Source organism: Rhinichthys klamathensis, unplaced genomic scaffold (genome assembly GCF_029890125.1).
Source record: "Rhinichthys klamathensis goyatoka isolate OS25496 unplaced genomic scaffold, OSU_Roscu_1.1 h1tg000599l_1, whole genome shotgun sequence".
NCBI classification, from domain to species: domain Eukaryota; kingdom Metazoa; phylum Chordata; class Actinopteri; order Cypriniformes; family Leuciscidae; genus Rhinichthys; species Rhinichthys klamathensis.
The window spans coordinates 210,851-282,939 of record NW_026607054.1 but is presented as its reverse complement, the minus strand read 5'-3'; the positions used below and the strand labels follow the sequence as shown (position 1 = coordinate 282,939).

General features: G+C 41.4%; 2 long non-coding RNA genes across 2 annotated transcripts in view; both read left to right on the top strand.

Moving 5' to 3' along the window:
- Positions 1-1,697, top strand: part of LOC130075717 (uncharacterized) — a 7,423-nt gene extending 5,726 nt beyond the window's left edge. Inside the window, exon 3 of the long non-coding RNA XR_008805566.1 lies at positions 1,633-1,697. This is a non-coding gene — a long non-coding RNA (uncharacterized LOC130075717). The remainder of the gene's footprint in view (positions 1-1,632) is intronic.
- A 53,447-nt stretch (positions 1,698-55,144) lies between these two features.
- Positions 55,145-62,569, top strand: LOC130075716 (uncharacterized). The gene is made up of 3 exons (XR_008805565.1): positions 55,145-55,233; positions 55,395-55,439; positions 62,505-62,569. It is a non-coding gene; the product is annotated as an uncharacterized LOC130075716 (long non-coding RNA).
- Positions 62,570-72,089: the final 9,520 nt, after the last annotated feature.

Here is a 72,089-nt window from a genome sequence, read left to right as displayed (position 1 = left end):
TGAACTAGTTCAAAGTTCAGTTCACAAATTTTAAAATGAACTAGTTCATAGTTCTTTTTTTCCATATGTTGCTGGGAGCTATTTTTTTTTGTTAAATAATTGCCACCACAGCCCATATAAAACAACAGTCGAACGTACTGTCGGCTATTACTGCCTGATGAACGTTACTGTGAACTCGTTCATTCTGGTGTCTGTGAACGCACACTCTCTGTTTAACTTGGGGTGCCAGATCTCTACAGAGCCTTCCAGGCGAAAACCCGGCTAAAACACACCGTAAACAGGCCTTATACAGCAATTATTTGATCGGCGGGCAAAGTTTGCACAGAAATGTACGATTTTGCCATCCTCACCGACCTTGTCATAAAACTTGTTTAAATAATCATACGACGCCTCCCCGCTGCTTTTTCGACTACATGCTGCTTTTTGTTTTGACGACGCATGCGGCGGTGCGACACTGGTGTTGCCAGATTGGGTGTTTTTTTCGCTACATATTAAGGCCTGTTTACGGTGTGTTTTAGCCGGGTTTTCGCCTGGAAGGCTCTGTAGAGATCTGGCACCCCAAGTTAAACAGAGAGTGTGCGTTCACAGACACCAGAATGAACGAGTTCACAGTAACGTTCATCAGGCAGTAATAGCCGACAGTACGTTCAGTTCATGTTCGCCCAAAATATGAACGTGTTCAGGCACAACACTGGTGCCAGTTATCTCTAAACTCTTAAAAACCATATTACCTTTTGTTTTACTTATTTGGAAATGAGACATTTGTACCAGTCACACTGAGACATTTCGAATGATGCTAAATATGTATACTACTCTGATAATTATTCACATTAAACCATATAGATTCTTGTGTGAGTTTTAGGTGTGCCTGAGAGAGAATGAAATGTAGATAAGGTGAGACTTTGTCTCAGGGGAAGAGGGGGAAGTCAATTGTTAATTTCCAGCGAGGTCCTTTGTCTCATAGACCAGTGGTCAGATCTCTTCAACCAGTTGTTCCAGTCTTACAGTAGTGATGTGTGTCGTTCGACTCAATGAGCGACTGCTTTAAGAGAATGGTGAGAGTCGGTTCCCGTCTGAGAGCTGTTTTCGTATGTTAATACAAGTAAGAAAAATATGATTATCCTTTCGCTACACTGCTCAGCCACACGACAAGTAGTCACTAGCTTAATGTTATTTTGATGTGTTTTCATCCTTAATATCAGGTCAGAAGACAAGAGTAGTAACACAAGCAAACAAAGTAGCATTTTAATAACGGACAACAAAGACAGAACGTAGAATTTGTAAAATGAAACTTATCTTATCGAGCAGGGACGACCTTTAACAACCTTATAAATGTGTTTTAAGTGTGATGTGCTTACAATGGTTTTATTTTGAATATAAATCAAAATAATTTGGCAAATGCGTTTCCATCTCCCAATATTCGCATTAATCCTTTTTCGCACAATTCAAAAACACCAAGCGAGTGTGTGAACATTTTTGCGACTTAAGGGATTTTTTTCTCATTTGCCGTTTCCATCACGTTTCTGATGCGAGGCTTTAAAATGTGCATAAAAACAGGGTGATGGAAACATAGCTAATGCTTTCATCTGTCATTTCCCTCACGCGAATGTTTTGTCACTCTCTTTTCTTTAGCCTGAGTTTGAGGAAGAGGGCACTACATTGCTGAAAATGCAAAAGCCTCCAACTTGCGACCATTTCATTCGGTTGTATGAGCGTTTCATCTTGCAAGACCAAACCATCCTGGTAATGGAACCTCTTCCTGGGTATGTGAGCTTGAGGGAGTTCATGAGAAGAAACTGCGGGTGCCTGACTGAAGAGACAGCGAACCACATCATGAGCCAAGCCTATGTTGCAGGGCGTCACTGCTTGGAAAATGATCTTCTTTACCCAGTACTCAAGAGATTGATACTGATCAACCAAAAAACCCTGCAGATAAAATATGCACACCTTGCCGAAAAAGACTTCGAAAGTGAGTTGGCTTTTTGAACACAGATCATTGATGACTGGTGATGTTTTACTAAACACTGGAAATGTATTGCTTGCAGGAATTGCAGAAACGGATGAGGAATTGGGCTGCGAATTCATGACTCTATGGATAATGGAACAACACAACAAAGAGCTCTTGGGTGAGATCGAGGACGAAGTGAAATTGCATGTGCCTGATGCAAAAACTTTCTTAACTACAGAGAACATGGCAGATCTTCCCATGGTTCAGATTTGTAGAGAGAATGAAGAATCGTGAAGCCAAAAAAGTAAGAAAAAGAGATTTTTTTGTTTCAGGCCTTTAAATCAAAAAGACATTATTTGAGATAGAACAGACTCAGACCTGCCAACCTGTTCGCATTTTGACCTAAAAGTGCGCTGGTATGATTTGTCACTCTAAACTACGCAAAAACCTGGAGCAAGTGCTGTTCTCAAATCAAGCAACAGCAGAAGAAGAGTTCGGCCGATCATAGCGCTGGCTCATTCCCCAAATAGCTAGCCTGGATGATTGACAAAAGCGTAAGGCTTGTGATTGAAAAGAGACAGCAATACAGAATCCCGCTGGATCCCCCTTTCACTCCCGCCGCCTGACGGATGTCTTCAGCGAGGACCGTACAGTCGTCTCGCTGCGTCCGACTCCTCACGGGAAACAGGCTGGGGGAGATGTGTTGAAATATTGAGTTGAGTTAACTTAATCCTCTGCGTGATCGCATGGATCGACTCTAAAAATGCGCTCTGTCATTCATAGTCACTCTGAACAATATAATCTAAATAAACTTGAAATCGCTATGTCTTTATGAAAGTGCTCTGACTTGTGGATGACTGACAACTGCGAGTCTGGAGGAACAAGCATTTATTCATTCTCAGTGTTGAGAAATGTAGCATGAAGAATGTGTAATGTTATTGTGTTAAAAATAACTAAAGTACCTCATTATAAGGATGAAAACTAGCGTGTTAATTACTTATGGATTTAAAAGTACCATTGTCTCAGTGCTGCGCGAACTCCGCCACAAACGCGCACACAGAGAGAGAAGACGGGCTACTGTAAGTCTACTTTTTGTTCTTGCTTGTGTTTTGTTTTCTGTCAAAATATCAGAGAGCATCATATCAAGTAGGCCTATATAATGAGGGGTTTTGTTAACGGTATTTTAACGATTTCTAAAAATGGATAATGATGGATAATACAAAACCCCTCATTATATAGGCCTACTTGATATTCTTTTCAGAATTGGCGATTCGTTTCGCTACTATTGGTCCTGTCTATGCATTGTCAACAGTTTTTTACAGGGTTTCCGCAGAGTCATAAAAAGTCTTAAATTTAACAATATGAATTTTAGGCCATAAAAAGTCATAAAAACACCCAGATTTTCCATACAAGGTCCTAAATTACATTTAGCCACGTCTTAAATTGATATGCTCATTCATTCATTATCGCGCTATAATTTTTTCTCTATAAAACGATATCGAGAGTTCGATAAATGTTTGATATTATTTAAAAAGAAATTAATTTTCCAATAAAGATATTCATTTTGTGAAGGAAAAATGACAAATGTTTGAATTTTCTACCTCAGATTTGTGAAATGTTCACCTGTTTGGCAAGTGTTTGTCATGATATGTTCTGACAATAAAGAGTAGTTTAAAACCACAATTAACGCTCTTCTACAACTTTCAGTTAGGAGCAAAAATCTGCCTTTAAAGTTGAAAGAAATAAAGATTTGTCATTTATCGTGATACTTATCGATATTGACTGATATATTATCGTGATAATTGTTAAGTGTTGTTCCTGTGTTATTGATACTTAGGAAAAGGGAGCCTTCAGTTTGTTACTCTTAAGAAAATGGAACCTTTAAATAATGAAACTTATTACTTTTAATGAAAGTCAATAAAAAAGACTTTTGAAAGGAAGTTATTTTTCGTAATTCGTGTAGGTCATAAATTTAAATCCTAATGGTCATAAAAAGGTCTTAAAATGTCTTAAATTTGACTGACTAAACCCTGCAGAAACCCTGGATTTATATACAGTATGTTTGTATTGGCTAACGTTTATTCAGCTAATGTGCAAGACAGCACAAATATAAAACCTTTTTCTGTGGGATTTATATCATATTTGGATATTGGAATAATAAATGAAGTGGCCTATTTTAAATGAATCACATGTACACAGAATTTTTTTTTTTTTTTTTTACTGTTTGCTATGAGTTTCTTAATTTTAGACTTGACCAGCACACTTTATGCAAATCAATGTTAATCATGAATAAAAATAGGTTTGAGGCGTTTATTATAATGTAGTGTACATTATAATGTAGCCCATTCAGTGCGGTGCAAGAGAACTTTTTGATTTGGGTCAAATTCAAAAAACGTTAGAAGTCAAAACTAGAATAATGAAGATAGGCGTGTGTTTGTGTTTGTCTTGCATTCTCAAACCTGTGAGAATATATGAGCCCACCCAAACCTCGTGTCCCGTCCCACTGATGGTACTCAACAAAAGGGTCGAGGTTGGCAGGTCTGCAGACTAATAAATAACTAGATTTGTTTAATAGATGAAATTACTGTCACACAACAGCCAGTTCTTCAGTCGAGCAGTTTTAATGATTCTTCATATTTTAAACAATATTTAACTGTGTTACTGTGGCAAGCAGGACGAGGCCGAGATGAGCACCAGTCTCGAGTGTCTCACGGAGGATGAAAGCAGGAGCGACGACACTGAAGAACAGGAGAGGACCAGGCCTGGACATTTGCATTACATTGAATCATTTTGCAGAAGCTTCATGGTTGACGGAGTCTCCGCCGTGGGCCGTGGGCCGGAGCTGCTGCCGTCCGCTGGATGGGGAGGAGCAGTGAATGAGGAACTCCTGCCGGCTGCCGAACCCGCAGAAGCCGCCGCTGTCCCCCAGGAGTGACGTCACAGGCGGGGAGCGTGTGTGAGAGCAGGTCAGTCCAGCAATCATCAGAGTTTATGCAAACACGCCGTCTATAGACAGTAGTGAGATACAGTTTACAAACGCAGTCTCGAGATTCAAACAATAGGCAACATGGAGCCAATGCTCGATTACGCTCAGCCCAGCAGTCGCCCAACAGATGCTGTCTGAGGACATTAATACAAACCAAAACTCACATGTATGCAGAAATAACAGCAGGACACGATTACTGGGGGACTTCTCACTCAACTCAAGCTTGGTAACAGTATGAATGAGGACGTAAGAATGCAGATTTGTCATTTTAACTGAAATTAGGACTGGTGTTGCTTTAGACATTGTCGGTCAGAACACCGGGAACACTCCCATAAATCCTGATGAACTCGTTACATCATGAGAAGGATGGCGTCTACGCTAATACTAGTCCTTCTGTTTATCCGAGGTTTGCCGCAGTCCGCCGGATCCCGGCCGTATCCAGATCAGATGGTGGACCTGCACCTGGACACATCCATGACGCATCCTTCATCAGCCCTGTGAAGGCCTCATCGTCACGACAGCCATCGGCACTGATCCTCAACAATCTCGTCTCCATACCGGCGTGATGACTCCGACTTCCAACCAGATGAACTGCATAATATAATGTTCTGATCCAATCTGACTTCTGGCCTGTAATGCTGCCTGGATCATAAACAGACACTGTTCGCTCGTTGGCCAGAGGAGAACTGGCCCCCGACTGAGCCTGGGTTCTCCCAAGGTTTTTTTCCTCCATTCTGTCACTGATGGAGTTTTGGTTCCTTGCCACTGTTGCCTTGGCTTTTGGCTTGCTTAGTTGGGGACAATTAATATTCAACAATATTATTGATCTGCCTCACTTAAGGATAATAAATAAAAATGTCTAATAAATATTTTATATATAATTATGGTCACTCTTCTCATTTCATTTGTAAAAAATGTATTTCCATCAGTATACAGTACAAGCCTTAGGCCCCCACCAGCTTTATCGTTTTAGCTGTCTTTTATAGTTACATATAAATTCATATCAAGATTTATATGTAATACATAAATAAAAATGGAGCTTAGTTTAAATATCTCAATATAAAATATCCACATAGAACAAATATAAAATAGATTTGGGTATCCAAATATACCAAACAATTATTTGGCTTTGTAATTGTCCTTATTTCACCCATACACAAATGCTATCCCGGACGCTGAAGACACGTCAGCTGCACACAGATTTATATCCTCATCATGCTGCAGTGTTTGGCCAGTTATTCACTTAAGATGCATATCTGATTCCAAAGATGCAAGTATAAGTTCTCATTAGATGTGTGATCAGTGTTGGAAACGTTACTTTAAAAAAGTAATTAGTTATAGTTTCTCACTACTTGTTCCAAAATGTAGCTGAGTTAGTAACGGAATTACTCTATAATATAAGTAACTCGTTAGTCGTTACCAGGGAAAGTAACTATTTGCGTAACTGTTAAAACAAGTTGCTATATTATGTCAAATAATTTTGGATTTTTTTTGCAGTTTTCACAAGTCAGTTGAAATGAGTAGAACAGAAGTAGTGCTTATATGTCCACAGGCCTGATAGCGCTCCGGCGCCACGCCGGATTTCCGGCGTACAGACGTGTCTGCGAGAAAAAAAAATCAGGTTCGCGTAATCTGACCCAGACCTGCCAACCTGTACGCATTTTGCGTAGCGGATACGATTTTTGACCTCAAAGTACGCTGGTACGATTTGTCTCTCTAAAAATTCTTTTTTAAACTACGCAAAAATCTGGTGACGCTTCTGTGCACGGGCAGTCCTCAAATCAAGCAAAAGAAGCGGAGTTCGACCAATCATAGCGCTGGGTTCATTCCCCAAATAGCAAGCGGAGATGATTGACAGATGCGTAAGGCCTATCATTAAAAAGAGACTGAAAATCGACAGAAGGATCCCGCTTCCACTCCCGCGCGCGCCGTCTGACTGAGTTCATAAGCGAGGACAGTAGTCACGGTTCTTCTGACTCCTGAAGGTAAACGGGCTGTTGTGGATATGGAAAGTTGAAATAGTGTTTTTTAGTTAACTTAATCTGGATTCGATTATCACACGGGAGTGATCGCATGGATTATTTTAAAATACTCCGTCATTCATGGTCACTCAGATAAGAGGAAAACATCATTCAGCCACGCAAATTATAAAATGCTTAAGTATTGATGAACAATAAATCTAAATAAAATTAAAATCGCTTTGTCCTAGTGATTATGAAAGTTCTGTGATTTGTGGATAGGCTATAGTGATAAACGCGAGTTTGGAGAAACCGGCGTTATATTTATTTATTCATTCAGTGTTGAGAAACGTAGCCTGCATTACGTTTTTGTGTTAATAATAAGTAAAGTACCTAATTATGTTACATAATTATTTTGTATGAAAACTAGCGCATTGGTTACTTATGGATTAAAAAGTGTATCAGTGCAGCGCGAGCTCTCTATCACAAACACTGACGCGCGCACAGAGAGAGAAGATAATTGTAAATTGACGGGCTAAGTTTAAATTTTGTTCTTTGTTGTGTTTTTTTCTGTCAAAATTTCATCCATCCGTGTTTTTAAAATTCGTTAAATGACGAACGTTGTACTATTAACACAGCCCCATATTTCGGATTCATCTAAACTTATAACTTACTTGATATATTCTTTTTAGAATAAGTGATTCGTTTAGCTATCATTGGTCATGTGACAGGACTCCTGTCTATTCATTGTCAACTATTTTCTAAAAATATGTTTGTATTGGCTAACGTTTATTCAGCGTGTCCTGTTTATAATGTGTAATGTTCAAATGCAAAGACAGCACAGCACATCACAAAAGTCCTTTTTTTGGTGTGATTTAGTATCATATTTAATATTGGAATAATAAATTAAGTAGCACTATCTTAAGTCAATGGTTAGGCTACTAATCAATTCCTAGTTTACTTTGGAGTATTGTAATTGCCACCCACTGACCTTTCTTGGTATGGCTGTAGTATCTGTAGTCTCAGTATGCTATACAAGCAATAAGTATGCAGGTAAGTGACTAGTTAAAAGCAGGGATGCATTAATGAACAGGCCTACCAGGCCAGGGTCCCAGGAGCTCTGGTGCTTTACACAAAGATGCTACTGTAATATAGGCTGGTATTGGGTTTGTTCATCTCATGTCTGAATGATGTTCATTTATATAAAAGTCACCAGAATCTATCATTTAAGAGACTACCGGTATTTATCAAAATGTTCTCGCAGGGGAGCACACCCCTGGATCCCGCTTGACAATTATGTTGATCAGGGCATATATCTTGGCTTAGGGGCCCGCTTACCTCCCAGGGAAAAAAGTTCAGGCTCAGGATTTTTTTCTACTATCACCCCTGTGTCCACCTCGAAAATGCCAACTTTTCATCGGATTGCTCCTTACTCGCCATCTCTGCTGCTTCATCTAATCTCTGTTTAGCTGTTGTGTGTGTGTGTGTGTTTGTTTTTGTGGTTTACGAGGACTTTTTACCTGAATACGCACCAGCACTATGGGGACATTTGGGTTTATGAGGACAGAGGACATGTCCTCATAATTCCGACAGTGTAAACGTCATCTACTATGTCCCAGATGCTCCCTCTCAAAGTTTGGCGCCATGTCTTTATATACCACAAAACCATTTATATTCCTGGAGCCCTGAACTGTGCAGACAAGCTCTCACGGTTTCAGCCCTTCCCTGGAGAATGGCGACTCCATCCCCAGTCGGTTCAGCTGATTTGGGACCAGTTCGGGGACGCACAGATAGATCTGTTTGCCTCTCACGACTCGACCCATTGCGCCCTGTTTTATTCCCTGACAGAGGGCACGGATGCACTGGCGCACAGCTGGCCGCAGGGCCGCAAATATGCATTTCCCCCAGTGAGCCTTCTTGCGCAGACCCTGCGCAAGGTCAGGGAGGATGAGGAGCAGGTCTTGCTTGTCGCGCCGAATTGGCCCACCCGAACCTGGTTCTCCGAACTCATTCTCCTCGCGACAGCACCTCCTTGGCCCATACCTCTGAAGAAGGACCTACTTTCTCAGGGACGGGGCACCCAATGGCACCCTCGTCCCGATCTCTGGAGCCTCCACGTGTGGCTCCTGGATGGGACGAGGCAGGTTTGAGTAGCCTACCACCAGCGGTGGTGGCTACCATCACTTCCGCTAGAGCGTCGTCCACGAGACACGTCTACGCGTTGAAGTGGAACCTCTTCGTCAACTGGTGCTCTTCTCACCGAGTAGACCCCCGGAGATGTTCAGCGTCGTGCTTTCCTTCCTTCAAGATGGGTTGGAGCGAAGGCTGTCTCTCTCCACCCTCAAGGTCTATGTCGCCGCTATTGCTGCACAGCATGATCTTATAGAAGGTAAGTCGGTGGGGAAGCATGACCTGATCGTCAGGTTCCTGAGAGGAGCGAGGAGACTGAATCCTCCTCGCCCTCCTCTCGTACCCTCTTGGGACCTCGCAGTGGTTCTATCTGCCCTGCGGAGTGCTCCCTTTGAGCCTTTGCAGTCAGTCGAGCTTAACTTCCTGTCAATGAAGACAGCGCTTCTGACTGCATTGGCCTCCATCAAGAGGGTAGGGGACCTGCACGCATTCTCCGTTGACGAAGCGTGCCTGGAATTCGGGCCGGCTTACTCTCACGTGATCCTGAGACCCCGGCCTGGATATGTGCCCAAGGTTCCTACCACTCCCTTCCGGGACCAGGTGGTGAACCTGCAAGCGCTGCCCCCGGGAGGAGGCAGACCCAGCCTTGGCACTGCTCTGTCCAGTACGTGCTCTCTGCATCTATGTAGACAGAACGCAGTGTTTCAGGACCTCAGACCGGCTCTTTGTCTGTTATGGTGGGAAGCTGAAGGGAAAGGCTCTCTCCAAGCAAAGGGTGTCTCACTGAATAGTGGACGCCATTGCTTTGGCATACCAGCAGCAAGGTTGACCGTGCCCCCTTGGTGTGACCGCCCACTCCACCCGGAGTGTGGCGTCCTCTTGGGCTCTAGCGCATGGCGCCTCGCTAACAGACATCTACAGCGCTGCAGGCTGGGCGACACCTAACACATTCGCCAGATTCTACAATCTCCGAGTGGAGCCAGTGTCCTCTCATGTACTCGCTTCAACCAGCTATTACCGGACCCGCTCAGGTGTCTACGCTTGCTCGCCATTCCACTCTACGGACTGAATGCGTGCGATATTCTCCTCAGCTGAGCTTCTCCGAAAGCCCTGAGTTCCTCCAGCACTCCTGACGCTGGCGCCAGTGTCTTTTGCCTGCGCGTCGGCTGGGTGCCTCCTCTGAGCGACCCCCACATGTGTATTTCCACTGTAAGCCTCTCTGAGCATGTGTCTTTCCCTTGGCAAGCCACCTTGCCACCCTTGGGGTTGAAATATTCCACCTGTGGCTGGACACCCCGGTGATTCCCCATATGCATCCCTCGGGTCATATGTGTATTCTCTAAGTCCCCCCCTCTGAGTTGGCAGTAATTGCATATTCCCCTAAAATCTTGGGATATGCTCCCCAGTGTACCTTGGTATTCCTGTGCTAAATTGGAGTCCTTCATCCATGCCAGCTCACGACAGGGATCTCAGATTTACGCAGGGCACTGGAAGACAGCTGAGAAGGTGGCGTGATTAGACTGGTATCCCCATTCGTCGTCCTCCGACGGAACTCGGAGTGACAACGAAAGGGAACGTCTCGGTTACGGATGTAACCCTCGTTCCCTGAGTAGGGAACGGAGACGTTCCGTCTTCTTGCCACTTTCCGCTGTACCGTGGGGATCGCCTGAGCTCTGTCTTGGCTCCTCAGCGATTAAATATATCTGCATGTTGCGCCGTCTTCCGCTTTATACCCACGAGGTGGGGCGGAGATACGCTATCCAAATTCCGCAGACCCATGGCATTTCTTTGCCATTGGCTCGTTTTGTAATAGTCGAAGTTGATAGGCTTTCTATGCGAAAACCCCATTCGTCGTCCTCCGACGGAACGTCTCCGTTCCCTACTCAGGGAACGAGGGTTACATCCGTAACCGAGACGTGATGACCGCTTCACCCAACGGTTCTATTTATCACTGCGCAACACTGCAGTTCCTATGTTGTTTTTATTTGAGCTTTCATGCATATTACACATTGGAACGTTGTTGCTGTTTACTGTCAGGGACTATTTTTTTCTAACGGAAGGAAGGCTTTTAGTGATTTTACTTCATGAATACATATATTTTTTTACTTTAATATTTGTATTGTGTGGTAACCGTTTTATAAAAGCAATAAGGTACTCGAGGCTGTGCTGTATCTTAAATACGTAACGGCTGTAGTAGGGGTTACTCCGCTTCGCGTCGTGCCTAACGATGCCCTTCAGCCGTTCCTTACTCACGATACAGCACAGCCTCGAGTCCGCCTACCTTATTGCTTACATAGGAGACTGCGTGAAATATGTTGTTGTGAATTTATATAGTCACATTTAGATATGAACCATATTTAGCCCATTAGACATAGCCTACAGTACAGACTGATCTCATGAATTGGCGTATGTATGACACGCCAATTCGTATTTCCATTTTTGGCGTGCTATCAACACGCATAATCGCTTTTCAGCGTGTTTATCAACGCCGTTGACTTAACGTTATATTACTGTATAAATATATGACCTACCCCAACCCCGTCCCTAAACCTACCCGTCACTGGGGTTAATACCATTTATGAGTCTTCTACCATCCTAGGAAAAAAAATATCGCTCCCCAGATGTAGATCTACATTTTGCTTCGTTTCGCTCGGACATTTAACGGCGTGTATATACACGCGGAATCACACGGACATTTAACGGCGTAGACATACACGCAAAAGATGACGGTTCGTTTCGGCGTGCACATACACGCGGATAGCTCAAAATGCGTATAGATAACACGCCACTTGACTTGAAAGTAGCGTGTATGTTTACGCAAAGTCATGATGTCATGTTGTACAGTAGGCTACCGTGTAATCATGGATCCTCGATGAAACTGCTGTAGTCTATTGGTCGTCATACAGCTACAAAACAGTGTCATACATAGCATTTTATGAAGACAACCACAATTTATCCCTTTTCTAAAATTCCAAGGGCCATTTAGAAGAAAGAGACAATATTGTTGTTCACAAAAATATAATTATTAAACTACACCATTTATGAGTTATGAAGATTCCCCTTTTTTTTTTTTTTTTGGCCACTCTTATTTAACTATTTTTCTAACCTCCTGTCAAAGGGCTCCCGCTCACTAGAAAAAACACAACAAAAAACATTAAAAAAGTTACAAAGGACATCCATTGTGAATTGGATCTTGTCACTGTGGGTGTGTTGCCCAGAAGTGATGTCAGGTGAGTATGTACAACGGGACAGGCACTTGTTGGTGGAACAATAGTGGAAAAGTGTCAGGCCACTTTGATTTATTTTAGCCACCAATGATGGACTGTGCAGAGAAAATGACATTAAAAACATGTCCATGTAGTAGGCTATGTCTCTGTAAGTTGTTTATTTCGTAAGTCATAAAAAACGAGATGGTTGTTTGAGTTTACAGAGAGAGAGAGATTTTAATTTCCTTAAGTAGCTGAAGCAAACATACCTTTATGAGATGCAAGTTAAAGAGAACTTGGTAAAGACAGAGTATAATAAAACACACATTGGCCCTCATTGATCATTCTTACGTAGAAACGGGCGTAGGCCTATAATTTGTCGTAAGATTATGCTTACACTCCTCTCACCGCCTGATAAATCCAGGTGTACGCAATACCTGCCCTTGATAAATGCCGCGGCTGAAAAACGATCGTGATTAGAATAACACGCCCCTATATATTCAAGTTTTTTTTATGTGCAGCTGTATTTATTCAACATTTATTCTGTTTTTTATTTTATTTTTTTATTGCAACAGAAAATATACAAAGAATTGTACATGAAAATACATCTCACAACAAGTAGAAAATAACAATCAAAAAAAGAAAAAGAAAAAAAAGATCATGCCAGGGGTAAAATTACAATAATTTAAAGTAACAAAAAGCTTCATAGGTCTTTCTGGCTTTTTTGTTCTTAATTTTATCTAATGAATTACCATATTGTTTAATCTCTTTTATAAAGTGTTCAAAGCGCTTTAGTCCATTTTTTCACATGTGATATTTTCCAAGTAAAATAAAAATATAAGGAAGCACATCGTACTTTTGGAATCAACATTGTCCTGCACAAAAAAAAAAAAAAAAAAACACGACATCAAACAGCTCAATTTGTAGACATGTTTCAAACTTAGAAATGAAATTTGAAACATCCAACCAAAACATTTGAATATATGCAATTAGAGAGTCACAGATTCTTTGGCATTGCCACAAAATTTGCATAAGTTTTCAATATTCAAATGGAAACGTTCAGAAAGTAACTCCTTGACAGGGTACAGTTTTATAGTTACACTGGACTGAACTATTCCAACCATTATAAAGCGTACGAATTGCTTTTTGGAAAAAAAAAAATGACCAAAAAACCAAAGAAATCAATAACTTTGAACATAAATGAATGTTCAACAGTGTCAAACGCTTAATAGAAATCAATAAATATAAACGAATCATCTAGGATAAGGTGTCTATAAATCAATTAAATCTAAAATTAGTCTAATATTATTTCCAATGTAACGCCTTTCAAAAAACCGGACTGCTCTTCATCAATTATTGTATTAAGATGTTTCTTAAGTCTTTTTGCAAAAATTATAGAAACATTTTTGTATCATTATTTAACAAACTAATTGGTATCCCCGATTTGCTAAGACCAATCTATCTTTGTTTGGCTTGGGTATAGTGTAATTACCCCTTATTTTAGTGATGCGGGCATTTCTCCCAAATCAACCGCTTCTTTAAAAACTGCAAGTGTAGCAAAGCGCGAGAGGGCAGCTCTATTATATGCAGAGGTGGGTAGTAACGAAGTACATTTACTTCGTTACATTTACTTGAGTATTTTTTTGGAAAATTTTTACTTTTAAGAGTAGATTTAACTGTGGGTACTTTTACTTTTACTCGAGTACATTTCTAATGAAAAAACGGTACTTTTACTTCGTTACGTTGGGCGACGTTCCTCTCGTTACTTTATTTTAATGCAATATGTTGTTAAAAGCGTAGTTTATTCTAAGCGCGCGCTCTCTCTTTTTTCTGGGCATGAGCGATGCTCAATTCACAAATGAATCACTCTTTTGAGTCGATTCTGTTCAAAGACTTCATCAAACAAGTTGGGCAGATCTGTCTAAATCGGTTCGCGAATCAGTTTGAATGATCTGTTCAGTTTCCTGCACGCACTGAATCATCTCGGAGTCGTAACAGGAAGATTTAAGAACAGCAAGAGCGTTGTATGAAGTGGCGGTCCACAGTCTACAGTCTAGAAAGTAAATCTGCAAATGCATCATATTTTTTTGCCAGCGATGAAGATCTTTATTAGTTGAACATCGTCGTATGTTACTTCGTAGCTGTCTGGGAATGAATTCACACGACGATACATTCGATTCCATTTCATTCAGGTAATACATTTTACAACCAAACAGATTATTAGCACTACTACAAAGTATGGCATTACCCTTTTTTCGGACATATACATTACTTTATACATTAAATAAGCTATCATCGTCCAGTTTATGAATGTGTGTATTGCGCAGTGGCGTGCGAACTCGACTTGAAAACGAATGCCTTTGCCTGCCTTATTAGACTCAGTTAACCAGTTTAAAGATGCTTTCATAAATATAGCCTACACTTAAATACATTTTGGAGAACAGACAGAAGAAGATCCGTGTATTTGATCGTTGTTTGTGTTGGGCATGACATGACTGCGAGCACATGTGAAGAGTTTTAACTCTTTCTAATCTGTGTCAATTTATTTATTTATTTGATCAGGGACAATGCACAAAAAACATTAATCTAAGAAAGAAGAGATGTCATGTGCCAGGTTATAGCAAAAATGCTAATTTCCGCCTGCAGTCCCTGGACAGGTTGATGATATACTTACAAATGGTTCCCATCCCTTTATGAATGCAAAACTCCATAGAGTCACTTTATTCCGACATTGTCTAATAATCCAAATGTAGTTGTATAAGTTACTATACTATTATACAAACCAAAGGACAGGCAATGGTTTTCGGGCTATAATATCCCGAAACCTGCGCTCTGCTAGCGAATGTCGTCTTGTGGTACCATCTCAAAGGCCTCGTTTACACTGCAGGTCTTGATGCCCAATTCTGATTTGTTGCCTATATCCGATTTTTTTTACCGTCCGTTTACACGTTCTTTAAATTGTGACCCATATCCGAGTCATGTGTTTACACTTAACTGAAACATCGCGCATGTTTAAAGGGGTCGTCTTGCTCAGATGGACGAAGCGCAGCGAGATCTCAGGACAGGTGGGAACATACAACATGATCTCATAAAAGTGAGTAGCCTATCTATAGCACAAATTTTATTTCTCATGCCATTTATAGCCTACGCCAAAAATAGTTTTTGCTTGCATATGATACGCACTGTAAACGTGCGTATTAAACGCCATAAAGCTATATTTTTGGCGTAAATGCCACGTGAAAAAATCGTGGCGGGCTTTAACGAGGAGCAGTGGGTCCGAAATTTTAGGATGAGCAAGCCAACGTTTGATATGTTGTGTCAACGTGTGTCCACATTCCTCTCCTACGACGACACAATGTTTCATCGGGCCATCCGTCCATCCGCAGATGCGCGTCTGGGTTTCTCTCGTCATTAAACCGCGGAGACGCAGCCTAATGCCTCGGAAAATCCGATCTGCCTGTTTACATGACAGTCGCATTGGCACATATCCGATTTACATCTGATTTATTTCCACATATGAACGAGGCCTGAAACCGATCTCGAAATATCCGAATGCATGCGTTTTTTTCCTGTTTACACTGTCATAGAACACATCCGATCTGTGTCGCATACGAGTAAAAAATCGGAATTGGGTCACATTTCACTGACAGTGTAAACGAGGCCAAAGAGGCACAAAATCTCTTTCTCGGACCTTTACCATGGCTGTTCCCTGTTGGTGGAATGATCTGCCTAACTCAACCAGAGCTTCTGAGTCAGTAGCCACTTTCAAGAAACTGCTGAAGACATATTTTTTTCGGCAGCACTTGATTCAGTAGAATTAACACTTTCCCTTCTCTTCTATTCTATAAAAAAAAAAAAAAAAAAACCTGCACTAAAATTAAACTGAGAGGGGTTATAGCACTTACGTATTGTTGTCCTACTGTTAGTTTAACTGCTTCTATTGTTCTCATTTGTAAGTCGCTTTGGATAAAATCGTCTGCTAAATGAATAAATGTAAATGTAATATACAGAATACAGAAATAATGTTTGTCTCTTCTGTTTTTGTTGCAAAGATAGCTTATCTAATTATGATGATAATAGTCATTTAAATGAAAAAATATCTAAATAATATCATGATATAGGCTATATATATAGGCCTATGTGATCCAAAGTAACTAGTAACTAACTACTTGAGTAGTTTTTTCATTGGATACTTTTTTACTCTTACTCAAGTAACTTTTGAGATTATTACTTTTACTTTTACTTTGAGTAAATATTTCTATAAGTACTTGTACTTTTACTTGAGTACAGTTTTTGGATACTCTACCCACCTCTGATTATATGTGGAGTAGGGCGAGGCGATAAGTTGTGCTCACGCTCTCAAACTCCTGTTGGTATTATTTCCGACTACGCCACCTGAGGAATTTCACCCCATAATTTAGCAACCTCTAACTGAAAGGCACACGCAGATCCTAATCATGGATGATCCAGAGACATAGGTAGTCGTACAAAAAGTTGATTAACAGTTAAAAGACAGGTATAAAAGGCATTGACCAGAAAATCACTCATCTAGTTGTTAGATTCTATCGTTGGCAGCATAAAAACCTGGGCTTACCACCCGGGGCAGTCTCAAGATATCACCCTTTATGAAAATCACTATTCACAATGCACACACGCACACACTCAGCAACTCATGTCAGAGAAGACCACGACACACAGTGAGGATGCCACCACCAAAAGATCATTCGTCTGCCCCCCAGGCGCCCAGGTCCTGCCAACAAACGAAGGAAAGACATTAAAGAAAAGGCATTGATATGCAAAGAAAACAAATACAATTATATAAAAAATTAATTAATACAATTCAATGGAGGAGGAGCCAACCACTCGGTCCCACTCCCAACCCAGTATAAACTCAAATTAAATAAAGATTCACTAAACAATGGTCAAATAAATTCGGCAGTGTAACTCAACCGAATTTAAGTTACAAATGTACACCGTTTTGATGAAAGCAATACATGAATTCTCGAATCACAATTAAATTAAAAACAAAAATACATTGAAATCAATTAAAGAAAGAAACCCCCATGCACTAAATCACACAGAACATTCACTTTAAAACATGAGCTCATGGACAGCGTATCAGTCCCGTGTTAAACGCGGGATAATCAGTGGAAATAGAACAGCAGTCAGATGAAGCACAAAGCAAACAGCACTTTATGTATGGCGTTCCGATAGGCTCAAAAATGTAACTTTGTAGCACGCACTCGTCTCAATGAACGTCTCACTCAACGTCTTGATTTTTTTTTATTCTGCTATTTATTCCATTCAATTTAAGACACAGACGTCACGTAAATCACGTGTGGCAGTGAAGTGTATTGTCAGACGTTTACGTGTCATTCACGTGTAGCAGTGAAGTTATAAATTGTTTTTTTCCTCTAACACGGGTTTAACACTACTCAGCACAGCTCAGTGCAGTGTGCCAGCGGTTGCAATCGGTTCTTTAATATGACTCTGCAACATGCACTCGTCTCAATGAACGTGACACTTGCGTCTGTCTTATAACGTCACGTCTGCGTCTGTGATTTATTTGTAGGATTTTAATTTTTTTTTTTTAAAAGGCCAGCACTTTGGTAAACTAGAAAACAGACAACTCGATCGCACAACCACTGTTTCTGTAGATCCTTAAAATAGAAGAATATAATTAAATTATATTTTTATAAATAGGCCTATATATAAAACTATTAGGCTATAGGCTACTAAAATGGTTACAAAAACATAATGTCGGATATCCGAAATAATAGGCTACTACAATCTGCAAACAAGGCTATGAACACAAAACAGTTTAGGCTATGATATAAACCATATAGTAAAGTCCAGTCATGTGCGTTTTCAATGATTGTCAGTTTACATCAGGTAATACTGAGAGTAGTGTTATATTGACAACGTGGCTAAATATTTGTACCATTTTGTGAACAATGACACAAGGACCTGCCATTGGATGGCACTGATATGTTCATTTACAAATACTTTTGAGATTAACTAAGGCTTTTACAGGTAATCCATTGTGTACTGCTGTTTGTATTAATTGTTTTGAGAACTGCAGTTACTGGTAGGAATATACTATGGATGATTCGTGAAATGTAACTGAGAAAAACGAAGTAAAGGGTACATTCAGTAATTCAACGTGTCATAAAAACGTGTAATGCATTCGTTTAAATTTAAAAACATTAACTTTATATTTTAGAACAATTTCAGAACGTATTTATTTGATTTAGTAATGTTCTCATGACAACAAATTAATTGTAGGCTACATGATCCTTGCTTATCCTGCAGGTACTACACTATTTTCCCCTCATCTCCGCAAATGACAACGGACTTAATAAACACGCCTCTGTATAACCTCACGCCTCCATATCAGGATGTAGTTTAAGTCTGATGTTAAAAATCATGGGAGAATTGAAAGAGAAACTCTGGCTCTATGTTAATTCTCTTCCGGCTTTTATGACTATTGTGCCAAAATATTTCTGTACCTGTTGATACAAATCTAAATATTTGTATGCACCAGCAAAGATATTTAGGCTAAATAATAAAAATAACAATAATAATAAACGTGCTCGCCTTTCTCTTTTGAGGTGTAACTGTTTTTAATTATAATTCTGTCAGATCGCCTGTGTCAATCAAACTTCGGTGAAACTCTAAAAACCAAATATTACAACTTTAAAATTAAACATTACAAATAACACATTTTATTTGTTAGTTAAATCAGCCCAAATGTTTACAACTAGGCTATGTTATTTTGTGTTGGTCAAGAGACTCCTAGTGGTGAATTGTACATAGGCCTACATGCTTTTTATGATTAAGTAGGCTATATGTTAGTTAGTTAAAAACCTTTATTCAGGGGAAATTCAGTAGCCTGGTAATACCAGACTCTGCTACTTCACTTTGCTTCGTACACAGAGTCTGGAATAGCATAATAGAGAAGCAAGGGGGCGCGTACTGAAGTTTAAAATCATTGGTTACCCGTAAGCCAATCAGATAAGTTTGTTTATGACGTATGTTTATGCGCCGACACAGCCGCATCGAACCACAGACATCATGCATCGAACTCAAATCTATGATCGAACTTCCACTGTAAACACTTGATGATGCGAGCGAAATACCCGAGTGAACATGGCTGTAAACGACTTTTTTGATCTGTGAGTGATGTAATAGAATGACTGCTGCGCTTGACAGGAGAGAGAGAGAGAGAGAGAGAGAGAGAGAGAGAGAGAGAGAGAGAGAGAGAGAGAGAGAGAGAGAGAGAGAGAGAGAGAGAGAGAGAGAGAGAGAGAGAGAGACCCGGCCGCGCGCGCGCACTCCCACGTCTACAAACAACACGAGCGCTGTCTTGCTCTCTCTCCCTCGCGCATATTCATAAAAATCAATCGACACGATAGTAAGAGGTCGGAAGACCGCGGTTTCACGTGGAGCATTTGGAGATTTTTAGAGATTATAGACTCTAGGCCTACACTCAATGAACAACATCTCAACTATAAAGGCCTGTCTCATATAGACGCCTATCTCAAGTACAAGCCGGTGCAGTTCGACGATTTGGGCAAATAAAAGCCCGGGCTATTATTTGAAGTTTTACGGTATTTAAGACCTGGAAAAGAAAAGAGACACTGACCTGTCAAAAGGCTCCCCAGTTTCTCGCTGACGATCGGTAATAGTTGATAAATTAAACTTTTCCCAAAGGGAGTAGGGCCACAACATCACCTCCATTCAAAATGTTTAATACACACTCTTCGTGTTCGGGCTTCAGTTTGCTAATGCCGGGAATATTCTCCACAACAGAGCGAATTGCATCCGCGTCTCCATATCAGCGGTCGTTTTCGATTTCCCTGACTTAATCTTAAACACGGCGCTTACCGACTACGTCACGGCTTTCAGCCCGCCCTCTGTTCGTTGATTGGCCAGGCTGTTTTCAGGCCGGTGGAAAACAGAAAGATAGGCTGCTATCTCAGACTGACTACAGGAGCGAAATGAAATTAGCGGAAGTAGGAAGTCTGACGTAGTCAGGCTAGAAATTCAGATGTCCAGCAGCATATAGTGTGTGTAGACTACCAACAAGCAGTCTCACCACAATACACTCATAAACACACAAATGATAACAGTTAAAAAGAAAAAAAAAGAAAAATCCCCCCAAAAAAACTACTATCATTAGTAGTAAATAATATGTGGACATGTTGACAAGAAAAAAAATGCAAAACAAATTTTAACATGATAATTTGTGTAAATTAATATTTACTATATAATAAAAAGCTATGTATAAGCAAGGTAATATCACTTCATTGCTAATAAAATAGAATTGAAGATCAGTGGGGGAAAATAATAAACAACGAATAAGTGTGTGGAATGTGCTGGAAACCCCCTTGACGTCACGTTCGGCACACGGACGAGTGATGTGGCAGACGATGTGTGCGTGCTACAAAGTTACATTTTTAAGCGCAGAGCATCTAATACTCATTCAGGACGCCGCTGTAACCTTCAGCGAGTGCCTACAAACAAAACAGAAAGTGTTACCCCGCGATTCATTCACCCTTGGCTTCATGCTCGAGCAATATACTCACAGCAACACATGCTGTCCACGGATCACTATCCCAAACTTTGTGGTGAATGGAGGCAACTGTCTCCAAGCAGGACACGCAGATAGATCTTACACTAAAGCATACAGATTAGTCAAATACCCACTTAAAAAAACGCAAAGCGCCGTAGCACACAAACGCTTCTCTTACCTGTCTCAATTATCCACACTCAACCTGCACTCCAGCAGAGAAAGCAGCGGGGCGCGTGGATGACGTCACGGCCCCGGAAAAATGACGCACATCAATGAACTGGTAGCAGGCCATTGGTCAGACCTCAAACAGGTGGGAGGGGTGCTTACCCATCCTGCCACACAATGTCATTACAGAAATGTTTATAAAACTCCCCTGTCAAGCCATCATTCCCAGGAGATTTATTTTCTTTAGACTATTTATACAAATTGTAATTTCCTCTATATTCAATTCTTTATCGCATGAATTTTTATAGTCTGACCTAATCTTATTAATAATACTGGTTGATAAATTACTGAGAAAACAATCTGCATCATTTTAGCTGACTATTTGAACTATACAATTTACTATAAAAATTAACTAACAAAACAAGAAATATCCTTGGGATTATCATTAGCAAGTCCATTTATTATTAATTTGTTTACAGAAGTTATTTCTTTTTTCTAAACCAAAAAAATATTTAGTATTTTTTTCTCCTGCTTCCACCCATTTTTGTCTAGACTGAACAAAAGCACCCCTAGCTTTTTCTTCATAAATATTATCCAGCTCATTCTGCAATGTAGCAAGCTTTAATAGTTCAGTGCTTGACATAGGCTATTTTTGTTATTTTTCCCTAGGCTATATATTCAAGTCTCCGCGTCCCCCACGCCCTCATTTTACGCCATGGACACACGGAAGACCGAAGACGGCAAAGAAGAGAAACTTCTCCGACGTGGAGCCGAAATCACAAGGCATTTATTTTTACAGCACGTGTTTTGAAACAATTAGCATTTAATTTCGTGTCACGTCACATTGGGGTGTACAATAGTGATGATGATGTGATGTGGAGTATTCATTCACATTAATAGCCTAATTGCATGACAATTTGTAATAATCTTATTATTATGATTTGTATTATTAATGACGCTTATTGTTATTTAGAAGAGGAATGTCGTCATTATTATTATTTGTATTATTATTATTTAAAAGAAGAAGAACGTCATTTTTATTATTTTGTCAGTCTGAATTATTTTTTGGTCATTGAAAGCCTTTCATTACCGAACCCAGTCCGTGCGCACCTGCCGGCCTAACCATGAAGCGTCAGGGTAAAGCGCACAGGCTCGCAACTGAAGGAATACATCAAATGCTTTGGTAAAGTCACACAAATTAAACATTGAAGTCCATGTTGCACAAAAATAAACACTGAGGTTTATAATTACTATGTTGTTGTTGTTTTTTACAGTGGTAATATATCATATCTTTTAGTTTGTCAGTGCGTTTTGTGGCGTTAGGAACTGTTTTTCTGCGCATTTCCGCACTAACTCAAAACGTGGGTAGGCTACATGTACACCACCTCCTGAAGGCTCGGTTATACTCCAGTTTGGACGCGTACAAGAACAGCTGCGTACAGCGTGGACGCGGACTACTTGTATTTATACTGTCTGCTGAGGTCCGCTCAGTGAACGCGTTCCACACATGCGCAGTAGATCGGCTTTCGCTGTTTTAACCTAGTGACCGCGCGTACTTTGACCGCGCGGTCACAAAAAATGGGAGGCACACGGACGTCCGCAAGGAGCCTCCGAGCAGACCCTCCGATGACGATTTTTACGTCACGCGGACCCTAACGGACCCTCGCGCACTTGCGGACGCGGAAAGTATAACACTAGCTTGAGCTGGCGTAGGATTTGAGCGTCAAACCATGTGGGAAAAGTTTGGGTATTATCATGTATGATGTTGGAAATAGTCAAAATATTTGAGTGAGTGTGTGCACTGCAGTTTAACTCTTTACTTAGAGAAAGAGATTTACGTACGTATATGCCTATTATAAATGTGTCTTATATATTATATACATGCAGGGGCGTAGGAGCCATTATACGTGGGGGGGGACATGTTCAAAATCGAAGTTTTGTCCCCCCCACTATTTCCCAATGTAAGATTTTGTTTTGCATTGCCTGCCTATCTCTGCCGATTTCGGAGTCTCCAAATGAATCCATTCGGCAACTTTTAAATACATAATTCAATTTTAAAAAACGGCCGAATTCTTCAGCTGCTGTCAGTCGACCATGATCGCGCACCGCTCGCGCACGCGCATCTAGGTGACACGGATAAATGTACGCAGCAATATATAATGAGTGTTCCTGGGAGATTCTAGTTGCGCGGGATGTGGAAGCGTGCAAAAGTTCCAGAAATGTACATAAAGTGCCCTGGCCTTGAATGACAAGGTAAGGAAAATAAGACTAAATCTAAATTAAATAACCAAGACTAGGTTGGCCATGTGATTTTTCTCAGGAGATGTTTTGAGCATTTTACTTCAGACACCGGATTATCAGCAAACTGCCAAGAGAACTGCTAGCTGGCTACTCAAAATAAACTAGCAATCTATTCAGGCAGCATATTTGTGTTTGATCTGTGTGAATTACAGAAATAAGACTTGCTAGACCTTAGCTACCAAGGAACCTTTCCACATAGATAGATTGATTTTATTTTTCAATCCTTGGGGGGTAAGCTAGGTGGTTAATGGAAATTAAATCAACCAATTATTTGAGTTTTTAATTTTTAGTTAATCAGTACATGACTGATTAACAGTAGCCTAATGTAAATGCTAAATGTCCTAATACCTGTTGATACTACAACAATGCAAAGTATATGCTCTAACCTTGCAGTTTTTCACATATCATGTAAGACTCATTTTCTCAATTTCTTTGCACAAAACTCTCCAGAAAGTGCCATTTAATGGTTTATTTTTCAAAAAAAATTCCCGGGGGAGCCAGAGCCGGCTCCAGACTGCGCTCAGCAGGGGGGCGTTTATTTTCAATGGGTGGGCACATAGGTATGGGGACTTTTTTTCGGGTATCCGATATCCTATATTTATTATTGCTACTGCCTTTTCTGTTAGCTATTACAATGAAGTGATGCAACCCATACAATAAACATATAAACCATTACACGTTGCAAGACGTGCAACTCTTAAGAAATTTGATTAAATAAGGGTTAAATAGGCCTATACAAAAAAAATTGCAAGACCGACTCTGACCACACCTTTATTATAAACAAAGCTAACGAACATGCAGCACACCGTCTCTCACTGACAGTATATAGTTTAACTGCTATCTCACTGGCGCAGGAGAGAAAAAAAAGCTACTACACATCTTTATTCTGGTTTGCTCTAAGCGTTTACAGTAGCCTACTATTAAAAAGGCATGTAGTTACCTTTATCGTTAATCGACGTGGAAGGAGAAACTGTGGTTTTGAACTATTTTCTAATGTCCATTTTTGGAGAGTTTTCATCTGTTTGCTTTGTTTTGAATGCAGCCAGAAATCTCGCGCCAGCTGAAAGTCATTTCATTCATATATTAACCTTAACGTGCGTGATTGGGGGGGCGGCAGGGGGGTTTCCTCACAGCGCCACACTGTAATTTTATGTTGGCTTTATTATATTTTCAGCTAATGGGCAGTTTGTAGACATATATTTTTATTTCTTCTCACTGAAATGTGAGTTAAATTAAACTGATATAATTTTGTAAATTATATCATAATTCAATTTGGGCCGGGCATAAAGACATTTGGGAGGGCCATTGCCCCCTATTGCCCCCCCCCCCCCCCCATACCCCCGGACCCCCCTAGGGAGAGCCCACATAATAAATCACAATTTAATCACTGCTTAGAACCAAACTAAGTAATACAGTCTGTTCCCATAACTCTTTAGAAATAAGCATTTAAGTGCCTTATATATAAAAAAATATATACAAAAAAAAAATATATATAAAATATATATACCCCCCCCCCCCCCCACCCCCCCCTCGCATTTACTGTCCCCCCCCCCCCAGGTTCAAAATTGCTCCTACGCCCCTGTATACATGTAATGTGCTCTAGCAGAGCAGCAGCTGCGACGTCACATGCAGCGCGAGTTCTTCCATATGACGTCACAGACTGAGTTGTTCAACAGCGATTATCAAACGGTCACTAGCAGACGAGAGTGTTTCATAATCTGAATACGTTGTCATTTAATTTACAATATAAATTGAGTTACTTTGACGGAATCTTCAGCTCAGGTGATCGTAATCTTAGTCGCTATCGGACGAAGTGTAAAACCGCAGTCTACAAGATGGCGCAAGTGGGAATGTGTAACGACGGTAACATTACATTTATTTCCGGCTCATCCAGACACATTCTCATTAACGGTAAGGAGAAACTTATATTATGAAACTTGGCTAGATATATGAATTTTTTTTTATTAAGCTCTAGAAAACATCATTGTTGTATTGTCCCAGCTGCATACGACCAGCGCGCTGGTTAAACATCATTTTACCACAGTAACTTATTTGCAGTAAAAACATTAGCTGCTAACTTACACAATCAATGAACCATGGTTTTACTTGTCTACAACCATTATGGTTTATCTTTGATGTAGTAAAACTACAAATTTAACCATGGTTGCCAAACTCTTACTTAAATACAAGCAAAATTGTACTTGCAAGAATAACTTATGTGTAACGTTACACAGAGGAAATATTTTGCAGAGTGTGTTATTGTGCTGTAGCTTGGCATGTTTAGGACTGCTGTGCTGTGGACAGATGACTCCTAAAGTTTTTGATATTAAGCAGTGGCGGCTGGTGACAAATATCTTAGGAGGTGGGGCTGTGTCATATTCATATTCATATTCAGTCTGTTTCAATAGTCTGGTAACATGGGAGATTTTAGTGTAGTGGCTTCGAGGTTGTGGAATGCTCATCTGTCCAACATCCACCCTTCTCTCCTTCAAAAACACATATTTTTTCAGTATATTACTCTTCAGCTCACAGTCTGTAAATTATACACTGTTATTGATATGCTTTTTGTTTGAATCCCTCTTTGTTTGTATCTTTAACCTAACTTTGTAAGTGACCTCTGTATATTAGGCCTACTTTCTGCCCTTGGTGTGTGTGTTGTGCTTTGATTGTTCTTTTCCTTAACCCAGTCCCAGTGGTTCTCAATCTTTTTAGAGTTGTACCCCATAACATCCTTCTGTGTACCCCCACTCTTCAGTCACACCTGTAAGGGACCATATTTGCCCCCTTAAATCGATTTTCCAGTAATTTTTTTATCTTTACAAATACCTTCATAAAATAAATAATGCTTTAGATAAAAAAAAATCAATAGAGAAAAGTGCAATGATGGTAAAAACGAAGTGATGCTTTTAAATATTAAATTAAAACCGCCAGTAGGTGGTGAGTCATCGAGTCATTCATTCAGTAACGAAATTTTTTCTTTACAAATACCTTCATAAAATAAATAATGCTTTAAATAAAATAAAAAATCAATAGAGAAAAGTGCAATGATGGTAAAAACGAAGTGATGCTTTTAAATATTAAATTAAAACCACCAGTAGGTGGTGAGTCATCGAGTCATTCATTCAGTAACGAAATTTTTTCTTTACAAATACCTTCATAAAATAAATAATGCTTTTAAATAAAATAAAAAATCAATAGAGAAAAGTGCAATGATGGTAAAAACGAAGTGATGCTTTTAAATATTAAATTAAAACCACCAGTAGGTGGTGAGTCATCGAGTCATTCATTCAGTAACGAAGCAAGTGGATGTATTTATGATTAATATCATTGACTCTAATGATTCGTTCAAACAGCCGCAGATTTGTTCACAAACACTGCTGTGTGCTGCAGTTCTGCTGTGGCTTTCGTTGGAGCTATTATTGTGTTGTAAAAAATACTGACAGCTGTGTTGTAGCCTAAATGTAACAGTAATATTTCGTTTGTTGAACTGTTGTATAAAATCAATGTCACATTTGCAATCGTGTGGTCCTTCATATAATGTGCATAATCAACATTAAACACAGCAACTCACACAGGGAATGTGTCTTTATCGAAGAGAGTTTGAATCTTATATCGATCTCCATGCACAGCCTGTGTCTATATTTGTTCTGCATGCTAGTATGTGCTAAATCCCTTATTTTACAAAGATACATTGTCTAGAAGCTAAATTAGTTAGTATAGTGCGATTTGCCAAGGCAGCAATCTATCTGCACGAGGATGTCATGTATTACAGAATTTTACCTGATAGAAAAACATGCTCAGTTTAAATCTTATTTTAAGGTGAGGTAACTTAGAATTAAATGAATGGCAAAATTCAGCATTTTGTTCCCGTACCCCAGTTTGAGAACCACTGCCTTTACATATCTTTGTCAAGCGACCTTGGGTGTTGGAAAGACACTATATAAATACAAATAATAATAATAATAATTATAATTAATAACCACTCAAACACATTTTAACTCAAACTGCATGATACCAGTGCTTTTGTGATAAAGTCAGCAATTATTTAATGCCATATTACAAGGCTGAGGCATTCTTACACAAAAACAAACAAATCGCACAAACTTTCCATTTGCATTTGAAATTTAACTCAAACTGTTTAGTTACTTTCTCAGACAGGTGCTGCTTCCCTCACTCCCGTAACTGTCCATGCTGGATCTGTCACTGTTGTTTTAAAAAGTAATCACCAAAACAAGGCATTAGCATGAGCACATCCAGCTAGCCAGGCCTTTCTAGGCTGCGTTCCAGTCACTGATCTATATAATGACTATATAGATCAGTGGTTCCAGTCCACTTTTAGACACGCACTTGCTAACTTCCCTAAGCACTTCCCCTTGGGGAATCCCTGCCGCCATTTAAAGTGCGTTCCACTTCGTGAACTGGACGAGGGAAGTTTATATGGACAGACCCTCGTTCCCTCGATTTTGGCCGAGGGAGCGAGTCTACTTCATGTACACTTCAGACAGCTCCATATACCACAATGCAACACGATTGTGACACCGCAGATCTAATCACCACCACCACAAACAACTCTATGATATATGAGCTAAAATGAGAAGAATACACACCACATTAAAACACGGCTTGCTGGTATACTCCACTGTCATCGGTCAGTTGCACTATCAAGTAGCCATGCAATAAGTGCATTAATGTCCATTCAGCCAGTGTTTTCATAAATAACCCATTAGGGCCCCAAAGCCAAGCAGAAAGAATGTACATTATGACCTTGAAAGGTTTAACAAAATCAAAAAAAGGAATACTAGTTTCATACTGTAATTAATTGATTCCACTCTACAAGAAGTAGAGAACCCAAACGCAATCTTTAAATATAAAACAAGATCAAACATAACAAAGGCTGGAAACTCAAAACAAAGACAAGAACATCAACTGGAAACATTCAATACTAGACAAAGACACAGGGCAAACACGAGGGCTTAAATACACGAGACTAACGACTAGACAAGGGACACCTGTGAACAATTAAACAATGAACCAATGACAACATGACACAACAGACAAGGGAACACATGGCAGGATCACATGACTAGAACAGGGGATCACATGACCGACAAGAAGCAGGAACAAGGAACAAAACCCAAACCGTGACACATACATACATAATTTCACGAAAGAGAAAACGGGTTGGAATCAAGGACAAAGGGATGGAGAAAGTATTGGTTTGAGTCTGTAACCAACAAAGGGATATAACTAATATAATTAGCTCAAAGTGATCATATTCTCCTGTGTTTTCAGGCTCTTCTATGATTATCCCCCTGGATTGGGTTCTGATCATCATTTTGGCTCTCGGTCTGCTCATCTTCATCATCGCTAGAGTCTTTCGGTTTGAGGAGCGTCAGCCTCGAGGTAAAACCCCTTTAATACTTTACATGGAGAAACTCTCCATTTATCCCCAGTTTAAAACCGATAGATTTCTTTGACCTGTTTTCCCACTTTCTGGCACCACCTCTAGGCTGCAGTGAGACATGATACAGATACTTGATGTGTGAAAACATTTCACGTTAAAGGGATAGTTCACCCAAAAATGAAAATTAAGTCATTAATTACTCACCCTCATGTTGCTCAACCCCGTAAGACCTTCGTTCATCTTCGGAACACAAATGAAGTAGGGATGGGCACGGGTACTCGAGTACTCGTACGTGACAGCGACGATCGATCATGAAAACAATGATCGCCCCCCCCCAAAAAAAAATTCTCTCTTTCTCTGATTGGTCATTGTGGCATTTGGGGCGGTTCCTGCAGTCTGATTTGTTAGCGTTAGACAACAGCACGCCTTCCAGACCGGCGAAATAAAGTGAAACTGGATTTGAAAACGCGCACTGTGATGCCTGGAATCACTTTGATCATGAAATACAGTTAAGTGCAAGATGTGCAGCGCCAATCTATGCATAACATAACAATGAGAACACGATTGTAATAGGATGTTGTAAATTCTCTGTGCTTTCGTTTTTCAAAGCGCTGTCCACAACATCAGACTAGCACGGTCAAGTTCATGTACACATTCGCGTCTTTTTGGTGCAGATATAAGTTGTAAGATTACTTTTATGTTGTCTATATCTGATTAATCTCAAATAAGAAGCGTTTGGTTGAGTTTAATAACCAGCTAGAAAAAACGCGGCAGTTTACCGACCGTTCACTCACTCATCAGTTTCAGCTCAAATGGAATGTCCGACATTATTGACTATCATCAGGTTATTTCTTATATTCCTTTCAGTCATATTCCTTTTAGATAGGCTTGATGGGCAAAAATCATTGATGATATTAATAATGCTGCAGTGTTATTTTGTTCTAATTTTTTAAACAGTAAACCTATGTTTTATTTAAAGTTGATTCTAGTTATGGCCTCGAAAACGTGCAGTGATGACTGTTGCCTAATCACTTTCTATCATAAAAAATAAAAATTAAGTGCAAGTTGTGCAGCGCCAATATGCCATATGCAGCATTATAATGAGAACAGGATTGTGATAGAATGTTGTAAATTCTCTGTGCTTTAGTTGCCCGTGTATCAGCGCGCTGTTAAGAGAAGAGCGCATCCAGAGTTTCACTTTCAACCCATAGACAACTAGTTCACATGTGCATGCGTGTCCTTTTTTGCAGATCGTTGTAATATTAACTACGTTTATGTTATATATCTAGGATATCTGATTATTAATCTCATAGGATGTGTGTCATAGAACGGGCTTCAGTTTACTGGAGATCATTTACTCTTTAGCTTTACCTCAAGCAGCTTCCCTTTAGATGTTTCTTTTTCGATAACATTGATGCATCATATTATCATAATCTAGCAGTTTTTTTTCTATTCATACGTTCATGTTTTCATAGACATATTTTGATGTCATATTTTTATTTGTCAACATACATTTTCATAAATGTCTTAAAATATTTTCATTTTCACGACGGACACACCCCGCCCCCCGCACATGCCCCGCCCCCCGAGTACTCGAGTACAAATTTTGAGCCCTGTCAATGATCGAAATGAGAAATTAACAAAAATGCCCATCCCTAAAATGAAGATATTTTTGATTAAATCTGAGAGCTGGATCACTGCTACATAGGCTGCCTAAGGGAGTGAAACTTGACGGCCCAGAAAGTCATTGACGAAAATGTTTAAATATTTGTATGTGCCTACAGTGGCTCCACTATAAGTTTATCAAGCGACGAGAATACTTTTTGTGCGGAAAAAAACAAAAATAACGACTTTATTCAACTATTCCATTGCTTCCTTGTGGGCCTGAGACGAGAGTTCAAGAGATTTCCAGGACGCATGCGCAAGAACTGACCTTCTTATTCTACTACTATCATAGACTGTAAAAAAATATGGATGTAGTGTCCGTGACGTCACCCGTAGGTTTCTGAAGAGCGTTTTTGAAGCCTAAAGTGGGCGGGGCCGGCCGTCGCCATCTTGGCAGCGCGTCACCTTTCGTCACTACCGGATAACAGAAAATGGGCAAAAAGGCGAGACGTGGGTGGAGCTGAGGTGCTAATGCTAATGCTACTGGCCTCGCGTTAAAGTGGCAGCTGATTGAAGAATTAAAGCCAATAGTTTAGTTCATGTTTTTGCCCAAATATTATAATAGTTAAAAGACGTAACTAAAAGTGAGACTGTGTATCGTGATGTATTATTCTTCTGCTATAAAAATGTATTATCATGCAGTAACTTACAATATTGCTCTGAGCTTGTGCGTGTGACAGTGATTCATGCGCATACATGTCAGTCGGCATGGCATCGCACGTCAAGTTTGTAAAGAGCTTTGTTCAGTCCATTTCAAAATCTGATTTTGGCCGCCTCTCAATTATTCAAATTGGTTAAACCAAAGATATTACCTCAGAAGTTCAAGTAAATGCACTAGAAATCCGCGCTCATTCAAGGGTGTGCATCTATTGCATGGACGGAGAGAAAGCACTGACACCTGCAGGATTTCATCTGATGGTACTTTCAATAAAAAGTTAAATAAGCATATCTGTTCCGTGAGAGCAACCGTAGGCTACCGCATTTAACGAGTGTGCATGGTCTCTATATCTATAGACTTTTTTTAGCAAGGAAATTGTCAGACATCCATTAACGTTAGTGCATGCGAGGAAAACAACTGGAAATACAGCGCTAGTTGTTCTCTCCATACTCGACAACGACGGAATCCAACGGCGTGGGCGGAGGTATAATGCGTGTATTAAATTGTATGAAATAATCCTGAAAAAAGCACAAACACGGCAGAGATGGCAAGTACAGCAGCTGCTGGAATAAGCTCAGAGTGACGTTAACAGACAGCAGACAAACGGCTGCAATCCGCCTGTCACTCAAGTGGCCACGCCCTTAATTATGCAGGCTTAATATAATTTAAACGGATGAGTTGTAAAAAAATTCACCCCCCTCACAGTTGTCATGAAGGGCAAAATAAGCTATAAAGACCAAAACCACTTTTTGCTCCAGGCTGTAAACATGTTTTTTTCTGCTGTAAAGTTGGGCACTTTAACATGGGGGAGATGCAGATTTGACTCACTTCTGCAGCCGGCCTCAAGCGGTCAGTAGATGAATTGCAGTTTAATTCACTTCCGTGTTGGTTTCAAGAGAGAGACAGGGAGGTTGCCGCTTGACTACTATGTACAGCGCGCGTCTTCCTCTGCTGGTAAGACGCGCGCTGTGTAGGAGAAGAAGAACGTCAGTTCCCACATGACGATATTTGTGTTGCACTTCACTAAAACCATGCTACAAAAGAGCCAAAGAATCCTGTAATATCCAGTAAACCTTGATTATTACTTAATTATACTTTAATATTACTGACATTATAACAAAATAATTGAATATGAGAACATGTATTAAACATCAATCTCTTAAATCTTTTCTAATTTCATGAACATTTTTATTAAACATGGACCTTTATGTTCATGAAATTTCAAGAAGGGAGTTTCGCAGCTTGTCAGTTGCAGCCGCCCCGTGGCAACTCTGCGCCGCGCCAGTGTTTGAAGGCGTTTCAGACGTTCACACGCATTAAAACACGTCAAGTCACGCACGCAGCATTTACAAACATAAAAAAAATAGAATTAGAACATTACATGAATAAAAATCTCATTAATATTAAATCATGCATTTAAAACTCATTTTGAAGTTCTAAAACCCCTTCATAGGTGCAAGATCCTGCACGTGATAGTGGGACAAATGTGGCATCTTTATAATTTAATGTGCCTAATGCGCCATTTCTCAACCACAATCGGCCCAGCTCCACACAGCCAAAACCTAGCCAACCATTACTGGGCCAGAGCTGCCAGTACACAGCCGAGTGAGCCGACACTCGGCCACGAACAGTGCGATTCCGCTGGTACCTGCGGTGGTGGGACACTATTACTGGGGGACTTCTAAAAATCAACATGGATCTACTGTACCTAATGCGTATCCAAATTGAATCAAGATCGGAATAAAACCACAAGAATTACATTGAAATTGTAAAATTTGTATCAAGCAATAATAAAAGCAGTAGCCTATACCAATTATTGCACCATGCTGTGCGAAGCTCACAGGCACTAAAAGCCTGTCAAACAGCGCCTGGATACTGGACTAAGTTACCTATCTAACATGAACTTCAATGCTAAGCCTGCTAATGGGCTATATGCACGCATAACTTCCGCGTTTGACGCAAGGATGCTCTTGCGTTTCCGGTTGGGGAGATTTAACCCATTTAGGCCTAAAACGCCTGCTAAAAAAGGCCTTTTTTACATCACAGATGTGTGATCCGGTTGGGGAGATTTAAAGCGGAGGAAAACCGAGGAAAACGGTATTATGGCAGAGTCTTCAAAATTTACTGTCCTCTCGTCTTTGAAACGAAACTTTAATACGTTTAGATGTAATTTTATTTATAGTTATGTTTATTTAATATAATAAACATAGAAGCATAAACAAAATGAGGGGTGTCTGTTTTGTCTGTTTTTGTGACTAACGTTTCTTTAGTATAGCAATAGAGTATAAAAACCAATATAAATTCTCGGTATCGCATTGGACTCTACGATCGGCGGAAGTAATCCAGCATCCTTAGACCTTCACCGGAAATACCGCCGTGCATAGAGCCCATTATTCACATGAACATCTGGACAGTTTTACATTAATCAATCAGCTGTAATCTGTGCTAATTAATGTTTCTAATCAATATTCTTTGCTTTCCGAAAAACACACTAAAGGGAGGGAAGGCCGTCCTCGTTCGGCTGCTGTACAGCGTGGCGTCCAAACGCTTATAAGCAAAGTGTGTCCTTGTGTGCCTGACCGCGAGCCTTCGCAGGAGCGTCCACACACACCCGGACAAGAGCCGACGCCAGCCACTGATGTGCTTGGGACCGAGCCACACACACCCGGACAAGAGCCGACTCCAGCCACTGATGTGCTTGAGACCGAGCCACACACACCCGGACAAGAGCCGACTCCAGCCACTGATGCGCTTGAGACCGAGCCAATGGTGGATTACGCTCAACCATCGACCAGCGCTGCTGTGCTATCGCAGGAGCGTCCTCAAACTCCCGGACAGGAGCCGACTCCAGCCACAGATGCGCTTGAGACCGAGCTAGTGGTGGATTACGCTCAACCATCGACCAGCGCTGCTGTGTTATCTGAGAGAAACCCCAGCAGCAGCCCAACAGATGGACCTGTGAAGATTAACCCAACAGGTAACTGTCTGAGGACATTAATACAAATCAAAACTCACATCAGTAGTGGTCGACCGATATATAACACTTTGGCCGATATTTGGCATTTTTAAAACATCGGCTGATAAGTTTTGATAAGCTGGACTTTTATTTTGACGGGCGGCGCTGAGAACACCAGCGCCTGAGAAGAAAACGGCAGCGCCTGATCACTCACCAGGGTTTCCATTGTCCGGTAATTACTGGACATTGGCCCGGGGAAAAAATTAAATGTCCGACAAAATTAAAAATACAAACTTTTTTATTTTATTTATCAAAGGGTTTATTTTAATGTGCAAAGTGCAAACAGCAGCATACAGAACAGATCAACAACAGAACCTGGATTCAGATCACATGTTCACAGAGAAAAACAGAATAAAATAATACAAATAAAAAACATAAAATTGGCCAACACTTCCACGATGCAACGAGATAGATTCGCGGGTGGACTTGCACTTCCGAATTTTAAGCTATATCACTGGGCTTTTACACTACGTCCCCTGCTTAGCTGGTATAATGATAAAATGGATGTTTCTTGGCGGTCCTTGGAGGGGAATCTAGTTCTTCCTCTGAAGTTAGATGAAATTTTATTTGCCAATATTCCTCTAAAAAAGTGTACGCTCCGTTTTGGTCCTTTAGTGTCCCACGCTCTGTCGGTTTGGAGAGCAGCAGAAAAAGCTTGTAATATCCGTTCTAATTGGAATCCCTACTCTCCTATCTTTAATAATGATGGTTTGCTAATTGGTAAGCGCCCAATAAAGATTGGCCAGTGTCGACAGTGGTTCGACAAAGGAATTCACTCATTGGGTGATTGAATGGGTGATAAAGGCCTTCACTCCTTTGAAGAGCTTTCCATTCAATTTAACCTTCAGAGCTCTACCTTTTTTTTTACTTACAGTTGAGGGCAGCCATGAAGGCTTATGGGGTTCCTTGGCTGGCTCCTCTTAAAGGTCACCCTTTACTTAAAGTGTTACTTGAGACTCGGGGTACAAGAGGTTTGGTGTCTAAATTATATAATTTTTTTCTGGAAAAAGTGCAGCATCCTCTGACAATAGACTCTGCATGGCGGGCAGATATTCCGGACCTTTCCCCTAGTTTTAATTGGGACAATGTTTGGGTGATGGTAATGCATGCCTCAAGGAATCCGGATCATCAACAAATCCATTTTAATTTTATTCATAGGACGTATATGACTCCACGTAAACTCTATAGTATGAAGCTTAAACCTGATCCTAATTGCACGCTGTGCCATACAGGGGAATTTGGTACTTTTTTTCACATGATTTGGGAATGCCCTGGGGTTGCTTACTTTTGGAATATGGTTAAAGAAAGTTTGTCCACTTTATTGAATGTTTCGGCCCCTCTGTCCCCATCTGTTTTTATTTTAGATGATTTATCTGATATCCAGCTTAACAAAACTCAGAAACGAGTGTTTTTAGCTGGTTTGACAGCCGCTAAGAAAATAGTTGCAGCGAGATGGAAACCTCCACATTCTCTTAATAAACAGTATTGGGTTCTCACATTTATAGATGTGGTGTATCTCGAATTGTCCACTGCACGCATTCATGGCGCAAGAGAGGACACCATTAGACTCTGGGCCCAAACATTGGAAAAACTCAAGGGTTTACTGAGTTGAATTAATACCCCCCTCCCTCTCTCTCTGGTTTTATGGTTATTTTATCTTATTTTATTGTTCTTGTTCATCTGGTTAATTTATTTTTTCCTTATTATTAATCATATATTCCAACTGTCGTAGATTTCTCTCAGCTGAAATCTATGTTTTTTTTTTTTTTTTTTTTTTTTTTAATGGATTTTTTTTCTAACAATTCTAATAATCTGTAGTACTTTTTTTTATTATTATTTTTTTTTTATTTACTTTTTCTCATATAAACATTACACTTCAATCAGATGTACCTCCGATACTGTATCGGGTATCCTCATATCAAAAAACGTACACAGCATACAGATATAAGCCCATACATACACCATATAGTCGTGTTTGCAGTACATATATTCATCAGAAAAATAAACTTTTTTTTTTTTTTTTTTTTTTTTTTCAAAACAACGAAAATGAGAAAGAACTATGTACATGTAGGGAGTAGTTTTTCTGGGCATTCTGGATATTAACTAGAGAATAAAATCAGGTCTTTGAGATGTTGCATATTTGGTCCATTTATCCCAGCACAAAGCAAATTGTTCCAGTTTATGATTTACAAATGCTGTTATCTTCTCCAATTTGTAAATGTCCATTGTAATTTCCATCCATGCGTTTAGGGTAGGGCTCTCGTGTGACAACCATTTTTTGGTAAAGCTCTTCTTTACAGCCACCAGCAATATATTCATTAAATATTTATCTCTTTTTAACCATTCTTGAGGTATATATCCAAAATATAAGGTTTTACTATCAAATGGTATTACACATTTAAAAATATATTGTAAAGCATTATGTATTCCTCTCCAATAATTCTTAATAACAGAACAATCCCAGAAAACATGGTAATGGTTTGCATTTTGGTTTCCACAGTTTCTCCAGCATATAGAAGCATTACTACCATGATAGGATTTCTGAGAGGGTGTAATAAAATATCTTATCAAATTTTTCCAACCAAACTCCCTCCATTTCTGTGACCTGGAACATTTCCATTGATACCTCCATATTATTGTCCATTCTTCCTCAGATATACTTATTCCTCCTTCCTTCTCCCATTTTGTTTTAATATAGGAAGTTGAGTGTGTTTTAAGATTTAAAAAACATTTATATATGCATGAAGTAATTCTACCAAACAAATCTGAGTTGTACGCTTTTCTGAACAATTCTAGTATATCTTTCCCTGTCCCAGCCACATTCTTCATCTTCATATTAACAAAATGTCGCATCTGTAGATATCGGTAGAAGTCTTGTGTTTCTAATGAGTATTTCTCTTTGAGAGACTAGTTATTGTGCCACCTTTTATTATATTACATAAAACTGTTAATCCTTTATCCGTCCAGTCCTTAAATCTAGTATCTAATCTATTTGGCGTAAATTCTGAGTCGTATGCACACCATTTAAGAGGCACAATATCTTCTTTTAATTTATATTCTATTATAATCGTTTTCCATACATTAAGAGTGCATTTTACCCATGGGTTATCAATAACATTTATGTGCCCTTGTAAATTGCTATCAGCAAGGATTGCCTGTATAGGGATGGAGGATAATTTCTCCTCTATATTTTTCCATTGGGCTTCATAGGATGGGTTGCACCAACATATCACGGCTCTCATCTGTGCTGCAAAATAATAATCTCTTAAAGAAGGTAATCCCCAACCCCCTTTTTCTTTAGCTAGTTGTAACGTTTTAAATCGAACCCTAGGTCTTTTACCCTGCCATATATATCTTGACAACATCTTTTCCCATTCATTAAATTGATTTCGGTTAATCATTATTGGTAAGGTCTGGAATAGGTATAATAATCTAGGCAAAATATTCATTTTAATAGATTCAATCCTTGAACTGAGACTAAAGAAAGGAATTAGGTTCCATCTTCCTATATCTTCCTTAATTTTTTTACATATAGGTAAATAATTACATTCAAATAGTTTTGAGAGATCCTTTGGCATATTGATGCCGAGATATTTAAAAGATTCAGTTTGCCATACCAAGGGGTATCTGTTTTTAATTTCTTTTGGTACTCTATAGTTATACGCGAGTATCTGTGTTTTACTAACATTAATCTTATATCCTGATAATTGGCCATATGTTTCAAGTGACTGCATCAGTTTTGGTAATGAATATGTTGGCTGCCCTAAATATATCAGAATATCATCTGCATAACAAGCGAGTTTGTGTTCTGTTCCTTTAATGTTAATTCCCCTGATATCCTCATTCTGTCTGATGTATTGAGCTAATGGTTCCAAATACAGTGCGAAAAGTAATGGTGACCATGCACAACCCTGCCTTGAACCCCTTTCTAGGGTAAAACTATTTGATAAATATCCATTGATTTTAATCTTAGCGGTGGGTTTATCATATAGAGACTGTATAGTTTTTATAATTGTATCGTGTAATCCAAATCTGTGTAAAACTCTGTAGAGAAAAGTCCAATTAACTGAGTCAAATGCTTTTTCAGCATCTATGCTTATCACTATTGCTTCCATATTATATTTTTGTATAAGATTCATAATGTGTAGTGTCCTTCGTATATTATCTTGTGTCTGACGTTGTCGTATGAAACCTGTCTGATCATTATGTATCAATTTAGGTAAAAATTCTTCTAATCGTTTGGCCATGATAGAGGTAAATAATCTATAATCCACGTTAAGAACTGATATTGGTCTAAAGGATCCACATTCTAATTTATCCTTGCCTTCTTTTGGTATGGCTGATATTATCGCCTCCTTCCAGCTAGGTGGTGTTTGTGCTTTTTTCAGAACCCAGTTCAATGTAGGGAGCATTACTGGAATTAAATCATTTTTAAACTCCTTGTACCACTCCGCCGTGTAACCATCTGATCCCGGTGATTTATTTAATTTTAGTCTACTAATTGCAGTCTTTAATTCATCTTCAGATATGTCAGCGGTCATCCTTCTATTTTGCTCTTCATTTAAAGTGGGTAGCTCTAATGAATTTAGGAAAGTGTCAATTTGAGTTACATTTCTCCCTGGAACTCTTGAGTATAAAGTTTTATAGAAAACCTCGAAAGATTCCTGAATTTCCTTTAACTTACTTTTTATCACTTTTGTTCTTGGGTCTCTAATTCTATGAATTGTATTTTCTGCAGTTTTCTTCCTCAGTTTCCATGCTAATATTCTCATTGCATTAGATCCCCCTTCATAATATCTCTGTTTTAGAAACATTAGATTCTTCTTTACTTCTTGTATAGCTAAATTGTTAATCTTGTCCCTAACTTTTTTAATTTCATCTAGTATATCGTTCGCTAAACTTAATTTGTGTCTTTTTTCTAGTTCCCTTAAATTATTTTGTAGTTCATCTAATGTTTTATTTCTCCTTTTTTTCTTATATGAAGATATTGCTATGATTTTACCTCTTAAGACAGCCTTCAAAGTATCCCATAGGATAGGAGGTGAAACCTCACCATTGTCATTAAATTCTAGATAGAGATTAATTTCTTTTTTAATTTGTTCTTTAAAACAAGGATCATTAAATAGACTCGAGTTTAATTTCCATGTATTGTTTTTTGGTGGTAGGTCAAAATCAATGGATAAATCTATTGGTGCATGGTCACTTATATCTATTGTCCCGATTCCACAGGAATGTATCTTATCTTTATCTTTTCCAAATGTTATAAAATAGTCTATTCTGGTATATAGAGAATGGGGGGCAGAGTAAAAGGTATAGTCTCTTCTGTTAGGAAAGAAATCTCTCCATATATCAATTAGACCAACATCTTCAAAAAGTGCATTAACTTTCTTATGTAGAGACCCCTTGTCATAGTTGTTTCCACTAGAGGAGTCTAATTTTGGCTTTAAATGTATATTTAAATCTCCGCCACAAATCAGAAAACCTTTTGTTTCCATTGTCATGATACTAGTAATTCTCTGGAAGAAGCTAATATCTCTTCCTGGGGGCGCATATATATTTAATAGAGTAACTAGATTATCATATATTTTGCCCTTTAATAGGATATATCTGCCCTCCTTGTCTCCCATTTCAGATATTTTTTCAAAATTTAGTTTGTTTGAAATAAGAATAGCGACTCCCCTTCTATGTCCTGATTTATATGAAGAGAAAAACACATCAGAGAAGCCCATTCTCCTCAATTTTTCATGCTCTTTATCATTCAGATGTGTTTCCTGTAAATACACTATATGGGCTTGTTCTTTCTTCATTTTAGATAAAATCTTACTTCGTTTAACTGGATTCAACACCCCGTTGACATTAAAGGAAATTATTTTAACTTTGTCCCTAACCATATGTATCTAAAAACAATGTATTAACCAACTCCGCTAAACAGAACTTAATTAATCTACTCCCTGAATAAACAAGAACAAAAAAACATACATAACAAAACAATGAGAAACAATGATATGATTCCAAGGTTGGGGTCTCTAATAGATGACCCTGAACTGAGCTAGATGGAACTTCTAGCTGTGGGGGAAATCTCTCTCCCATGTGGGTCGAGGGCCCCCATTGCAGCATTCACAAAAATAAATGGAAAGTTCAGTGTACATTTCACCAAAAAAGCTTGTATCCTCCCTTCTATATATTTTCATTTAAATTGGGGAGAGGGATGTCCACAAAATAAATAATAAATGACTTGAGAAAAAAACTAAAATTAGGCAATGGAAAAATTAACATTATCTCTCAGAGTGAATATTGCACCATATTTTCCAGGTTTACTTAGCTCACCAGAAGTTTGAAATCAGTCCAAACTTAAAGCTCTTCTGGAGGGGACAGGGGCCTTCTTCTGAAACCTTGCAGTCTCTCCCTTATATTCTTCTCTCGCTCTTCTTCCGCTCCCTGTTGTCTCGGGCCTCTAACCATTTCCCAGGCGGTGCGGGATAGCTGCTCCGCTAGGCTCTCCCTCGGCGTGATTACACTGATGGGAAGTCCCCTATCTTTCATGTCTGCGGTTGCCTCCTCTGCCGACTGGTACAGTCGCGTCCCGTCATCATAAAACACGCGTAGTTTGGCGGGGAACGGGGTCTGAAACCGGATCTGTTTCTGTTTTAATACTCGTTTAGCTTCAGAGTATTCCTTGCGTTTCTGAAGAATTGCCGGGGGGTAATCTTGATCAAAGTATATTGGTCTCTCATTCAAAAACACCTTCTTTTTTGCCCAGGCTTTGCGCAGAATCTCTTCTTTAATTTTGTAGCGGTGGAATTTGATTATAATTGACCGTGGTTTATCTCCCCCGTTGCCGGAGGGTTTTGGGGCGAGAGCGCGGTGAGCTCTCTCGATGCCAAGGTCCGTAGTCGGAGGGATCTCCAGTGTATCTCGCAGTAACTTTTCCACAAACATCGCCGTTGACGTGCCCTCTGATCCTTCGGGAACATTGTAGAGCCTTATGTTCTCCCTTCTAGATCTCCCTTCTAGGTCGAGTAATTTATTTTCTTGTTGATTGATGACTTTTATCATCTTGCTCATCACCTGCTCCACATTTTGAACGCGATCTTCTACTTTTCCAATTCGCGTTTCTGCCTCCGCCAATTTTTTATTAACACTGGTGATTTCTGAGATAATTTCGGTTAGTTGTTGTTTTGTGTCTTTGCGAAAGTCCCTTATCTCCTCCAGAACTTTTGTTAAACTTGCCGCCTCATTCGGTTGAAGGCTCGCGTTAGCTTCGCCATCTTGTACCTGCGTAGGAGAGCTGTTCCCTGCGTTTTCTTCGTTCACAGTTTCTCCAGCGGTGCATTTTTTGTTTCCATCTCTTCTTCCCATTCTTGCCCCACTTTTCGAGCTAAACAGAATTTTAAAAAAGTTATATCTGATCATTTAACGGGGCAGTTAATCGGTTTTCCCGGAGGAGCTGTTGTTTAAGCTGCCATTCAGAGTGATGACGTCACCGGAACCCTCAATAATCTGTAGTACTTACACTCACCGGCCACTTTATTAGGTACCCCATGCTAGTAACGGGTTGGACCCCCTTTTGCCTTCAGAACTGCCTCAATTCTTCGTGGCATAGATTCAACAAGGTGCTGGAAGCATTCCTCAGGGAGTTTGGTCCATATTGACATGATGGCATCACACAGTTGCCGCAGATTTGTCGGCTGCACATCCATGATGCGAATCTCCCGTTCCACCACATCCCAAAGATGCTCTATTGGGTTGAGATCTGGTGACTGTGGAGGCCATTTTAGTACAGTGAACTCATTGTCATGTTCAAGAAACCAATTTGAAATGATTAGAGCTTTGTGACATGGTGGAAGTAGCCATCAGAGGATGGGTACATGGTGGCCATAAAGGGATGGACATGGTCAGAAACAATGCTCAGGTAGGCCGTGGCATTTAAACGATGCCCAATTGGCACTAAGGGGCCTAAAGTGTGCCAAGAAAACATCCCCCACACCATTACACCACCACCACCAGCCTGCACAGTGGTAACAAGGCATGATGGTTCCATGTTCTCATTCTGTTTACGCCAAATTCTGACTCTAGCATCTGAATGTCTCAACAGAAATCGAGACTCATCAGACCAGGCAACATTTTTCCAGTCTTCAACTGTTCAATTTTGGTGAGCTCTTGCAAATTGTAGCCTCTTTTTCCTATTTGTAGTGGAGATGAGTGGTACCCGGTGGAGTCTTCTGCTGTTGTAGCCCATCCGCCTCAAGGTTGTGCGTGTTGTGGCTTCACAAATGCTTTGCTGCATACCTCGGTTGTAACGAGTGGTTATTTCAGTCACTGTTGCCCTTCTATCAGCTCGAACCAGTCTGGCCATTCTCCTCTGACCTCTGGCATCAACAAGGCATTTCCGCCCACAGAACTGCCGCTCACTGGATGTTTTTTCTTTTTCGGACCATTCTCTGTAAACCCTAGAGATGGTTGTGCGTGAAAATCCCAGTAGATTAGCAGTTTCTGAAATACTCAGACCAGCCCTTCTGGCACCAACAATCATGCCACGTTCAAAGTCACTCAAATCACCTTTCTTCCCCATACTGATGCTCGGTTTGAACTGCAGGAGATTGTCTTGACCATGTCTACATGCCTAAATGCACTGAGTTGCCGCCATGTGATTGGCTGCTTAGAAATTAAGTGTTAACGAGCAGTTGGACAGGTGTACCTAATAAAGTGGCCGGTGAGTGTATATATATTTGTGTATATTTTGAAGTATATTCTGTATGTTTATTTATTCATTATATATAATTTTTCTGTATCTTTGTTATCCCACTGATATAGTACCCTATATATATTTATTTTAAATGTGTATTATCTTAATTATTGATTTATTCATTTTTATTTTTTATTATTATTTGTATCTCTTTTTTTCATACTGGGGTAATTGCTGATTGTTTGTCTTCGTCATTATATGTCATGTTTAAACAATAAAAATTTGATAACAAAAAAAAAAAATTTGGCCAACACTAAATATATTTGTTTAACCTAAATAATTAACAAATTAAGATGACAAAAAGAAAACACTGAATCCATTTGAACGAAGCTTTCAAAGACCGGTAATTTTTTTTCCGTTAGACTTTCCGAAGATTTTTCGTTAAATAAAAATAGCAGCCCTCCCTCAATCCACACCGAGATGTTTTTATCTCGATGCGGCGCGGACACGCTTGGGAAAAAAAGAGCGCGTCGCTTCCATTATGAGCGCGCATACCGCGCGCCTACATTTGAAATAACGAACTTGAGCGCGCAAAAGACGCGATATGTGAACAGGCCCTTACGCGGCTTATGCGCATTGCAAGTTGTGGAGAGACACTGGGAAGTTTTGATTTTAAGTCGGCAGCTGCACAATTCAGCACTGCAAAACAGCGTAAAAAGTAGCCCAAAATGACGCGAGACAATGTTATAGGCCTAGTCATTTGTTTGTTCCAGTTCGTTTGACAAGGAGTCATTTCACGTGGCCAATTTAAATGTTACCAGCAAAATGAGACATACTGAGAGTGTATAATTAAGTTCGCTTGAGTAAAAACAATAGGCTACTATTCAGATATAGCGTGGGGAAGGGGGATTGGTTTGTTAAACTATGAATGTGAAACCATAGTAAAAACAATTGGTGTTGATTGAGGCCAATCGGACGTTCATGTTTTTTTTCCGTCTATTTGAAAGTTAGGCTAATAAGCATGTTGCATTCTATACGGCCTGATTATGTCATTTTTTTAAGTTACATACAGCCTGCCTCCAGTTTTCCTCAACTTGACTAATTAAGAGGCGATATTTGACCGGCATATCATCAAAATATCCGTAAAACGAAAACTCTGCCGGTCACTTTGACCGGTGTTCTGTTAGCATACTTTGTCAGAATAGCATACCGGAAGTTGAGTTTTATAGCGGGGTCTGTCAATTTAGCCTACTTAGTCAAAATAGCATACCAGTGTTTGTGAAGGGTATGCTGTTTTGATAGCCCCTGGTTTAATAAAAAATACAGTTTCTACAGGGGTATGCTGTTTTGATAGCCCCTGTTTCGATAGGTCTTGCTTCATAGAAAATGAAGTGTTGGGGTATCCTTTTTTGTTAGTTTTCACACAATTTCACAAAATTATTCACGTGTCAATTTTATCCTGTTTACTGATTTTATTTGTAATCTTGGTTCCTCGCCGGATCTGCACAGGTGTGTTTAGTCATAAGCAGTTCAGTCTCATGCTGTTGTGTGTTTTTCAGGATCCTTTGACTCTCTTTATGAACTGGGAAAGAAGCTGGCATCCGGATCCCATGGCATTGTCCATGAAGGAATTCGAAAATCAGACGACAAACAAGTATGTTGCTCTTTCTGGATACACCAAACTTTCTGCCTCTTGTTTCCTTCTTTTGTTTACAGTTTTGATCAAAACATGTTTTAAAAAAGATTGTAGATTATCATGTAAACAACTAAAATGTATCAGTTCACTTAAACTTGCAAATATTTTCTTTATTTTTCAGGTGATCATCAAATTTGTTAAGAAGCGCCGGTTTGATTTCCACGTAAGTTGACACGATTTTATTCTTCATGAAAATTACTATTAAGAATTATTTATTTAATTCTTATTCGGTAATTGATAATTCTGCATGTAGACAGCATAAGATAAAACTGAAATAGACAATCAAAGCCTTGAAGCATCAGTTGCAGTGTACATGTACAGTTCGTTGTTTCCCTCACTCTTTAGTAAGGAGGTTTGAGGTTCGGAGTCAACTAACCTTTTGTCACTCTCTTCTTTTAGATTGCCTATTCCAAACCTTTGTGTCGAGAGGCAGCTATAATGCGGATCATGAAACGTTGCGACCATGTCCTGAAGTTATATGAATGGTTTGACAGGGAAGATCACAACATCTTAATTATGGAACATCCAGGTACCAACATAACCTTGTGTGATTTCATCAAAGAAAGCGGAGGTCGTCTGACTGATGCAGAAGCAAAAGACATCATGCAGAAACTCATCTATGCGTTACGGCACTGCAGTGAACAGGGTGTTTATTATAAAGGCATAAGCCCGAGAAAAGTACTCATCGACCCATGCACCATGCAGATCAAGTTAACCGGCTTTTACAGAGCACTGACCATCAGCGAAAGACGTGAGTTTGCTTTTTGAGCACAAGTCACTGATTTATTATGCACAGGATATGGAAATAAGGGCGTTTTAAAGTTCTCTTAACACTGAAAACGTATTGCTTACAGAAAAAGGCAAATTTAAATCAGTAGCAGAGAGGAGAATTCACGCTTTAATGGCAACAAATGAAGGCTTACACAGAGTGCTGAAGAGGATGGTCGAAAGAAAATGTCTTTTGGATTTGAAACTATGGTTTGGTTGCAAAAATACACGCTTGCCCAAAGGTGAGACCAAAAACAAGAACGAAATGGAAATAGCATTGCTTGAAAACATGTTAAGCTCTTACACAAGTGACAGTAAAGTTACCTTGATGACGAATAAGCAAAGTGTAAAACACAGCGGATTGACAGTGAAGTTTAGCTATGAATAAATGTTCATGGACATCCAGAGAATGCCATAGTAACAGCAACAAATGCAGTGTATTGGTGACATTACCTTACTTGCATAAACGACATATCTCAAAATCAAACAGGACTAACCAGCTCTCTTCTGAAAACGTTTACAGAATGCCAGGATCTACTTCGGAAACTTTGTGACAGAGAGTCGGGGATCACCTTACAGAACATTTTAGATCATAACTGGTTTAAACAAACACCAGACACAGATGCACTGGAGTCAGACGGTGAGTCTCTAGTTATTACTACTCTGATTCATGTCCGCTTCAGCCGGATGTTTCTGATGTTAGTTTTAATTTTTCCTTAGGCTACATGCAGTTTGAGGGAATGGCTAGCAGCAATGCTCAACCATCGACCAGAAGCCCAACAGATGTGCCTGCGCAGAACAACCCGACAGGTAACTGAGGACATTAATACAAATCAAAACTCACATGTACAGTAGGTAGTCAACCAGAATGCCTATTACCGCCGCGGTAGCTCCCGCGGCAAAGTCACCGCAGCAGAACTAAACCAGTCGCATTTCAAAGTCATTCGCGAAATGACCGCCAGGTGGCGCAGAGGGACAAATAGTAAGGATGAAATACTACAACTATGGTCATTTCCAAATAAGCCTACAACAAACATGAAAAATAAAAAAAGAGCTATTGACATTCCCTGTACAATAATGAAACAAAAGTTACAAAAGTTGAAACTGTGTCACAACAGAAGCCCATTCATCGCAAATAGCAGCGCAATAGCAAACAAACAAAAAATACACCAAAAGACCATTATAGGCATATCTCGCAGTCAGTGAACATAAATGAGCTGCAATGATGCTGATTATTTTTACTATTCTATTGAGGAATGAAGAGCGCTTTTCTCTTGTGTGAGCGAACACACACTGACTGCTGAACAGATGCACTTCTGTCTAGTAAATTCGTGGTCGGGTGGTAGAACTTAGGTGTCATTGATGTAGATTACACCGGTTCAAATCCCGAACAAATTATTTTATTATTATTAATGGAGAGAGATTTGTCTAGTTCTAAAACTGTTACAGCATTTAGGTTTTCTTGTGCTTATTTATCAAATAAAATGACCATGCATTTCCATTTTACACTAAGGAACAAATATTATCCAACAGAATGACTGAATTTGTATAATAATTCAAATCGTAATTTCAAAAGCAGTTCTGTTAGAAACAGAAACAAAACTTTATGGGGTTCCCTATACAAAATGAGTTTTTAAAAATATGGTTGTGCAAGGTGTGATTTGCCTGGGCGACGGGGATTTCCATTTGGTCTAAATATCCCTGCTTTTGCTGAATCATTTTTCAGTAATCAATGCTATACTTCACCAATAGACCATATAAAATAAAACAAATTTAAAATGTCGCAAATCTTTCGTTGCTATGGCCGGAAAGCACTGGCAATCGTCTCAATTTCGTGAATGATTCACAAAACAATAATTTAGCCTCGTCTTCATTTTCTGGTGCGATCGGCTGATAATCTTCAACAGCACCTTCGGGTTCTGTCGTCTGTGCAGCGCAACAGAGGCTCTGCTGGAATGTAGCACATTTATGTTGTAATGTGCCATTATTAATTTAACAAAACGCTTGACTCTAATAATCTGTTACCTATTTAAGCATCAAGAATGGTAAAACATAAACGCTGTCGGCTAACATCGGTTCACACCATGTAGGCTACAATGTTATCATCTAAATGCCTATAAATATAAATGGCAGACAATGAATAGAACAATGCTCCGAAAAGTGTTTCGAATCAATAAATGAATATTTCAGAAGTTTTTACTTTTGACAAATAGCATATTAAACAAGAAACAAAGTTATGAATATGATAGAGGTGAGATTCGAACGAGGCATATGTTGAAGCGTTGCCCACAGAGCTATCGCCTGAACGCTGTCTAATGAACATAAGCTTAACGTCTTATCCTTACGCAAAGCCTCATTGATGTGACATTTTTCTATTCCAATGTTTATGTTGAAATGTTTGAATTATTTATTAAAGAAAGGTATGCTAATAATAATAACCTACTGTAAGCCTTATTTAATTCTTAATTAATCCAAAAACACAAATGCTGCCGACTAACATCGGTTAGCAAGTCCTGACAATGTTTTATTTTTACGATCATTTATTTTAATTTATTTTACTGTTATGTCAGTTATTAAATCTACTAACAAATTAAAATAACACTAAGTAAAAGACAAGTAGGCTATTATAGTATACTCAAGTGTTTAACTTGAATTTATCTGCGACCTCAGCCTTCAATGAGCCGCGGCAGATTACGTCATATGGCGCTTTTCCATTACCAGTACCAGCTCGACTCGACTCGACTCGGCTCGCTTTTCGCTCCGTTTTCCATTGCAGAAAGTACCGCCACAAATAGTACCCGGTCGTCATAGCGACGCATTTCGTTCCTCGTTGCCCCATCAAGCTCTCGCTGGATCCTCTCTTCGGCAACCAAACAAAGGAATGTCTGCACCTCCTCGTTTGACTACGGCGTATTCTTCCGAGTTGCCATAATAATAGTAGTAAGTTTAGTAACTATCTCTGGCCAAACTATTTAAAAATGGCGGGGTTATTCTGGATACTCCATCTGGCGCGTGCAATGATGACGCAGATTCTCTGTGACCAATCAGCAGTCGGCATTGTTTTCACGTCACATTTTAGTATCGGCTTAGCTCGCCTCAGCTCGCTTAGAACCTCGCCGGAGGTGGTACGAAAAAAAGTACCCGAAAGCAGGTACAGGTACAACTTTTACACAGTGGAAAACCAAACAAAGGCGAGTCGAGCCGAGCCGAGCCGAGCCGAGCTGGTACTGTGTAGTGGAAAAGCGCCAATAGAGAGAATAAACTGACACAAAGTCTGATTACAGCGCCACTTAGCGGTAAAGGGCAGCAAATACACATCCCAATTTGCCACAGCGGGGGAACGGCGGCAGCAAAAGTATTATTCTGGTTGAGTACAACTGTATGCTGAAATAACACTGGGACACATGGGGGTGTGCGATATCACAATATTTGATCGTGGACGATTAAAATGTCTCCACGATCTGCTTTTGAAGAAATGTCGTAGTATCGCGTTACTGCGCACATTCTATCAGTGGCAGTTCTGTTACCTTCACATCACATGTTAAGGCAGAGGTAGAGTTACACTCACGGCACACTGCCATTCACAAAAGTTAATTATTTGCATGTGATTGAAAGCCTTGCCGGCTAAACATTTCATTCACATACACCCAAAGCTCACAGGCACTAAAAGCCTGTCAAACAGCGCCTGGATACTGGACTAAGTTATCTTTCTAACATGAACTTCAATGCTAAACCTGCTAATTATTCACATGAACATCTGGACAGTTTTACATGAATCATTCAGCTGTAATCTGTGCTAATTAATGTTTCTAATCAATATTCTTTGCTTTCTAAAAAACACACTAAAGGGAGGGAAGGCCGTCCTCGTTCGGCTGCTGTAAAGCGTGGCATCCAAACGCTTATAAGCAAAGTGTGTCCTTGTGTGCCTGACCGCGAGCCTTCGCAGGAGCGTCCACGCACACCCGGACAAGAGCCGACTCCAGCCATTGATGTGCTTGGGACCGAGCCACACACACCCGGACAAGAGCCGACGCCAGCCACTGATGTGCTTGAGACCGAGCCACACACACCCGGACAAGAGCCGACTCCAGCCAAGTCAACAGACCGTGAGTCTCACGTCTTTTTAAAGATGCCTCGCCCGTGCACTTCTGGTTGCGGTGGATGTGTTTGGGCATTGATCACGCTAGATTAGCGCTCGTGGATGACCATTGCGTCACTACGGTCGAGACTCAATGATCTCGCAAGAGTGAGAGTCCCCTCATCCACACCCCGATCTACTGACTCTAGAAATAGAGCTTGTACTTCGGCTGGGGGCCAGGGTGACCTGAGGGTGACGGTGTGGAACAAAGCGCCGACTATCAGTCCTTGCTCTGCACCTACCCCTCCCGTTAGTGTCCAGGGGATTCCCGCGGGCCCATCTTCGGATGTCCCGCGTGTTTCCTTTGGCGCTACAGAGGATGACGCGATGTCATCGCTGCATCACAAGGTGGGCAGAATTCATCGCACTCCTTCGGGTGCGCAGTCGTTTGCCGAGTCGGATCCCGAGATGACTGCCATGCTTGCCCGGGCGGCCGCGAGCATCGGGTCGAGTGGACTCCTCCGCCCCGTCCCGAGCACTCGCGGTTAGATGATTGGTTTTTGGGTGCGCCTGCGGATTCACGTCCGCAGCCAACCCCAATTCCTTTCTTCTCGGATGTGCATGATGAGATCTCGAAGTCTCCCATGTCTTCCCGTGACCGCTCGTTGATTTTATCCGCCTTTCCTCCCCTCGATGGAGCAGCTGCCCGTGGGTACACTGGGCTCCCCCCGGTTGAACGCTCTGTTGCGATGCAACTGTGTCCTCAGAGTGCTTCTTCTCGTGGCGAGCCTAAGCACCCATCCAAAGCCTGTAGGCACTCGTCTACGTTAGTGGCGAAGTCCTACAGAGCGGCGGGACGGGCAGCTGCTTCGCTGCATGCTATGGCCACTCTGCAGGTCTACCAGGCCCAGATGCTCAGAGACATGCACGAGGGTAGGACAGGCCCAGGGCTCTTTGATGAGCTGCGTACCGCCACCGACCTCGCTCTCCGGGCGACGAAGGTGACCGCGCACTCCCTGGGTAAGGTAATGTCCACAGCCGTGGTCCAGGAGAGACACCTGTGGCTGAACCTGGCTGACATGGAGGATGCCGAGCGGTCCCGGCTGCTCGACACCCCCATGCCCCGCCGACCCGCTGCTGCCTCCACCCAGTCGGCCGGGCAGGTCACTCAGTCTGTTCGCCGCCGAGGACGCCCTCCTGCGGCTCCCGCCCCTCCCACCCGGCCCAAGTAGCAGCCTTCACCTGGGCCCGGTCGTGGAGGAAGCCGCGATTCCGATGTTGACGGTTACTTCTCAGGAGGTGGTAGCAGGACCACTCCTTCCCCCGGTGGAGGGCCGGGGGAGAATTTTTTTGGTCTCCACTCCCCGCTGCTCACCCCCGGGTGGGTAGCACCCCAATGTGGTTAAAGAAAGAAGTAACATGTCCATCCCTGAGCACACAGAGTTCTCGGACGGCACGGAGCGCCGCCCCCGGGCCGTGCTCCCCTCGTCCTCCTCTGTCCCAGAGCGGGATGACAGTGCGCACTGTCCCCGGACCGTGCCGCTCTCATCCCTCTCTGTCGCCAGCCCCCTGGCAGAGCAGACCCCCGTGGAACGTTCGTCCTTCCCTGGTCTGCTCTGTCAGGGCGTGGTCAATGACTGTGCCCCCACATCGGGCCGCTATGCCGTCCACGTCTGGGCCAGTCATTCCGCCTCGCTGCACCACCGGTGGGAAGTCTGTGGTTCGTATGACCCCGCTGGTACAGTCGTTGGGAGCCCTGTTGCCTTGGCTTTTGGCTTGCTTAGTTGGGGACATTTAACATTTAATATTCAATAATATTTTGTTATATTGTTATATTGTTTTTGTTATATTGTTTTCATGTTATCACTGTGAAGCGCTTTGATACAATCTGTATTGTAAAAAGCGCTATATAAATAAAGGTGACTTGACTTGACTTGGCTATAGCTTCCCAACCTGTCCCGCTGGGTCGCTCGGACGATCAGGCTCGGCTACGCGATTCAGTTCGCGCGGTCTCCTCCCCGCTTCAGGGGTGTCCGCTCCACTATGGTCGGTGGCAATGCCCCTGTCATGAGAGCGGAGATTGCTACCCTGCTGGCCGTAGGGTGCGATCGAGACTGTCCCTCCAGCCGAAATGAGGTCCGGCTTCTACAGCCCGTACTTCATTGTCCCCAAGAAAACCGGTGGGTTACGGCCAATCCTGGATCTGCGCATTCTGAACCGCTCCCTTCACAGGCTGCCGTTCAAGATGCTCACCGCCAAACGCGTTTTCGAATGTGTGCGGCACCAGGATTGGTTTGCAGCGATCGACCTGAAGGACGCCTACTTTCATGTCTCCATCCTCCCTCAACACAGACCGTTCCTGCGGTTTGTTTTCGAGGGGCAGGCATATCAGTACGCAGTTCTCCCTTTCGGGCTAGCCCTGTCTCCTCGCGTCTTCACGAAGGTCGTCGAGGCAGCCCTTGTTCCTCTCCGGGAATACAGGGTTCGAATCCTGAACTATCTCGACGACTGGCTGATTTTAGCTCACTCTCGAGATCAGCTTTGCGAACACAGGGACTTGGTGCTCCACCACATAGCCCGACTGGGCCTTCGGGTCAACTGGGAGAAGAGCAAACTTTGCCCCGTGCAGAGGATCTCTTTTCTCGGTATGGAGATAGACTCGGTCGCCATGTCCGCGCAGCTTACGAGCGAGCGCGCGCAGTCACTGCTGACTTGCCTGAGACAGTTCGACGGCAAGAGTGCGGTTCCACTGAAATGTTTTCAGAGGCTCTTGGGGCATATAGCATCTGCAGCCGCGGCAACGCTGCTCGGATTGCTTCATATCAGACCGCTTCAGCTTTGGCTTCACGACCGAGTTCCGAGGTGGGCATGGCAGCATGGCACTCTCCGAGTACCAGTTACTCTGACTTGCCGTCAAACCTTCACCCCGTGGTCGAACCTCAGTTTTCTACGGGCGAAGTGCCTCTGGAACGAGCTTCGCGGTATGTTGTTGTAATGACAGATGCCTCCAACACGGGCTGGGGGGCCATGTGCAATGGACGTGCTGCCACGGGCTCCTGGATAGGACCCCAGCGCCTATGGCACGTCAATTGCCTCGAGTTGCTGGCTGTACAGCTCGCCCTGCGCTGCTTCCAAGCCGTGCTCTGGGGCCAGCACGTACTAGTTCGATCAGACAATACCGCGACTGTTGCGTACATCAACCGTCAAGGTGGTCTGCGCTCCCGCCGTATGTCGCAACTCCCCCGCCACCTCCTCTTATGGAGTCAGAAGCATCTGAGGTCGCTTCGTGCCATTTATATTCCTGGAGCCCTGAACTGTGCAGACGAGCTCTCACGGTTTCAGCCCCTCCCTGGAGAATGGCGACTCCATCCCCAGTCGGTTCAGCTGATTTGGGACCAGTTCGGGGATGAACAGATAGATCTGTTTGCCTCTCACGACTCGACCCATTGCGCCCTGTTTTATTCCCTGACCGAGGGCACGCTCGGCACGGATGCACTGGCGCACAGCTGGCCGCGGGGCCGCAAATACGCGTTTCAGACCCTGCGCAAGGTCAGGGAGGACGAGGAGCAGGTCTTGCTGGTCGCGCGGTATTGGCCCACCCGAACGTGGTTCTCCGAACTTATTCTCCTCACGACAGCACCTCCTTGGCCCATACCTCTGAGGAAGGACCTACTTTCTCAGGGACGGGGCACCCTGTGGCACACTCGTCCCGATCCCTGAAGCCTCCACGTGTGGCTCCTGGACGGGACGAGGCAGGTTTGAGTACCCTACCACCAGCGGTGGTGGCTACCATCACTTCCGCTAGAGCGTCGTCCACGAGACACGTCTACGCGTTGAAGTGGAACCTCTACGTCAACTGGTGCTCTTCTCACCGAGTAGACCCCCGGAGATGTTCGATCAGCGTCGTGCTTACCTTCCTTCAAGATGGGTTGGAGCGAAGGCTGTCTCCCTCCACCCTCAAGGTCTATGTCGCCGCTATTGCTGCACAGCATGATCTTATAGAAGGTAAGTCGGTGGGGAAGCATGACCTGATCGTCAGGTTCCTGAGAGGAGCGAGGAGACTGAATCCTTCTCGCCCTCCTCTCGTACCCTCTTGGGACCTCGCAGTGGTTCTATCTGCCCTGCGGAGTGCTCCCTTTGAGCCTTTGCAGTCAGTCGAGCTTAACTTCCTGTCAATGAAGACAGCGCTTCTGACTGCATTGGCCTCCATCAAGAGGGTAGGGGACCTGCACGCATTCTCCGTTGACGAAGCGTGCCTGGAATTCGGGCCGGCTTACTCTCACGTGATCCTGAGACCCCGGCCTGGATATGTGCCCAAGGTTCCTACCACTCCCTTCCGGGACCAGGTGGTGAACCTGCAAGCGCTGCCCCCGGAGGAGGCAGACGCAGCCTTGGCACTGCTCTGTCCAGTACGTGCTCTCCGCATATATGTAGACAGAACGCAGTGTTTCAGGACCTCAGACCGGCTCTTTGTCTGTTATGGTGGGAAGCTGAAGTGAAAGGCTCTCTCCAAGCAAAGGTTGTCTCACTGGATAGTGGACGCCATTGCTTTGGCATACCAGCAGCAAGGTTGACTGTGCCCCCTTGGTGTGACCGCCCACTCCACCCGGAGTGTGGCGTCCTCTTGGGCTCTAGCGCATGGCGCCTCGCTAACAGACATCTACAGAGCTGCAGGCTGGGCGACACCTAACACATTCGCCAGATTCTACAATCTCCGAGTCGAGCCAGTGTCCTCTCATGTACTCGCTTCAACCAGCTATTACCGGACCCGCTCAGGTGTCTACGCTTGCTCGCCATTCCACTCTACGGACTGGATGCGTGCAATATTCTCCTCAGGTGAGCTTCTCCGAAAGCCCTGAGTTCCTCCAGCACTCCTGACGCTGGCGCCAGTGTCTTTTGCCTGCGTGTGCATGGTCCCTCCCCTGGGCGACCCCCACATGTGTATTTCCACTGTAAGCCTCTCTAAGCATGTGTCTTTCCCTTGGCAAGCCACCTTGCCACCCCTGGGGTTGAAATATTCCACCTGTGGCTGGACACCCCAGTGATTCCCCATTTGCATCCCTCGGGTCATATGTGTATTCTCTAAGTCCCCCCCTCTGGGTTGGCAGTAATTGCAAATTCCCCTAAAATCTTGGGTAATGCTCCCCAGTGTACCTTGGTATTCCTGTGCTAAATTGGAGTCCTTCGTCCGTGCCAGCTCACGACAGGGATCTCAGATTTACGCAGGGCACTGGAAGACAGCTGAGAAGGTGGCGTGATTAGACTGGTATCCCCATTCGTCGTCCTCCGACGGAACTCGGAGTGACAACGAAAGGGAACGTCTCGGTTACGGATGTAACCCTCGTTCCCTGAGTAGGGAACGGAGACGTTCCGTCTTCCTGCCACTTTCCGCTGTATGAGCTCTGAGCTCTGTCTTGGCTCCTCAGCGATTAAATATATCTGCATGTTGCGCCGTCTTCCGCTTTATACCCACGAGGTGGGGCGGAGATACGCTATGCAAATTCCGCAGACCCATGGCATTTCTTTGCCATTGGCTCGTTTTGTAATAGTCGAAGTTGATAGGCTTTCTATGCGAAAACCCCATTCGTCGTCCTCCGTGGCTTTTGTAGCCACTAAACTGAGATTTCTACACCCTTAGTTCTAGAGAAAATTCACTATAGCAACAACCCCCTGCTGCTACAGTTACGTTAATGAGAACAAATATTTTTACTTATAGTAGAGGTATCACATACCACTGGATTCATGTCCATTTCAATCTGTTGTTGTGGTTTTGTTTGTAATCTCCACTCAGACTGGCTCCTGATCTGCTCTGGTGTGTTCAGTCTCATGCTGTACGTTAACACATTGTTGCTGTGTGTTTTTCAGTGACCTTAATGTTTCCTCATCAACCGACACTGCAACATCAATACTTTCGGTTTCTTTATAAAGTGGGAAAGAAACTGGGATATGATGATCGTGTCCATGAAGGAATTAGAAGATCGGACGGCCAGAAAGTATGTTGCTCTTTCTCCACAAACAAACGTTTTGTCCCTTGTTTCCTTCTGTGAACCTTGAGTCTTGCCATAAACATCAGTGTTGACAGTTTTGATCAAAAAGTGTTTAAAAAATGTAGACTGTAGATGATCATTTGCAAAAAAATGTCTTTATTTTTTAGGTTGACATCAAATTTGTTGAGAGGTGCAGACTTTGGGAAACATCGGTAAGTTGACAAGACTTTTTTCTTCATGAAATTCTCTAGTAAGAATTGGTGTTTTAAATTTGGTAATATAGATAGTATGATATATAACCAGTGTTGGGCAAGTTACTTTTAAAAAGTAATTACAGTTACTAGTTACTTCTTCCAAAAAGTAACAAAATTAGTTACTCGGTTACAAATTATAAAAGTAACTAGTTGCTTCAGAAAGTAACTATTGCGTTACGTTCAAGTCAATTTTTAAATGCTCAAATGTGACCCCACCTCAACCCCTCTTTAACGGACCTTAAAATACATGTTCAATTATTTATGATAAATATGAATATTATAATGAAATGGACACTTGATACAATACATTATTAACAGAAACAATGTAGAAAAATCTAAGACTAATTCTAAGTTTTATCTTCTTGAAATTCTCTAGTAAGAATTGGCTTTTAAATTCGGTAATATAGATAGTATGATATATAACTGAATTACACAACCAAAGCCTAGAAGCATCGGTTATAGACAAGGTGGGAATTATGTAATTTTAGGGGCAAGGCCATTTGGCCTCCACCTTTTCTTTTTTTTTAGGGGCACCAAGGCCATATGACAGGGCACAAAGGCCATTCAGTACAATTCGATGGTTTTCCCATTCAGATTGATACCATAACATCCTAATTTGGAATAAGACATGGATTATGACTTTTTTAATAAAAAAAACAAAAAAAATTTAATGAGAGAGAGAGAGAGAGAGAGCCATTACATCCAGAAGGTATACACCCTCACACAACAATAGAAACAACGTAAATGCCAATAAAAGCATTCAGAAACATGATAATTCAGAAATTATGAGACATTTTTTTTTATGAAACATCTTCATGAAAATAAAATTGAAGTTGGCATTGTATCAATCTAGAAATGCACTGCAGCTAAAGCCACATGTCTGACCATGTTATACTTAAAATCTGAAGATGATATGTCTAAAACTCTGTATTTAGGTAAATGTTTTTCAAGATCATGTCATATGACTTTATTTATTAGCTTAGCAGAGCATCAATACACGACAATTTATGAGATTAAAACCATGTTTGTGCTCCAAACTTACTTTATAACTCAAGTCGAGTGTTCTAAATAACCTTCTGTGATCTGATTTGGCTTCAGATAAAAAAAAATCAGACAGAAAATATAATATTTTATGTATAATGCAATGATGATAAAGTCTATCGATTAGAATAACATTATACATATAATCTATTATTATGAAAATGCCTGACATGGCTCGAAGAACACAGGTAAGTCAAATATCATTGCAAAAATGTTTATTGTCTTCAAAACGACATTATCTGTATGTTACAGCGATCTGTTAGCTCTGTTTGTGGTCTGGACTCATAAATTTTGGGGCATCTCGCCCGGGGGGCGGGGTTACGTCCTGCTTCACATCTCTCATGCGGGTTCTCGTTGACCAGGGTCAGCGCGCACAATAGCGCACACAGGCAGGCACAGAACTAGCTAGCGAACCTAGGTCTAAACCTAAACCTAACCCTAACCCTAACCTAACCCTAATCCTAACCCTACCCGCCCCCCGGGCGAGATGCCCCAAAATTTATGAATCTCGTTTGTGGTCGGGGATTTGGGATTTCCTGCATTGTCGAACGCTCTTCTTCATGTGTTTCAAATATGGACTATAATGTTCAGTAGAGCGCCCTCAGGCTGCTGGTATGAATTGAAAACACAGCACATCAATATACAGCGCTCATATGATTACATCGACGCATTTGGCTATAAATTCAATAAAATATTATTCCTGTCAATTAGGGCTGTAACGATACACCAAACCCACGATTCGATTCGTATCACGATTTTTGACCCACGATTCGATTCGTATCGCGATTCTATCATGGGGGCGGGGCTTGAGGGGGCGGGGCTTGTGGTGAAAAAAAGAGATTTTGAGAGAAAAAAAAAATACCGGTATTTTTATTAAATAACATTAGGAAAAACCTGTATAATCTAAACACCAAAGAACAATAATAACTATGCAAATGATTAAACTATACTAGGCAGTGTAGGCTGCTGCTTTTGGGTTGTGTTCTGTACTCCAACTAAATTGATTTCGGGATGGTGCCGTAGGATATGCATCTGCATGTTGGACGTGTTGCCGGTCAATTGAGGATTAATTTAATGCACTTTCTGAGAACTTATATTTCAAGTTTTGGCTGCAAATTTCACGTCTATAATGCTGAAATTGCCAAATTTTAAATAATTTATCCTCAACTAGTTTTGTGGTGTAGGTCTACATATTTTATAATGTTAACTTCAAATAATACTAATAGTAATTTAAAGATGTGGTAGTTCTCAGGGCCTGAATTTCGTTTTGGAAAATGGGGGGGAAATCCCCCCTTAGATGATTCTCATGGGGGGGATTTTTTTTTGTTTGAGGGGGAGAAAGGGGGGGCATTTTTTCCAAACAAAATTATTACATTTATCTTGCCTAAATGTTTGCGCTCATTGCATTTTTACAATGGGGTAATATTGTTGTTAAGAATTTACACATCACAAGGAAGCTTGATTTAAATTGTTTAATTAAATTGAAAAAAGTAGCACAAATAAATACAATAGAATAAAGATACAAATAAAGACAATTAAAGAGAAAAGTTTTTGAATAGGTCTAACACTAGTATTCATATACAGATACTGAATAAAGTAATCAAATGGAAAATAACACTGGGTGGTATTTTAGTCCTGAATAAATTAAATACATAGGCTATTAATCCTGATTCCTTTAACTTAAAGCCATCTTTTGTTGTTTTGACAACAAAATTAATGACAGACACATATGGCTGCCGTCACTTTAAGAGCTAGTGCACGGATCCTGTGTTCATTATACTGGCATGCGTTTTATGCTTATTAAAGACAAAACCGACTATATTTAGAGTATAGCCTACTCACAAAGACCGAAATTGACAATTTTGCGTGTTAAAGCAATATAATCCGCGAAAAATAGTTACTGGCCAGCTGTTTTTGAGGCGGATTTTCTATGAATGTGCGCATAGAAAATAATCTCAGAGAGCGCGCGAGCACTGATTAGTTTAAAATCGCTTGAATGTTTAAACTGGTAAGACTTAAAAAGACTTCAGTCACGATGCACAGCTGGCCCGATTGTGCAAGTGAATATCCGTCATGTAGCGACCTTACAGTCTATGGTCCCGACTCCTAAACGCGAGTGTTTTATCGCCGCAGCGCTTGATGCTTGCCTTACACAACACATTATGAGAAGAGATAGAAGACGCGCGGCGCCGCTGAACACTCACGCTGTTTGTGAAATTGCGTCTGGAAGATAGTTGTTAAAAGAATGATTTGCGGGAATGATTAGAATTATGCGCAATACCTGCGCCGAAATTCGAGCCCTGGTTCAGGACAGGAAGGATAACTCTGGGAGTTGGAAGGGGTGTGATCGCGATTCTGCCTTCTCACATCGCGATACAGGATCGTGGACCTGAGTATCGCGATTTCGATTTTATATCGCGTATCGTTACAGCCCTACTGTCAATATAAATCTGATGTAAACTGAGAATATATCAATATTTTTCCAAATCTGCACACTTTTGAGCTAAAAGCCGTGAGGGACGTTGTTTTGTGAATCACTGTCATGACGACAACACAGGAGTTTTTTATGAATGGGAGCGTCTGACGCAAATTATTAGACATAACTGTCAATATAAATTTCTCAGAATACAATAGTGGTCAAATACTGAAACGTGAGTCTTATATCTTTTTAATGATATAGTTTGTCAAGGTAATAACATAAAATCTTATAGTAACTTTGATCTATTAAAAAAAAACGCTTCAGTGCGCCGATGCTTTCCTGAGTGTCGTTCTTCTGTTGGTGCTGACGTTACATGCTTCTTGCACTGCTGTTTTGAGGCATGAGATCATCGATGTGATTATAACACTGCACCTGCGCGAATCCACGAACTAATTGAAGTTAAGAGACTACTTGGGTGGCTCGCTGTAATTCAAAGCAAGCCCACTATGCCGCACTGGCGCTTTATACATGGAACTTGGACAGGGCCAGGGCACACAGACCACTGTGGCCGTACGATGATTTTTTTTTCACGGGGCATGAAGGCCAAAGTGTAGGGCAACGGCGGCCATGGCCGCGTGGCCGCGGTATAATTCCCACGCTGGTTATAGAGTTCATGTAAAGTTTTTTTTTTTTTTTCATTAGCTGGGTTTCCATCCAAACGTGAAGCAAATCTTTTTCGAATGAGCATCATTAAATGTTAATGTTTGACTAGGGGTGTGCCGGTTTCAGAATTGGTGATGACGTGAGTCAAATGTGACGGTTCGTAACATAACCGTCATGGGGGGGGGGTTTGAATAACTGTTCGTCTGTTATAGGACAACTTAGTTTGAATAAACAAGCAGACACTGATTAGCTACTGGCGTTTATTTAACATGAACAGCAAGACAACTAGAAGTGAATGTGCTTTCCATTAAATGTATCACACAGTAAACAAATCCTTAACAAACAAACGTTGCAATGAACGTGCTTTGTTTTAAATAAATCACACACAGTAAACAAACCTTAACGAAAAAACTTTGGAATGAACTTTGCAATTTAGACGCGCAAACTGCGTGCCGTTGCGGTGAGACGTGCATGCTCGGGCAGATTCGGCTTGAAGTCGTTCATCCTCGGATGCGGCGTCGCGCGCGCTGTTACAAAAAAGCCGTGCACACAGCCAAGCCAAATGGGGTCTTGCCGGTCTTGCGCACCGAACGCGTCATTTTTGCCGCGCGCACCTTCGCGCTCGTGCGGACAGGTCGAGTATAAACGAGGCTTTACTCCGTGTCAGCGCGCACTCTGATCGGTAAAGTACAGACAGACCTCTCCCGAATCATCTCCAGCAGTAGCAGCCTCCGTTTCCCTCTTAAGCTGATATTAGTATTTAAACATTCTTTATGATAAAATTTTTTTGTAAAACATATTTTAATAGCACGGTTTTGGCGGTTATAGTGTTCTAATGACGGTGTTCAACTATAACCGTCGGTCTCACGGTTATATAATAACCGTCACACCCCTATGTTTGACTATTCCTTTTAACTCTAATGAAAATAGTGTCAAAGTCAGTTAGAATAATCAAATGTAACAATTTATTATGTCAGGTAAATGTATCATGCCAATTACATAATAAATCCAAAGATAATCGATACAAAACATCAAATGCTCTGGAATAAAGAGAAGAGATGCAAACCCAACATTTAAAAAAAATACTTGAGGCTGAGAGTCTCGGACACTCTCAGTCTCACGGGCTGATCTGAGGACAGAAAGGCCCAGAATCCCTTGCTGCGTTCCATTAAATAGCCAGAACCTCTTTCACATGGAAACAATGGTAGTTTGCATTCAGAGTTGATCCTTTGTGTGCCAGTCAGTGTTGAGAAAGTTCACTTTCTACATGAACTAGTTCAAAGTTCAGTTCACAAATTTTAAAATGAACTAGTTCATAGTTCTTTTTTTCCATATGTTGCTGGGAGCTATTTTTTTTTGTTAAATAATTGCCACCACAGCCCATATAAAACAACAGTCGAACGTACTGTCGGCTATTACTGCCTGATGAACGTTACTGTGAACTCGTTCATTCTGGTGTCTGTGAACGCACACTCTCTGTTTAACTTGGGGTGCCAGATCTCTACAGAGCCTTCCAGGCGAAAACCCGGCTAAAACACACCGTAAACAGGCCTTATACAGCAATTATTTGATCGGCGGGCAAAGTTTGCACAGAAATGTACGATTTTGCCATCCTCACCGACCTTGTCATAAAACTTGTTTAAATAATCATACGACGCCTCCCCGCTGCTTTTTCGACTACATGCTGCTTTTTGTTTTGACGACGCATGCGGCGGTGCGACACTGGTGTTGCCAGATTGGGTGTTTTTTTCGCTACATATTAAGGCCTGTTTACGGTGTGTTTTAGCCGGGTTTTCGCCTGGAAGGCTCTGTAGAGATCTGGCACCCCAAGTTAAACAGAGAGTGTGCGTTCACAGACACCAGAATGAACGAGTTCACAGTAACGTTCATCAGGCAGTAATAGCCGACAGTACGTTCAGTTCATGTTCGCCCAAAATATGAACGTGTTCAGGCACAACACTGGTGCCAGTTATCTCTAAACTCTTAAAAACCATATTACCTTTTGTTTTACTTATTTGGAAATGAGACATTTGTACCAGTCACACTGAGACATTTCGAATGATGCTAAATATGTATACTACTCTGATAATTATTCACATTAAACCATATAGATTCTTGTGTGAGTTTTAGGTGTGCCTGAGAGAGAATGAAATGTAGATAAGGTGAGACTTTGTCTCAGGGGAAGAGGGGGAAGTCAATTGTTAATTTCCAGCGAGGTCCTTTGTCTCATAGACCAGTGGTCAGATCTCTTCAACCAGTTGTTCCAGTCTTACAGTAGTGATGTGTGTCGTTCGACTCAATGAGCGACTGCTTTAAGAGAATGGTGAGAGTCGGTTCCCGTCTGAGAGCTGTTTTCGTATGTTAATACAAGTAAGAAAAATATGATTATCCTTTCGCTACACTGCTCAGCCACACGACAAGTAGTCACTAGCTTAATGTTATTTTGATGTGTTTTCATCCTTAATATCAGGTCAGAAGACAAGAGTAGTAACACAAGCAAACAAAGTAGCATTTTAATAACGGACAACAAAGACAGAACGTAGAATTTGTAAAATGAAACTTATCTTATCGAGCAGGGACGACCTTTAACAACCTTATAAATGTGTTTTAAGTGTGATGTGCTTACAATGGTTTTATTTTGAATATAAATCAAAATAATTTGGCAAATGCGTTTCCATCTCCCAATATTCGCATTAATCCTTTTTCGCACAAGTCAAAAACACCAAGCGAGTGTGTGAACATTTTTGCGACTTAAGGGATTTTTTTCTCATTTGCCGTTTCCATCACGTTTCTGATGCGAGGCTTTAAAATGTGCATAAAAACAGGGTGATGGAAACATAGCTAATGCTTTCATCTGTCATTTCCCTCACGCGAATGTTTTGTCACTCTCTTTTCTTTAGCCTGAGTTTGAGGAAGAGGGCACTACATTGCTGAAAATGCAAAAGCCTCCAACTTGCGACCATTTCATTCGGTTGTATGAGCGTTTCATCTTGCAAGACCAAACCATCCTGGTAATGGAACCTCTTCCTGGGTATGTGAGCTTGAGGGAGTTCATGAGAAGAAACTGCGGGTGCCTGACTGAAGAGACAGCGAACCACATCATGAGCCAAGCCTATGTTGCAGGGCGTCACTGCTTGGAAAATGATCTTCTTTACCCAGTACTCAAGAGATTGATACTGATCAACCAAAAAACCCTGCAGATAAAATATGCACACCTTGCCGAAAAAGACTTCGAAAGTGAGTTGGCTTTTTGAACACAGATCATTGATGACTGGTGATGTTTTACTAAACACTGGAAATGTATTGCTTGCAGGAATTGCAGAAACGGATGAGGAATTGGGCTGCGAATTCATGACTCTATGGATAATGGAACAACACAACAAAGAGCTCTTGGGTGAGATCGAGGACGAAGTGAAATTGCATGTGCCTGATGCAAAAACTTTCTTAACTACAGAGAACATGGCAGATCTTCCCATGGTTCAGATTTGTAGAGAGAATGAAGAATCGTGAAGCCAAAAAAGTAAGAAAAAGAGATTTTTTTGTTTCAGGCCTTTAAATCAAAAAGACATTATTTGAGATAGAACAGACTCAGACCTGCCAACCTGTTCGCATTTTGACCTAAAAGTGCGCTGGTATGATTTGTCACTCTAAACTACGCAAAAACCTGGAGCAAGTGCTGTTCTCAAATCAAGCAACAGCAGAAGAAGAGTTCGGCCGATCATAGCGCTGGCTCATTCCCCAAATAGCAAGCCTGGATGATTGACAAAAGCGTAAGGCTTGTGATTGAAAAGAGACAGCAATACAGAATCCCGCTCGATCCCCCTTTCACTCCCGCCGCCTGACGGATGTCTTCAGCGAGGACCGTACAGTCGTCTCGCTGCGTCCGACTCCTCACGGGAAACAGGCTGGGGGAGATGTGTTGAAATATTGAGTTGAGTTAACTTAATCCTCTGCGTGATCGCATGGATCGACTCTAAAAATGCGCTCTGTCATTCATAGTCACTCTGAACAATATAATCTAAATAAACTTGAAATCGCTATGTCTTTATGAAAGTGCTCTGACTTGTGGATGACTGACAACTGCGAGTCTGGAGGAACAAGCATTTATTCATTCTCAGTGTTGAGAAATGTAGCATGAAGAATGTGTAATGTTATTGTGTTAAAAATAACTAAAGTACCTCATTATAAGGATGAAAACTAGCGTGTTAATTACTTATGGATTTAAAAGTACCATTGTCTCAGTGCTGCGCGAACTCCGCCACAAACGCGCACACAGAGAGAGAAGACGGGCTACTGTAAGTCTACTTTTTGTTCTTGCTTGTGTTTTGTTTTCTGTCAAAATATCAGAGAGCATCATATCAAGTAGGCCTATATAATGAGGGGTTTTGTTGAAGGTATTTTAACGATTTTTAAAAATGGATAATGATGGATAATACAAAACCCCTCATTATATAGGCCTACTTGATATTCTTTTCAGAATTGGTGATTCGTTTCGCTACTATTGGTCCTGTCTATGTTCACCAGTTTTCTATACATGTTTGTATTGGCTAACGTTTATTCAGCTAATGTGTGTCCTGTTTATAATGTGTAAGACGGCACAAATATAAAACCTTTTTTGTGGGACTTAGTGTCATATTTGGATATTGGAAGAATAAATTAAGTGGCCTATTTTAAATGAATCACATGTACACACAATGTTCTTATGTTTTTGTTTTTTTACTGTTTTCTATGAGTTTCTTAATTTTAGACTTGACCAGCACACATTATGCAAATCAATATTAATCATGAATAAAAATAGTTTTGAGCTGTATTGAAACTTTAAACTTTCACTTTATTATAATGTAGCCCATTCAGTGCGGTTCAAAACCCGTTAGAAGTCAAAACTAGAATAATGAAGATAGGCGTGTGTTTGTGTTTGTCTTGCATTCTCAAACCTGTGAGAATATATGAGCCCACCCAAACCTCGTGTCCCGTCCCACTGATGGTACTCACAAAAGGGTCGAGGTTGGCAGGTCTGCAGACTAATAAATAACTAGATTTGTTTAATAGATGAAATTACTGTCACACAACAGCCAGTTCTTCAGTCGAGCAGTTTTAATGATTCTTCATATTTTAAACAATATTTAACTGTGTTACTGTGGCAAGCAGGACGAGGCCGAGATGAGCACCAGTCTCGAGTGTCTCACGGAGGATGAAAGCAGGAGCGACGACACTGAAGAACAGGAGGACCAGGCCTGGACATTTGCATTACATTGAATCATTTTGCAGAAGCTTCATGGTTGATGGAGTCTCCGCCGTGGGCCGTGGGCCGGAGCTGCTGCCGTCCGCTGGATGGGGAGGAGCAGTGAATGAGGAACTCCTGCCGGCTGCCGAACCCGCAGAAGCCGCCGCTGTCCCCCAGGAGTGACGTCACAGGCGGGGAGCGTGTGTGAGAGCAGGTCAGTCCAGCAATCATCAGAGTTTATGCAAACACTGGGACTGGGACTGCCCTCGCTCAGCAGCCCCAGCGACACGCACTTTAAGGGGCATACATTTCTGAAAAGCAGCCACCTGTTTCTTCTCTTCCTGGAACCTCTCCATGACAGAAAGAAGAGCGTCACCAAAGAGGCCCATAGGCGAAACTGGAGCATTTAAAAGGAGAGTCTTATCTTTTTCCTTCATAGAGGTCTGACTCAACCACAAGTGTCTCTCTGTGGCCACCATGGCTGCCATAGACCGGCCGATAGAATTAGCTGTCTCCCTGGTGGCCCGGAGAGTGAGATCAGCAGTCTGCCTGAGCTCATAAATCATTTCAACAAATTTCCCCCCCTTCACACGCATTCTTAAGCAGGTCAGCCTGATAAGCCTGCATAATGGCCATAGTGTGTAGACATGCAGCCGCCTAACCCGCCACCAAGTAAGCCTTACCCACTAACACAGAAGTATTTTATATTTTTTTTAGTGGTTTAGCGGGCAGAGCCGGTGCTTTAAGTGAAGATGATGAAGCTGGAGAGAGATAGCTCGCGAGCCTCTCCTCTGCCTCCGGCATCGTCACATAACCAGCAAATTTAGCACCAACAATGTTACCAAAAGCATTGGACTGATTTGTGTAAATTCTGCTTGAAACCGGTCTAACCCAGGTCTTTGAAACCTTAGCATGAAAATCTGGGAAGAACGGTAAGCACCGGCGAGAAGGTTGAGGTCGTGCAGACAGAAATCTATCATCTAGTTCAGTGTTTCTCAACCAGTGGGTTGCGACCCACTAGTGGGTCGTTGTTCGTTCTATAGGGGGTCGCGAGACTTTCTCTGTGTTAACCGGCACAGCCAATAAGTGGGGTTCACAAAAGGCTCATTGCAACAGGCTACGTTTACATGCAACCAAATCCAAATAATCCGTTAGTAAACGCATTGACGGTTCAATCGGACTAAAAAGCCTTCATGTAAACACCTTAATCGATCCGATTGAGCTCGATCCGAATAAAATTTCAATTCGATTGAAAGGGGTGGTTTATTCCTTTTCTAATCCAACTGCGAGGACATAAACGCTTGATCGGATTGAAAACCGAAACTAAAGGACTGCGCATAGCCTAATGATGTATGACGCGCTGAACAAGCTGTTCTTCCTTTTGAGTAAAGTGTCGTATAAATGAGCGTAGCCTACCATCATTCTAAAATTCTCCTTTCACTCAGCGTCTGTGAAGTGGAGCAGGACAACATCCCACCAGTCCTTGTTTCAGACTCTCATTCACAGACGACTGGTTTTGGGTGCTGGGCATTTTTTCTGCGTGATAAATAAGCAGCACGGGCACGGCACAACGGTTCATATGCTCATTGTCACCAAATTATGACCAGCAATGGATAAATATTAAGTCTGCTGTTTAAAACAAATAAAGAACCAATGTAAGAGAATAGTAGTATGCGCAAACAGCGGGAAACTCTGTTCGTGCAGTGTGCGCATGTCAAAAACATATAATTCGATTTGAATCTTGTGACATATAAAGATTTAAAGACGCACATTAACCCTAGCGTTCAAGTAAACACTACATTCAGATTCATCAATCGAAATTAATTCAGTCCGATTGAAACAAAAGTTATGCATGGAAACGTAGCCGATCCTCCGACGAATCATAGGCTATTTTCATTGCTAAGATTCAAACCAGAAATGAATATCCACAACTCGCAGATTGTGCAACGAAGTTTCTCTTCCCATTTAGCACTACTACCGTAAAATTTCAAATAATAGCCGAGTCCCGAATAGACGCCTGTCTCTTTTACACGCCTGGTGTGGCGACAGGTTTGGGTAAATAAAGGCCGGTCTCAAATAGAAGCCGGGTCTGTTTTTTAGTTTCGGGTTGTATTTAATCTTCTAAAACCCGTCAGAGCGTCCACTTGCTGCGCTTGACAGTGCATAACGAGCAGAGAGAGAGAGAGAGAGAGAGAGAGAGAGAGAGAGAGCGCCCCGGCCGCGCGCGCGCACTCACGTCTTCAAACAACACGAGCGCTGTCTTGCTCTCTATCCCTCGCGCATATTAATCAAAATCAATTGACACGATAGTAAAAGGTTGGAAGACCGCAGTTTCACGTGGAGCATTTGGAGATTTTTAGAGATTAGAGACTCTAGGAACAACATCTCAATGAACAACATCTCAACACTAAATTAAAGGCCTGTCTCATATAGACGCCTGTCTCAAATACAAGCCATTGCAGTTCGACGATTTGGGAAAATAAAAGCCCGGGCTATTATTTAAAGTTTTATGGTATCTTTGTCAGTCGGGATTTTCAACAGTGACTGCAACGAAAACAAAAAGCAGGAATAGGCTGACAAGTTTGTGTGCGACACTACGAGTCACACTTTTCCAAATTCCACCAAGTCTGGATATGATCAGAGCGGCAGTCTCAAGGCTATCACATTAACGTGAGTAAAAAAATCTGTTTGCCTCATAGTCTGCCTAATTATTGAAAATGTTTGTGTGTTTTCGTGATGATCATTAATTATAATAAGCATATGCCTGCGTTGTAGCCTATAGATCTAAAGAGGCATTTCAGTTATTCTTGATTTATTTAGTGGGTCATTTGACTGGCATACAAAAGAAAAGTGGGTCGCAGTAGGCAAAAGGTTGAGAAACCCTGATCTAGTTTACTTTTATTACTAGACTCCTGTCTATCAGCTGGCCACTCGATACTGAGCTTTTCAACAGCCCGTTTTTTATTTATTTTTTAGATAACACATCCATCAAACCTTCTTCATTTGCAGTATAATGTGACAAACTAGTTTCCTCTGATGCAAAACTTTTGACATCCAGCCCCTCAGAACTGGATAATCTTAATTCAACATCATCATGTGCCTCCACCCAGGCAGAAGTAACCGCCGCAGCGCGTGCTTCCAAAGCCGGGTGAGAGGCACTGGATCCCGCCGGAGAAAGCTGAGATAGGGCGGAGCCCGTCTCAACGTCGCCGGTGAGATCCATCTGCAAACCCCAAGACAAGCGCCGCCGCTCTGCCTCAACAGAAGCGGGACCCGAGCCCTGCAGGAGCTCGCAGCAAACCACTCTCCTCAAAGAGCGATCACCGCGAGCGCAGAGTTCTCAGAGGAAAGCGCTCGCAATGCTCACATAGCTCGTGTGAATCCCCACCCGTGATGGATCGAGTACAGGGGGGAACACACTTCTTATACTGCTCGCTCATATTGTTTTTTTTATATAATATATATAGTGATAAACTCCTGACAAAACAGACAAACACAATCGACAGATTCAGACACACACAGAGCTGATGAAGTAACTAAAGCTGGCGTATTGTGTGCTCAGGGGATATTTATAGCTTCCTGGTCGATGACGTCACTCGCCGTACGCTCATTCTCTCCATTGACTGATTTGATTCATGCTTTAGACGCGTCACGCTGAGGGCGTTCCCACTGCGATTACACGCAGCCGTAGTCCCTGAAGGGAAACTAGTGTAAATGATAAATCCCGTTTGAGATTTGTGCTGGCTACTGTATACAGGCCACCAGCTTGATCCTACAGAATTAGTCAATTACACGCCGATCTCGAATCTACCTTTTCTGTCAAAGATACAAGAAAAGGCAGTTTTTTTCACAACTATGTTCCTTTTTAGTTAGGGTTAGACCACAACATTCTTTTAAATAGACTCGAACATTATGTTGGCATTAGTGGAATTGCACTAGCATGGTTTAAATCATACTTATCTGACCGTTATCAGTTTTTAGCAGTAAATGAAGAGATGTCTTATCGATCACAAGTTCAGTATGGCGTACCACAAGGCTCAGTACTAGGACCGCTGCTGTTCACTCTGTACATGCTACCATTAGGAGATATCATTAGGAAGCATGGCATTAGCTTTCACGATACTCAGCTCTATATTTCTTCACGCCCTGACGAAACTTACCAATTCACAAAATTAACGGATGAAAATGGGATGACAAGCAATTTCCTACTACTAAATCCTAAAAAAAACAGATTCTAATTATTGGACAAAAAACGTACACGCGTAATAACTTCGAGCAGCCATCAAGTGTTAGACAGTATTCTGTCAAGTCCTCGTTGTCGTTTAGGAACCTGGGTGTGCTCTTTGATACCAACCTTTCATTTGAAAATCATGCGTCTAGTATCTTTAAAACTGCATTTTTTCATCTTAAAAATATATCTAATTTGCGTCATATGCTCTCAATGAAAAATGCAGAATAATTAGTTCATGACATCAAGGCTAGATTATTGTAATGCTCTACTGGGTGGTTACCCTGCACGCTTAATAAACAAACTACAGCTAGTTCAAAACGCAGCCGCTAGAGTTTTTACCAGAACCAGGAAGTATGACCATATTAGCCCGGTTCTGTCAACACTGCATTGGCTCCCTATTAAACATCGTATAAACTTTTAAATATTGCTGATTACTTACAAAGCACTAAATGGTTTAGCTCCCCAGTACTTGAGCGAGCTCTTAACGTATTATAGTCCTTCACGTCTATTGCGATCTCAAAATTCCGGCCAGTTGATAATACCTAGAATATCAAAATCGACTGCTGGCGGGAGATCCTTTTCCTATTTAGCACCAAAACTTTGGAACAGTCTTCCTAACATTGTCCGGGAAGCAGACACACTCTGTCCGTTCAAATCTAGACTAAAAACACATCTCTTTGGCCTAGCATACACATAACACACTATAGACTTCTATAATTCAATGTTAGGCTGCATAGTTTAGGTCAGCCGGAACCGGGAAGACTCCCCATAAATCCTGATGTACTTGTTACATCATGAGAAGGATGGCGTCTACGCTAATACTAGTCTCTCTGTTTATCCGAGGTTTGCCGCAGTCCGCCGGATCCCGGCCGTATCCAGATCAGATGGTGGACCTGCACCTGGACACATCCATGACGCATCCTTCATCAGCCCTGTGAAGGCCTCATCGTCACGACAGCCATCGGCACTGATCCTCAACAATCTCGTCTCCATACCGGCGTGATGACTCCGACTTCCAACCAGATGAACTGCATAATATAATGTTCTGATCCAATCTGACTTCTGGCCTGTAATGCTGCCTGGATCATAAACAGACACTGTTCGCTCGTTGGCCAGAGGAGAACTGGCCCCCGACTGAGCCTGGGTTCTCCCAAGGTTTTTTTCCTCCATTCTGTCACTGATGGAGTTTTGGTTCCTTGCCACTGTTGCCTTGGCTTTTGGCTTGCTTAGTTGGGGACAATTAATATTCAACAATATTATTGATCTGCCTCACTTAAGGATAATAAATAAAAATGTCTAATAAATATTTTATATATAATTATGGTCACTCTTCTCATTTCATTTGTAAAAAATGTATTTCCATCAGTATACAGTACAAGCCTTAGGCCCCCACCAGCTTTATCGTTTTAGCTGTCTTTTATAGTTACATATAAATTCATATCAAGATTTATATGTAATACATAAATAAAAATGGAGCTTAGTTTAAATATCTCAATATAAAATATCCACATAGAACAAATATAAAATAGATTTGGGTATCCAAATATACCAAACAATTATTTGGCTTTGTAATTGTCCTTATTTCACCCATACACAAATGCTATCCCGGACGCTGAAGACACGTCAGCCGCACACAGATGACGAGCTACACCTACACTCCTCATCATGCTGCAGTGTTTGGCCAGTTATTCACTTCTTTTGGTCCATTCACTTAAGATGCATATCTGATTCCAAAGATGCAAGTATAAGTTCTCATTAGATGTGTGATCATACCTGGTTGCGCGTCTGCTCAGCATGTCTGTCCTCTTCTGGTCCAGCATCTCAGGGCACACATGCCAGAAGCGCTGAAGACGGGGCGGTCTGTCTAACTGCTGCAGTCTATGCCTACCCTGGGAGACTTCCGGGTGCTCTTCTTCACTTTCGTCCCCAAGCTGCTGATTGAAAGTGCAAAGATTTTTAAATGTCTTAAAATTAGGCCGTCCATCATCTTCACTGCCTCCAAAGCCCTTCTTGTGCAGTACCAGCTTGAATGACTTGTTTGTCTTCATGGTAACTGCTACTGAGGGAATCCTTGTTAGTTTCTTTTTCTCTGCCTAGTGACATGCTTAAATTCAGCGGGTCGTCTCGCCTGATCTGAGTTTCATTTTTATTGCTGCATTCTTCCAATCGACATATAAGGCAAGGCAAGGCAAGTTTATTTATATAGCACATTTCATACACAATGGTAATTCAAAGTGCTTTACATAGAAGAGATTAAAATCAGAATAAAAAAAAAAAGAATAATTAAAACAGTTTAGAATAAAAAATAAAATACAGTTCAAACAGTCGGACACACAGTGGCACAGTGCTCATTCTGTAAATGCACAGCTAAACAAGTGTTTTGAGTCTGGATGTGAATGTGACTGTAGGAGCACATCTGATCTCTTCTGGAAGAGTTCCAGCATAGTAGCTAAAGCAGACTCAACACGCTCAGAGTGAACCCTTGGTGTTTCTAGCTGATGTGATCCTAATGATCTGAGTGACCTGTTGGGTTTATATTCAGTGAGCATATCTGCAATATATTGAGGTCCTAGCCCATTGAGCGATTTATATACCAGTAATAATACTTTAAAATCAATCCTAAATGTAACTGGGAGCCAGTGTAAAGCCCTGAGGACTGGTGTGATATGTGTTCATATGTTCTGGTTCTGCTCAGTGTTCTGTATGAGCTGACACTGTCTTATGGTCTTTTTAGGAAGGCCAGTGAGGAGTCCATTACAGTAATCCACTGCTGGTGATGAAAGCAGGAACAAGTTTCTCTAAGTCTTGACTGGAAACAAAGCATCTAATCTTGCAATATTTTTCAGGTGATAGTGTGACGGGCCCTGTGTGATCCAGTGAGGTCTCTCTGTGGGAGTGATACCTGTGTGGTTGTTAATTATCTTTGTTCTATTGAGGTGATTGCTGATTGGGTGCACCTGGAACCTATGAGCCAGGGGAGATAAAGCTCCACTTGGTCAAACTACACTCGCTTCCTTCTGCAATCTAGAC